Here is a 60,948-nt window from a genome sequence, read left to right as displayed (position 1 = left end):
TAATATCGTGATATAGTTAAATACTCTTTAAGTCTGCATTGAGTAAAGAAATTTAATTTTATGAATTTCAAAGAATGTTCTAGTGGATGCTTCAACCCAACTCAAATATTTTAGAATTTAAATACAAATTATTTTCCATGTTTTAAACAAAGTATCAATCAATCACGTTTTTAACTCACGGCAATATCTACAGCTATAAATATGTAATTATAAAGATGAATAACAGGCCTGTTATTAAACGTGTTCATAGTTTACCTTTCGCGCTACGCCGACCCGAGCGTCCTAAAAGCAATTCCACCAATCAGGACTCGTTGTGACTCGACCAATGAGGACGCGTTCAGAGCGCTTACCAAATGAATATTCATATCTTGCCCAGAGACCGTCCACTACCTGCTCACCGGGACTCTCTTCTCACTTTTCCGAGCTGCTAAATAAAGTCATTCATCCTGGAATATGCGACTCATTAAGACACTATAGCCTCTGTTATTCTCCTGCTGTCATTGTAAATAAATTATGTGGGGTAAGCAGTTTTTGTCGTTTCCCCCCCCCCCATTAAAACCACACAGTTGCTCCCGCTTAACCATGACTGTAATTTGGGCTTATATTGTTCTATTTTACCCAAAGTTGTTAATTGATATGCAGATATATATATATATATATATTTTTTTTTTTTTACACACACACACACACACACACATACATACATAAAAAGATCACGCTACAGTGATATTATATCGTAAAAGCAGGGCATTTAAGTAGAAGCAGGCAATGGTGATTTCCTCATCTCAAACAATTGATTGAAACAAAAGCCAACAAAAGTGGTGGGTTTACCACAACAAAAAATGTCAGTGTCTCAATAACTTGTCATGTGCCCTTGAGCATCAATTACAGCTTGACAACGACGTCTCATGCTGTTCACAAGTCGACTTATTGTCTGCTGAGGCGTGGCCCCCCACTCTTCTTGAAGGGCGGCCCTCAGGTCATTGAGGTTCTGGGGTACAGAGTTACGAGCCTCTACACGGCCACTCAGCTGATCCCATAGGTTTTCTATGGGATTCAGGTCTGGAGAAAGCGCAGGCCACTCCATTTGAGGTGCCCCAGTCTCCAGCAGCCGTTCCATAATGATGTGACCTCGATGAGCTGGAGCATTGTCGTCCATGAAGATGAAATGAGGCCTGTGTTGTTCATGCAGGGGCACAATGACTGGATTAATGATGTTATTCAGGTAGTATGGGCTTGTCACTGTACCATTCACAAAGTGTAGGGCAGTTCTGTATTGACTAGACACACCTGCCCACACTAACACCACCACCACCAAAGGCTCGTCTGGTGACAACAGTGGCTGATGCATAGCGCTCTCCTTGACGTCTCCAACATCGTTGGCGGCCATCATTTCTGCTCAACGTGAATCGACTTTCATCAGAGAACAGCACTGAGGCCACTGGCCCCTCGTCCAGCGTAAATGCTCCCTGGCCCGTGCAAGACGATGATGCCTGTGCCTGGTGGTGTGGTCAGGTACCCTTGCAGGTCGTCAAGCACGCAGACCACGCTGATGGAAACGGTTTCGAATGGTCTGACGTGACACTTGGGTGCCTCTCACCTCCCTTCAATGTGCCTGGAGTTGAGTGGCATTCATCATCCGGTTCCGCAGGGCACTGTTCACAATGAAGCGCTCATCAGTGTGGGATGTGGCCAAATGACGTCCACTTCTATGCCTTTCTGTGACTCTTCCAGTCTCTCTGTATCTCTGTTGCAACCTGCAACAGGTACAGGTACTACAGGTACAGGTACAGGTACAGGTACTGTTGATCAATTGTTCGGAAATTTATTGGTCGTTTCATGGATCAAACGCCTGTTGTGAATTTTGCCGTTCAGCTCCTTGTTAGAGAGCAGCAAGTTGTGCAAAAAGTACTGAACCATTGAACAGTTGGACATGTGCATTCAAAAGTTTAGAGAAGGTCAAATTAAGTTCACCTGTAAAGGTTATAGTGCATTTTAGGTTCATCCTGAAATTTCACCCGAATGCCGAATATCCCTAACTTTTTGTGAGTAGTGTATATTTTTATTTTTTTTGTATTTTTTTTATAAATTATTGTGTTTGTGCTGTGAATTCCCTCTGATGTGAATCAGTCAATTATTTGTTTTGGTGGAATGCAAAGTGTATCACTTTAGTCATCAGTAATTATTTCCACTTCATGAGGGGAAGATTCACTCGCTCGCCCAACTGTTCTACCGGGGTGACCCCACTCCCAAGGCATCGAAAGTATGTGTTCGTGTCGAACGGATTGTTTGCGAATCGCGCATCACTATTATTGTCTTCTTGGCATCATAGTTTGTGCTGCTGTAGGAGTTGTTGTTTTTTTTCCCCCCCAATTGTCATCAATTTAATTTGTCCATCAAAGTTGGCATCTCGCTCATAGGACTAGATGATTAAATTGGGGCACGGGTTGAATCATTTCGGTCAACGGTCGAGTCCATCCCACGATGCTCCATTCAATCACTGGATTCCCCGTGTTCTCCCAAATCCACCAATATCCTAAAATCCTTTCAATGTCATCTTTCATATCTTCTCGTGTCACTCGTGGAGCGGACGGCTGAGTTTCAGCAGAGAGGAGAAGGTCTGGAAAACGACTTGACAGAAGGTAAAAGGCGCTTGGAGGAGGCCGAGGGACGAATGGAGGAGCCGGGAAGGAGGAGGAGGAGAAAGAGGAGGAGGAGGAGGAGAAGAAGAAGAAGAAGAAGAGAGCGGCCGAGCGGAACCGGGGCCGAGGTGAAGGAAGCTGAGGCAGGAAGTCAAAACGTCTGGGAAGATGTTGGGGGGACCGGCGCGGCGCAGATGAAAAAAAGAAACCGCCCTTTAGTGCATCCCCTATATCGGACCCGCGGCGAGGGAGGAGGCGGAAGGAGACAAGATGGAGAAAAGGCGGAGAAGCACGGAAAGCAAATCGAACACGCTGGTGGGTGTCCCACAGGTCACGTAGGAGATTCCAAGAGAAATGCATTTGTTTGTCCTCTACGCACACGTGCCTGTGTGTGTGTGTGTGTGTGTGTGTGTGTGTGTGTGTGTGTGTGTGTGTGTGTGTGTGTGTGTGTGTGTGTGTGTGTGTGTGTGTGCGTGCGTGCGCGCGCGGGCACCAAGGATGCCGCGGCGCCAGTCAGAAGTACCCGTCGCACCATCCCCATCTGGTGTGTGAGGAGACAGCCGGCTACCTGGTCGGCATGCGTGTGGACTCGGAGGTTGAAGAGGTGAGAGCGTGAGTACGTACGGCGTGTAATGTCTTTGGTGGGTGTCCTCGGGCGTCCCGGGACTTTTGTGGACCGCTCACTCCGAATGAAAGGGATATTTTCTGTTTTCGCCCCAGAAACACGCCCCGATGGAGCAGGTCGCCCGTCCCCATCCTGGATATGGCCCGGTCGCTGAAGGTCGACCCGCGGCAGCTGTTTCAGACGGTTCTTCTCCAAAATTACGGTTCGTTCGATGCGTTTGTGTGCCGCAGCCCTTCCGACGTGCTCCGGCGTCATGAAAGAATGCCCCCGATTAATGATAAAAAAATGTTCCTCATGTCATTCACATAGAATTGTTGCCTTATTTGGGGAACTTGCTTGATCGGCCGCTTGCTTGAGGAAAATCTCCCATTTGGTTGAGATCCATACTGTGATATAAATCATCTGTAACCGAGGTTTGTTTTGGACTTAAGACATGCAATACCATCATGAAAGATATTAGTGTGCAAATACTTTCACAAGAGATATAATAACAATTTACCGGATGGGGGCGCTGTCAATTGGGGGTCATATTAGCGAAGCTATTATTTTACCGTTCACTTAATTGATCGCAAACAAACTCTTTGCGTTGATGTGGTTGTTCTGCCTCTACGATTTTCCCGCACCGGGACGCTTTCAGGACGGAGCCGCAGGCGCTGAAGGAGCGGGTGCGAGCCTGCGCTCACATCCGCATCGAGGAGACGTTGTAGGCGATGGAGGAGGAGGGGGAGAGGCAGCAGAGACGAGGCCCTGGCGGCCTGGACCCTGTGGAGGTCTACGACTCGCTGCCTCAGGTAAGGCAAGACAAGTTTATACACATAGCACATTTCAACAACAAGGCAATTAAATGTGCTTTACATAAAACATCAGAAGCACGAAGACAAAGTGCAAAAGAAACACATTATAAAAGGACATAAACTGCATAAGGTAAAAAAAAAATTGAATACAAAGAATGCAGGTAACGCTACACACTCTCAATAAATCACGTTTTTGTGTTGTGTGTTGTTTTACATTTTCTTGATTTCTTTCTGACCATGGTGCAGATTTCAGCTAACCATTTATTTACAGGTGACACTTTTTAATGACTTTTTGTTGACTCCTGTAACTTGGATTTCCTTTTTTTTTTTTTTAATACACAACAGACCTCCTCAAGGACATTTGGCATTTATGTGGAAAACACTTGAAGATACAAAAAAAACCACGACATGATGCAAATAAAACAATATCCATGAAAAAACAGACGACCATTTTCCAACAGGAAGGAACATTTCTCTGCAGTATGCTGTATCCTAATATTGCAAGTCAATGTTGTTTCCATATCAGTATGCAAGATCAACAAACTTAAAAGTAGATTTTGGCATAAAAAAAAAATAATAAAAAGACGAAGGGGGGCTGGTTCAATCCCCCGTCTTCTCCCGTTTTAAAACTGCTGAGTTGTCCTTGAGCAACTTCTCCCCGTGAGGTTGCTTGTCAGATACATGGGTTATTGTCGCCGGTGTGTGAATGGGTGTATGAGGGGGTGAATCACAACCACAATGTGTTTATTCCACCAGGAGCATTTACATGCATTTGTCATTCTGATTATTGGTGCGTATCTACAGACGATCATCATTTAAAAAAGCTTGACAATGTGAGAAAAATGTAAATAATTAATAAAATCTAAAATAAAATGTAATAAAAAGTATAGTAAAAAAAAAAAAAAAAAAAAAAGCCAAATATACACAGTAGCCAAAAAATATGAAACAGAAATCAAATATATAAAAATATACAGAATCTACAAAGGGGATTCTGTGCACAGGATAGGTTATTGGTACGGGTGCATGTTATAATTATAAACCACTCTATGTATTTACTAAGTAATCAGAGGCATTACTGTAAAGTGCTTTGATTGGCTGAAAAGTGCAGTTTAAATAGTCCATTTCCAGTTGAACCCCCCGTTGATTCTCCATCCAGGACGTGCAGAGGGGTTTCCATGAGAAGAACATTGAGATGCTGCAGGAGGCGTTTGGCAAACCGGACCCAACGGTGAGCGACGCAGCTGCAGGTTGTGAGCCAAACCAGCACCTCTCCCGGTTCACCACATGTCCCGCTCTGTTTCTCTCTCTGAAGGAGGGTAGATGCCACATGGCGAGGTGTATCCATTCTGGGCCCTGGGGAAGGGTAGCGATGAAGAGGACCAGGAGGATGACGAAGATAAAGGAGGAAGAATCTTGTGAATGGGAAAAAGTCTCTGGGACGGGGTCATTGAAGGCTGGCGCACCTCTTCCTCTGAGCACGTGGACCCACAGACCAAACACCTTTTTTATTTTCCATTTTTGCAAATCTAATGATAAACTCACCTATAGAAGTACATTCGCCGTCTTTGTTCAACAGCTGTACGGACAGAATTAACGTGTGAGATAACACTTTATGGAACCCGGAGGGGCGGGAATTCGGGATGTCAGTCATTTCATGAAAATTATCTCTGTGTTCATATTCCTACCGTATATACTTATGCACAATTTGAGAATCTAGAGGATGACAATAACAAATTCCCCAGAGGTTAATTTCAAAACACAAAAAATGTCTTCTGATGTTAGTGTTGAGTGCTTATGCGATTTGACATGGAAGCGTGAGGTAACTTGGACTAAAATGCATAAATATATTGTTTAAGTATATTGTGATTGTTTTTTCGAGTCAATTATTTTATTTGTACTAAACAGTCACCGCCACAAAACCATTCATCGTTCATTCCATTCAATTCAATCATTTTGAAAAACAAATTTCGTACTAATTTGTCATTCTATTTGTTTTATAAAATATAGTAATGTAAAAACATTCTTTCTGCATGGCATTGTCCCCAAATATCAAGGTTACACTTCATTTCATTATGAAGTAAAATAAGCTGGCTTTCCATCCCTTCTCGTTTTTGTCTCTTCCTATTTGATTTGTCTGGAAAAATAGACAAAAAAATACCTTTGAGTAGCGGAAATAACACATTTGTACATTCTCTGTTCAGGAGAGTGGAACTGGCATTGTCTCTACAATGATGTGAAGTTCTTTGTGATAAAGAATCACAGTTGAAATTTGTCTGATGTCGTCGACTTTACGGTGTACTTGATGAATTTAACATAGATGCAGATTCACTAATAAATAAATACTAACTTTACAGTAACCTTAACTCCTCCTTTTGTTGGAACTGTTTGCGTAACCCTTCCACCGGCAGCTGGGAAGCCTGAATCTCCCTCTCTCTCCCTCATGTCTATACTCTTACTGACATGTGGTTTGTCTCTTTTTTTTGGTCTCTCTCTCTCTCTCTCTCTCTCTCTCTCTCTCTCTCTCTCTCTCTCTCTCTCTCTCTCTCTCTCTCTCTCTCTCTCTCTCTCTCTCTCTCTCTCTCTCTCTCTCTCTCTCTCTCTCTCTCTCTCTCTCTCTCTCTCTCTCTCTCTCTCTCTCTCTCTCTCTCTCTCTCTCTCTCTCTGTGTGTGTGTGTGTGTGTAAACTGTACAAAGGAGGAAGTCTGGGCTACAAAGGGAGCTGTCCTTGTAGTGAACAGCTGTCTCAAACCCGGTGAAGAAAACGTACAGATCCCTGCCTACCTAGTTATCTCTGAAGAGGGATGTCTGTGCTCTTGCTGCCTTTTTACCGGTTGACTGATTTGTCTCTGGCTTAAAAGTCAAGTCTCTCTCTCTCTCTGCCCCCACCCCCCATCCCTCACTCACTCACTTTGTCTTTCATAATTAATCGGCAGGGTTGATTTAGTGGCAAAGCTTCTTTGTTCAGTCACTTTTGTAAATAGAAAGCAATCAGCGCAGGCTAGGGGCATACATCAAATCTCGGTAATGCTCGTAAAAGCCTGGGGGGGTGCAAAATTGCATCTGCATGCTTTGTGTGCGCGTATGTGTGTGCGTGTGTGTGTGTCTGACTGTGTTTGCCATCCTGGGATTATGACAGCCAAACATGATTATGAAATGGTCCCGTTTCCTCCTCTGAGACGAGCACACTAGCTGTACGGTGACCTCATAGTGGGAGGACCTCACATGTTTGGAGGTTCCCAACCCAAAAATGTACATTTTCACTCCGGGGACGGTAAGTGTAAGTGAGTCAAACTTGGCCTCCCGTCGGTTATCGCCGGGGAATGTTCGGGGAAGTGCGACTCGAAAACTCTGCCGCCTCTCCAAAGCGGAGGTTGTGGGTGCTCGGGTCCTCCAGCCCCGGGGGGAAGATGTCTTCTCAGGGTCTCTGCATTTTGCCTCGGTGCATAAGCAAGCAGAGACACGTTTTCTAAAGGAAAGACTATCGCGCAGAACCATCCATCGGAACGAGGAACAAGTGCTGTGCGCGTGGTGACATGATCAAGTCGTACTAAATCCTGTTTGTGTGGGCTGAATGTGAGAACAATCACGTGCGACTGCGAAACAGCGGCTCCGGACCCCGAGAAACAGAAAGCGCCCCTCATTTTTCGAGCAAGACGTGGAGAAAAAAAAAAAAAAAAAAGGAGGGGAGCGTCTGAGACAAAGCCAGGGCGACCGGCGGAGAAGAGGAGGGGTGGCTGCTGAATGGGATTAATGGAGATACTGTGCGTCTGTGCAGGAGGAGGGAGGGAGGGGAGACGGGCTTCTCCACGGAGGTTGGGGGGTAGTTGGGGGAGACCACTGTGGCAGCGGAGAGGGAGCGGCGAGAGAGCGGAGGGGGGCAGGAAGGAAGCTGCGCGGATATTCATGAAGCCGCCGAGTGTTTTCTCTCCCGCTGCCGCCGCACACTGCGAGTCTGCAGAGCGAGGGAGTGTGGAGGAGAGGAAGGAGGAAGGAGGCGAGGAGGAAGAGGCAAAGCCCGTCTTGCCATTGATCTTGAGCCCATCAAGGTGAGTGTGTTGATTTTCTTCCGCCCTGCAGATGTGTGTGTGGGAGCATGTCTATTTGTGTGTGTGTGTGTGTGTGTGTGTGTGTCACATCTTTTGCAGAGCATGTGCTGACAGGCACGACAGACGGTCGGTCATGGTGGGTGTTCAAGTGGTTTGGTCATTGTCATCACGGGGGAAGCCTGTGAGACGAGCAGCACATTGAAGCAGCGCTGCTCGGCTTCATCTGCCTCTGGCGCTGGGGACAGTCATGCCTTGTGTGTGTGTGTGTGTGTGTTTGTGTGTGTGTGTGTGTGTGTGTTTCTTGATATTCTCGCCTGTATCTATGTCACTGTGTCACTGTGCATTTGCCATTTTGTCAACACGGCGACCCTTGCTGTGTTTGTTTTTTTGCGTCCTAGTGTGTGCGTGTGTGTGTGTGTGTGTGTGTGTGTGTGTGTTCCCCTCATTCAGAGGGTGTGTTCCTGGTGACCAGTGTGTCTGAGCAGCACCAACTCAGTTAGAAATGCACCCATACACCCGATCGGTCCTATCCATTGGAATTAGGTCAACTCTGACTGCTGAGAGTAATTATATAACATCTCTGAGCGTTTGGTGTGTTGCGGTATCTGTATCTGTTCAAAATTAGCCAGACCGGAGGTGCAGCTCGTATAACGGGTCAAAACACCAGGGCAGTAAAAAAAACATAATAATATTATTATTTATCCCCGCTGTCCCTTTCTCGGTTAATCATTCCACTATTTGCCTCTGTTTTGTTTGTTTTGTTTTGTCATCATTTCCCATTACATACAAACACCTCTATGATAAAAAATTATTATTAAGAATATGCTTCACGTTACAGAGAATACATTTGAGAAAATTGAACAATAAAAATTGGGAAGTCTATCCTATTGTACCAATTTGACGATGAGTCCTAAATGTGGTCAGACCGTAAGAGGACTTATTTTTCAGCGAAATGGGAAAGTGTCAGTAAGTGCCGTGACCTTCGTGGCAAGACGTAATGATCTTCCAAACCAGTGATTCATCATGTTTAAGAGAGAGGAAGAGAGTTGTCGTGTAAAACAAATTGCTCTTCTCTTGTTAACACCCAATCTGCTTTTCCTTCAGGGATCCGAGTCTGAGGTGGTTTATACCGACTCTCTTGGATTAAGGACCTCGGACCTGGATTTTGGAACACGGGGGGCTTTGGAATGAGTCACAACCCGAGCCTGATTTCTTCCACGGTTAGGATTCACCCTCCGAGGAGAGGGGATTGAGTCGGGATGGAAGGGGTTCAAACCTTTACAGCACCGCTCTGGTATTTGGACGCGCTCATCTGGCGTGGCGTTTGAGCGTCCGTGGGGGGCGCTGACGGGGGGCGGTTTCGCTGGGAAGCCCCTGGAGTTGGATGACTGGATCAGAAACCTCGAGAAGAGGTTGGCGTCCTGCGTTGCTGGCTGCTGGCGCCATGACCTTTGACTGGTACCAACCCCTGTCTGGCCTCGCCAAAGTAAGACGGAAAGTGAATGGGCGTCGCAACACTTTGCCCAGCAGGTGGTGGAAAAAAATCGTCTAAGGCGGAGGGAGACTTTCCGTATTTTCTTCAATGTATGAATCCCGACAGATCATAAAAAAAATTTGCTAACCCTGAACTTCAAGCTACCGAGGACTACATCGATACGGTACGAGCGTCTTCGGCGGGACCACTCGCCGCCCAGGCCAATCTAAACACGCGGCGGACTGAGTGCGTGGAAAGCGGCTGAGTCAGATCAGATGGGGGCCGGCTATGACCCCGGTTTGACCTTGCAGTGACAGTTGACCTCCGGTCCTGGCTCTCCACCTGCTCTGCTGCCTGGGTTCTGGAACGCTCCGCCCCGGGGCCCAGAACGAGCCAATCAGGATGAAGAAGAGCCGCAGTGTGCTGTCGGTGACTGGAGAAGAGGTGAGATGCAGAACGCAAACAAACAATCAAAAAAACAAAAAACAAACACACACACACACACACACACACACACACGAGAAGAGGATTTTAGCTGTGAGTGAATTCCAACTTCAGTGGCAGTTTGGCGGGTCTCACGTCGTCAAAATTAGTGCAGGTTAGGAGAAGAAGACTGCAAGTTTATGTAAGTGCGTGTGTGTGTGTGCGTGTGTGTGTGTGTGTGTGCGTGTGTGTGTGTGTGTGTGTGTGTGTGTGTGTGTGTGTTCTGTGACGATAGCCGACCGTGACACATCTCATAATCAGCTCCTTTTATTATTTTCCTGCGGATCTGTAGGCACCAGGCAGCACTCGTTACTGAACTGTATTATATCCCTGCCTTGAGAATGTGAAGCACTCGGTCAGTCTTTTCTGTCAGAGAGTCCTAGTCAAGGGTAAATTCTTGGCTTCCTCGGGCACAGCGATCCACTTCCAGATTCCTCTTTTATGTCTAACAGCTTTGGCTGAAAGACATAAATAGAGCCATTACTCGAGTGTTTTATTATTGATTATGCTGAGTGTGTGCCCTTCAATTTGTGTGTGTGTGTGTGTGTGTGTGTGTGTGTGTGTGTGTGTGTGTATGTACTGTATATGTGTGCCTGGATTTGAGCATCTCCCCACATCTGGGTCTGGACGACATCAAACGCAGCATGGAAGCAACACGGCACTGTTGCCTAGCAACTGCTGCCATTCCCCCAGTGTTTTGTTGCTACGGTACTGCAGTGCAGATCAGCCTCTAAGAGCTCAGTCTGTAGAGGCCTGAGCCCAGACAGACACACACTCCCACACACACACACGCCTATTCCCACACATATGTGAGCCTGGACACCAACACACAGACACAGACACAGAGAAACACACACACACACACACACACACACACACACACACACACACACACACACACACACACACACACACACACACACACACACACACACACACACACACACACACACACACACACACACACAATAAACAAACAGGTACAAGGAATGTATCCATACACATGGTTCTACGTTTTAATGTCTCAACTGAATCTCGATATTCACAGCTCAGGCTCTGAGCTGTGAAACTTCCAGTGATGTAACGGCACTCACCAGTTAAGCTACTGGTAGATTTTTAATTTTTTTTAATTTTTTTTTAGTATGGTTCAGTACAAGTTATTTTATAATAATTTCACCTCAGAATTGAAATCAGCTGAATTGAAAATACTTCCCACAACCATCCAAAGCACAGTGTGGCCACAGTTTACATCCCAAAATGCTTGAATATTCACTCCTCCATACGTAACAGTAGAAACACAACACTATGTTATCGATTAATTACACCAAGATTGTTTTTCCTCCTCCACCTGTGTGCTGCGTTTTGTCTGTCAGGGTAATGAGACGAACGTGACATGTGGAGGGGAGAAGGCAGAGTCGTCTCGCTACAGCCGCTCCTACACGTCTGGGGCCACACTGGGGACGGAGCTGCGCAGAGGGAGAAGCAGGAGACTGTCATCCAGCCTCCAGGTGCTGAGACGTGGGGGATGGAGCGAGAGCGTCCGCCCCTAGTCGGCATTTGCCTATCCGCCCTAAGAGTTTAGCCCGGCTCGAGCTCCGCGCCTCTAGCTTGACCTGCGACCTCTGACCCCCACGACAGGTTCCCTGCTGGCTCCGCCCCCGAGACCGGACGCGCTCCCCAGAGGTCCTGAGCAACATGTCGCGTCCCACCACCCTCCCTCTTCGCATCCCACCGCGCATCTCCATCACGCAGGCAGACGCCGACAGGTAGACACCCGGGCAAACTAAGGAACATTTGCGGTTCTGTGTTTACGCAGATGCAAACGTACATCCCGCTCCCCTAAAAATAGCCTCTCGCCCTCCTCTCGTCCTCTTGTTTCAGCTATGAGGTGGAAAACGGCGTGTCCCCGGGTCACACCCCGCTGGGCTTGCAGAGCCCAGGCCTCACCCTGCACACCTCCTTACCCCAGGGCCAGAGGAGGGAGTCCTTCCTCTATCGCTCCGACTCAGACTATGACATGTCCCCCAAGACCGTCTCACGCAACTCCTCCCTGGCCAGCGAGGGGTGAGACACAAGGCAGAGGAAAGAGGAAAACTAATAGAAAAAGAGAAAGTGTGAGAGAGAGAGAGAGAGAGAGAGAGAGAGAGAGAGAGAGAGAGAGAGTGGGGAAGCGCAGAGACTTGAACGTTAACATGTGTCTTCAAACATGCACTGTTTAAATGGTTTTGTTATCCTCTATTCCTGTCCATCCCTGGCTCAGGCACACAGCAGAGGACTTCATTGTCACCCCTTTTGCTCAAGTGAGTCATATCTTGTCGATCAACATGTTGTTTAGGTGTGTTTTAAAGTGATATATATATATATATATATATATATATATTTATATTTTTTATATAATTTTGTATAATCGTCACCCAGGTACTGGCCAGTCTACGATCAGTGCGGAGCAACTTCACACTTCTTGCCAATGTTTCCACGCCCACAATCAAGTCAGTGCCACTTTACTGTTCCCACATATTACTTTACAGTCTATGTCAGAACATGCAAGTCATTTTTTTTGAGCAAAAGAAAGGAAAGTCGTTGAGTCACACGCAATCGGAGATACGGCCGTCTGCAACGAAGTTTCTTTGTTGGTGGTGTGTGGTTTTTAGTTAATTTTGAAGAGTGTAACATTGGCAATGGTGTAACACTGTGTGCTTATGACCCCAAAATCAAAGCAACCAATCTGCAGATTTTTTTTATGATTTATATTTTTATGATATGTTCTATTTATGGCTATGTTTACTTGACTTCATTAAAAAAAAGAGACAATGGGCTATTGTGTACTTGAGTAATTGTCTCAGTGTACTCTTTCGTCTTTCTATTGTGTTCCTAGTTTACCGTAACCTGCAGCGAGTTGGAGCCCTTGTTACTTCAAGGTCTAACTATGTAATATCACCATACAGCTTAAAAAGTGCATGGTCATCTAACTAGAGTCATGTCAATAGAAGGTCCCCCCTGGGTGGAGTTTGTCCGGGTCCCAGAGCAACGCTGTCTGAGCAGCAGTACCAGCAGCTAGCGCTGGACACGCTGGAGGAGCTGGACTGGTGCCTGGACCAGCTGGAGACCATTCAGACCCACCGCTCCGTCAGCGACATGGCTTCCAACAAGGTACGCACACCCTCCCTGAGCCATAACTGCCACCACCCAACACAGAGGTATGAAGCGAGATGACAATAGATTATTCGTGTTATAAAACATAGCAAAATTTGATTTTGTGCTACAGTTCAAGAGGATGCTGAACAGAGAGCTGTCCCACTTGTCAGAGATGAGTCGCTCCGGCAACCAGGTTTCAGAGTACATCTCAAGCACCTTCTTGGGTGAGTTGACCTGGAAAGGTTACTGCCGTCCATATCGAACCTCCATGCCTTTGCCCAGCCGGCGCTGTATGAAAACCCCCCATCTTACGCGTGTCTGCTGCTGTCAATCTCCAGACAAACAGAACGAGGTGGAGATACCATCTCCTACTCTGAAGGACAAGCCCATGAGTCACATCAGCGGGGTGAGGAAGCTGTCTCACAGCTCCAGCCTCTCCAGCACTTCGATGCCACGCTTTGGAGTCAACACTGACCAGGAGGATGAGCTTGCCAAGGTGTGCGTATGTGTCTTTGTTTGTTTGTTTGCTTGTCAGTTTCTTTTCATAATGTCCTAAAAATAACCCCTACCCAAAATAGCAATAAACATATTCACCTTGTGTGTGTGTGTGTGTGTGTGTGTGTGTGTGTGTGTGTGTGTGTGTGTGTGTGTGTGTGTGTGTGTGTGTGTGTGTGTGTGTGTGTGCATGCGTGTGTGTGTGTGTGCGCATGCATGTGTGCGCGAAACCAGGAATTGGATGACTTGGATAAGTGGTGTTTTAACATCTTCAGAGTCGCAGAGTTCTCCAGCAACAGACCTCTCAGCTGCATCATGTACACCATCTTTCAGGTAACCCAAAAAAAGGCACCATTGTCTTTTTCCCTGAGATTCTAAGTATGTATGTATGAATTTGTTCCACAAGACATGTGGTTAAAAGTTCGGGCTCACCCTCTCCCGTTTCAGGAACGAGAGCTGTTGAAGACATTCCGAATCCCAGTTGACACCTTTGTGACCTATGTTATGACCCTGGAGGACCATTACCATGGAAATGTAGCGTACCACAACAGCCTCCACGCTGCCGATGTCACACAGTCTACGCACGTCCTCCTCTCTACGCCTGCACTTGATGTACGTCACCATATTCAGACACAACAAGGCAAACACACACAGAGAAATGGTTCCGCATTTGCTGTTATGAAGGTCTATCACTTGGGGCTCCCTCTTCTGGCAAGCCTTGGCAAGCCATTTGCTCATTTTTTATAAATGTGTCGCTCATGTAAAAGTTGATTGGGCCCATAATAAATAGAGAACACATGCATTGTTCAATTTAAACATACACATCTTTATAAAACTGAATTTAACTACAATATTATAGAATCTCAGAGGAGAAAGGGATGGGAACCTCTGGTCCATTCTATTCCAAACAGCCTTCTGGGGTTAGGGTTACGTAGATCTGATAGAGCAGTTTTATTTTTCTAGTGTTTTGAGGTTGTCAGTCATATCTTACTTACAATAAAAAAAATAAAACCCTACCTTGGAACACATACAAACAGCCATTTTTCTTAATTGTCCTTGTCATTCAAATGACCCAACCAGCTCTGATGGAACAATGCACATGTCTTTGTAATTAACGTGCTAGCTCATAGTAGCCTACGGCCCGGTATCATATGTAATTATCAATCTGGCCTAAACAGGAAAAAGGTTCCCATTTCCATGTATAAGGTGTCCTAAAGTCCCCGGTGTACTAATTGGTATTCCTCTCATGGGTCTCAGGCTGTGTTCACTGATCTGGAGATCCTGGCGGCTCTGTTTGCAGCAGCCATTCATGATGTCGACCACCCTGGGGTTTCCAACCAGTTCCTTATCAACACCAGTGAGTGCACATGGGGAAAAAAAAACATCTCGAATTGATCTTGATGGATCCGTCTCGACCATTGACCTACTTGGCTGGTTGTGATGGCTGATCACTTCCCCCTCTGTTCAGACTCAGAGCTGGCCCTGATGTATAACGATGAGTCGGTCCTAGAGAACCATCACCTGGCCGTGGGCTTCAAGCTCCTGCACCAGGACAACTGTGACATTTTTCAGAACCTCACCAAGCGGCAGCGGCAGAGCCTTCGCAAGCTCGTCATCGATATGGTCAGAGTCCAATTAAAACACGTGCAGCACCAGTCATACCATTGCTAGCTATGACATTAAGGTGTACATGGGCACAGAGGGAAAACACCAATTTTACAGATTTCATTCTCCTTTCTCTCTCGTAAGGTCTTGGCCACCGACATGTCCAAGCACATGACCTTGATGTCTGATCTGAAGACGATGGTGGAGACCAAGAAGGTGACCAGCTCGGGTGTTCTGCTACTGGACCACTATACAGAACGCATTCAGGTACTGGGTTTCTATATGTACATTGGGCGTGCATGCTCCTATTTTGAATAACAGTGTACTTGTGTACCTAATTATATACATATACTGTATGTGCACCTGAAATACCTATACATATCTGTGTGTGTGTGTGTGTGTGTGTGTGTGTGTGTGTGTGTGTGTGTGTGTGTGTAGGTGCTGAGGAACATGGTGCATTGTGCAGACCTGAGCAACCCCACCAAGCCTCTGCCAATATACAGGCAGTGGACAGAGCGGATCATGGAGGAGTTCTTCCGACAGGGCGACAAGGAGAGGGAGCACGGGATGGAGATCAGTGCCATGTGTGATAAACACACCGCCTCAGTGGAGAAGAGTCAGGTACCACTCTGTCTTCTACGCAAATATCAGCCACTATCAGCCAATAAGCTTCACTCATCGCCCCCATGTCATCTTCTTCAGGTGGGTTTCATCGACTACATCGTCCACCCCTTATGGGAGACGTGGGCCGACCTGGTGCACCCCGACGCCCAGGAGCTTCTGGACACTCTGGAGGAGAACAGGGAGTGGTACCAGAGCACCATGCCCCAGTCGCCCTCCCCGCCGCCGGACAGACACCTGCAGCACGACCGATTCCAGTTTGAACTCACCCTGGAAGACCTGGAACACAACAACCACAACCACCTGGGCAACGACTTGGAGGGCAGGCACAAGCGAGGGAGCAACGGCACGAACCATGATGACGGCTCTATGAGTGAAGCGCAGCTGGAGGCGGAGGAGAGCCAAGACGAGGAGAATCACAACGGAGAGCAGAACGGCGTCGCGGAGGAGGAGGCGGGAAGCGGGGAAGAGGAGGAGTGGGGCGACGCGGCGAAGGAAGAAGAGCGGGACGCGGTGGATGGAGTCGACGGAGAGGATCGGAGAGCGGGACAGGAGGATTTGGGCCAAAGTACAGACAATGGTGAAAATGAGGAGGAGGCGAATGAGGAAGGGCAGGTCGATGAAGAGGTGGATGGGGAGGAAGTCGGCGCTGAACAGGGAGAGGAGACATCAGAGGAAACAAAGGGTGAGAAGGAGGAGGGAGGAGGTGAGGAGGAGGAGGAGGATGGGGAACATGGGAAGGGAGGGGAGGAAGAGAATGCAGAAATGGAGGCAAGAGAGGGGGACAATGGAGAAACTGTTGAGGCAGAAGAGGAAGAGGATGTGCCAGAGGAGGGAGGAGAAGCAGAGGAGGGAGAAAAGGAGGAGGGAGGGGAGGAAGACGAGCAGCCAAATGAAGAGGAGGATCAAGGAAAGGAGGAAGTAGAAGAAGGGGAGGCAGGGGAGGTAGAAGAAGGGGAGGCAGAGGAGGTAGAAGAAGGGGAGGCAGGGGAGGTAGAAGAAGGGGAGGCAGGGGAGGTAGAAGAAGGGGAGGCAGAGGAGGTAGAAGAAGGGGAGGCAGAGGAGGTAGAAGAAGGGGGGGCAGGGGAGGTAGAAGAAGGGGAGGCAGAGGAGGTAGAAGAAGGGGAGGCAGGGGAGGTAGAAGAAGGGGAGGCAGGGGAGGTAGAAGAAGAGGAGGCAGAGGAGGTAGAAGAAGGGGGGGCAGGGGAGGTAGAAGAAGGGGAGGCAGAGGAGGTAGAAGAAGGGGAGGCAGGGGAGGTAGAAGAAGGGGAGGCAGGGGAAGAAGGACAAGAGGACAGTTAGCTGACTGTAGAAACACGAATCATGAAGCAATGGGACAGAAAACATGAAAACCATGGAAAGGAAAAAAGGTTGTGGGGGCTCACAGAAATGGAAATACAAGAGTAGGAGAGAACGGAGAGAGCACAGAAAGAGAGACGCCACGACAGGCACAGCAGACCTCTGTGTGACGTGTAGACCGTAGAACGGTTGATGAAGAAGAAAAAAAAAAAAAAAAAAAAGGAAGGAAGGAATCCGCCTCCACTCTCCTGCCAGACGGCATGTCCTGTGGCACAGCCTTTCCACGGCTGTACGACAACGCACTCTGGCGGGAAGGTCATTGTGTGACCGGCTCTAGATGTCTTAAAAACACCCAAACACCCGACTTTGCAGCTCACAGAGAAACACTTGGGAAGAGACAAAAAAAGAAAAAAAAAAAAAAAAACATTTAACACCAAAACTAAAGCTTGACAGTATTTGAAATCCGTCCAAATGCTGTCGCTGAAGCTTATGCATCTGCCTGGCTGGACGTCCGGACTGTTACCGATGGATTTGAAACAAAAACAAAAAAACAAAAAAAAAGCGTTTTCCAAGTGAACTGTCACACAGCCACACGGTCTTCATCACCCAGCATCGATACATCCATCACTGCCATTTGGGGACGAGGGTTCGAGAGGAAGCCATTTTATCAAACTTTTGTAGCACCCTTGGGTCTAAAAACTGAAGCACTGTATCAGGTGCATGCAAAGACCTCTCCCGATGTCATGGACTATAACTGTCAGTTTGAGTGAGACGCGCGCGCGCGCACACACACACACACACACACACACACACACACACACACACACACACACACACACACACACACACACACACACACACACACACACACACACACACACACACACACACACACACACACACACACACACACAAAGTTTCTTTCTGTTTATCTTGAACTTGAAACTGCTGTGAAATGGATACTAACTATTCTTCCATTTTTGTTGGAAATGTAAAGAAAAAAAATAGCAAAAAAAAGTTGTCGAGAACCATTTCTTATTCGCGCTCTCCTCTTGAGAGCAGAACTGCTGAGTTCCAGATGCACCGGTAGCCCCTGGTCTAGGAGCAGGTAAAGGACGCCATGCTGGATCGTGTCATGTCACGACGTGTGAAACAACCTGCGCTGGGACTGGGATGTCAGTAACATTAGGGCTGTTTTTTCCTCCAGTCGTAAGCATCTGCAGCAAAACTTGAACTTGAAAGTGTCACCACCGGCTCAAGCTGGAACCCCAACCATAAATACAGCCTCACCACAGTAGAGCAGGGCGATACTGACAAAAAAACCCATATTACACCAACTTTCCCACAATACTTCAATGTCTTTCATACAATATTTAATCTAAACAAAGGGTGGATGATATTGCAGAGAATGTCTCTCAAAATAAATATATCATTTTTAACATTAACCTTCGACTGCGACAAAATAAATAAATAAATTGAGAGTTAATCAGTCACGTGGATATGATCGGGGAGTCGAGAGTCATTCGCTGTTCAGTCTGATATGTTGGTGTTAGGCAGCGGTGGCGATGCCACCAAACCGAAGGTGGGACAAAGAGTTTGTTTGTGTGGGATGAGTTACCAGTGCTGAGGGTCAGTCGAAAATGTTTGATATAATCTCTAACTTAAAAAAAATAAACATTTCTATTCTTCCCCTGAGCTCCTAACATCTCTCTGCTTAACCCTTTGTGAGCCACGTGTACTGTATGGCGTCACGTCGTATTCCCTTCCGTGCGAAATTTTAAAACTCTGGCAAATTTAGCAAAAAAAAAACTCTTTGAGGATCTCCTTCCACCAGATTCACCCAGTTATAGGTTGTTTCCCGGTCTTGGTTGTAGCTGCATTTCCTTTTTCTTTTTGGTAGTTTCCATCATATTCCGCTGCATAGTCAGTTTGATTTAGTCGCAATTCTAGCAAAGATGCAAAGACGGTGACCTGATGATGTCAATCTGTCCAACGCAGCCCTGTGATGACAGCCTTCCCTGCTTTCTTCACAGCCATTGGATGAAAGCCAGATTTTTGGAAAAGCGTCTGCCCTACGGTGGTTTGACTTTTGAAAACTAGAGTCAATCAAAATGTGGGACGTCCTCTCCGTATGTGGGACGCAGGGCGAGGGACGGAAATGCTGCAGTACAACATAAAGATGGATGCCTGGCCGCCCTATGTGGAGACCAGGGGGATTACTTTTTAAGCTATTTTACAATATCAAAAAAAAACCCACATGGTATCTAGTCTAGTAATATGTGACTGATCTTACATTGATATATCGCCCAGCTCTACACGATAAACATAATAGGTTCACAGCTAAGCTCCCCGTTTTCATTTTGATTCCAGGATGAAAACTTTTCCCATGATTGACACCGAACAACTCACCACTTCCTTTCAATCAGCTTTCTATTTGTTCACAAAGCAATGTACTGTGGGACCAGGGTAAGGGGTGTGATGGTCTTCCACCATTACCATATTATCTATTTATTTATTTTTTTGTAAAAACTGTATTTGGCACTTTATCTGACACCCCTGTTACATATGATGTATATATAAAATGTGTATTTTAATCTGATGTCATACAATAAATATGATTGGTCAATGAAATTACTCATTTCAAATCACCATTACGCCATTTATGTATATCTTCAGGTCTAGATTTGGTGGCCTGCAGGCCTCTCCACGACACCTTAATTTGTCTCCATCCACGATAAAAGAGTGCGTGAAAAGAGTGTTTCTCTTCAAATGCATGCCACAGGGGACGAGGAAGAGATCATTACAATTCAAGTTACTTCAGATGAACGCACGCATGGGTATTTTTAGATGACAAGAGTCCTAATCTCTCCATAGTTGTACTGTGCGGGTGGTGATAGTGATGGAAAGGAAATGCTGATCTGGATCAAATTAATCGATGCAAGGCATGTGTTAACAAACAGCTTTTTTACATTTATTCAAACCACAAAGAAACAGGACAGCGGCATCAAGCAGAACCAGGCAGACAATGCTCCAATGTTATATAATAATGACTGGTTATGTACGGTTTTTATGAATTTTTTCTTAATGTAGAAAGCAGGTACTCAGGTTGGATCACATTCCTGGACCAATGCCCCAATCACAAATAGGTTTACGGTCTTGGGATCACTGCTTTTTAGAATCTGATCCAGTTCACGGGTGATTTTTATAGCAAACCACAAAAATCTGTAACATAAAGTCGTACAGTTGAGTCCTGCTCATCACAGACAACAACGGAGGGAGTCCCCCCCTGTTAAAAAAGACAAGCATACCACACACATACCGCAGGCAAAGCCAAACCCAAACTAAATACAAAAACACACTTTAGTATCTCGCTGCTCTGACAATAAGACTCGTATACCACAAACACACTCCTTGAGATCAGCATAGCAGGATGTGAACTCACACAGGAAGTAAGCAGGCTGCCAAACACAGGCTCAAATATAAAATTATGTAAACAACAGGCAGTGACTGTAAAAACCACAAAGAACAACAGTGCCGTTTATTTGACCACGTTCACACATTGTTCGTAGATTCGGAATCTAGATTTTTAAGTGTAAACCACGCCGTGCGGACGAGGCCCCACAGTGACTCTTATCAGTGAAGGATCTGTAAAGCAAACCTCATGGAATTCGGCAGGAGTTTTTTTTAGAAGCCCACCAGCGAGCCCCAGTCAGGGAAATTCTCGATGTCTCCCGTCTCACTCAGCTGCTGGTCTCCATGGAGCAGGGTGAGCTTGTAGCGGAGACGCACTTTACTCTGTAGAAAAGAGTGGAACAAACTCAATGAAAACAATGACACGGCCCTGTGAGAGATTAGGGAGTAAGAGAGGGCTAATAATAGTGGATAATAGTTTCTTAAACACATCTTCATTGTTCTAGTTTACTCTGACATTGACAATAATTGAGAGGTCATTGGTATGCTTACACAGTATTTTGCATAATAATATAATGACGCCATTCACATGTTCACATTGTTTATATGCAATTATTTCAATTCATTCTCAATTAGGGAGCCATGGGCAAAGTGTGTGATGGGTAATAGTTTCACGTATTGCAGCTGAGTATGCCCCGACTCACCTTGTGGGGGTTCGCCAGAAGCAGGACCTGAGAGATGGCGGCCGGAGGGAGTAGAGGGTTGTAGGGAGGAAGCTGTGTCGCGGAAGAAGGCTGGAGCTTCACCAACATCGTCTGAAGGAAAGGTTTGGAGGTGGAGGATTAACCATGAAACTGATTCTTGAATAGGGAACATTTCCCAAGAAAGTCAGGGCCCTGATACGGATCATATTTTTAATATGTAAATGCTGGGTCTAATGAGCACAGCAGTTACAAACTCTCTTCCACTAATTAAATGATAATTATTCGTTGTGACTCAAACGATGAAGTGTAGGCTGGAATTCTTATACACACATTATACGTTACATATTAAATGGCATCTCACTGAGCTGGTCAATCAAACATACCACTCGTTTTCCAAAACACCTTCATCATAGCACTCTTGTACAGATTCATCCAGACTTAATAGATTTAATCATTTGCCGATAAGTTTTTAAATCATATTGTGACTTGGGTTCGTTACCTTGGGAACGGCAGTCTGAAACAGGAAGTCTTTCACATAAACCGAGGAGGTGTTCACCATCGACAGCACCACCACAGCAACGTCGGGGTGTCCTGCTGGAGCGTCTTTGGCAAAATGGAGGGAGACATGTACCCCGTCTTGGTCGTATACCGTGATGGGCTCCAGCTGACCTGCCGGAGACAAAGAGGACGGCCATCGTTTCAAAAGCCTGATGCCAAAGTGACTTGTATGCCATGACTAACAGTGATCAGTGAGTGGCTACTCTGCCTATGGTTTGAAACTATCATCCTGAGCATGGCTGTGGATAAAACACTGTGCAAGGCAAGAGCTTTACTTTAATACATTTCAAACAAAGTACACGTACTGGGCCTTATCGTCTCCACAGGGACGTAGATGTCGGTTAATGATTGTTGGGGAAAAAAGCTCCCCTGCAATTTGACCGGGGGCACAAGAACTTGTGCAGGCTGCTGCTGGGACCCTGTGGTGAGTTGATTTTGGGGGAAAGTCCTAGTAGGAAGAAAGACAGAATCAGTGTTGGACAACACAGTGTCGAAACTGAAGCCAAGACCAAGTCACACCGGGTTGCCTAAATTCTTCCAATTCTTACCAGGTGTCTCTGCCATTCAAGGCTGCAGTGTCCTCTCCATAGCCACATAGCAAATGATCGCTCCTTCCACACAGACCATCATCATTCATTTGGAGTCCGCCACTGAGCTGAGACATTTGTCAAAAAAATTAAAATAAATCAATAAATAAATAAATAAATAACCCGATGATGTATTGAACTCCCCCTTTAAAACAAAATTCCTTCACTTCTGACCCCAAGTCTCACCAGGATTAGTTCCTCACAGTAGGTCTTCTGAGTCTCCTGGTTCTGACTCGGTTTTGAGACCGGAATATCACACCCTGTCAACACAGATGGTAAGATTATAACAGGTCTTAACGCTTTACTGTGTCTTATGCCTGGTTCATGTTTCCCTGCACGCCTGCTTCCCCAGCCATCAAGGGCTTCACTATCCTTGTAGTGTACTTAATATAAAGTGCGGGTAGAATGGGTGCGTTGTGATGCCAATGTGCCTCCATCGATTACTAGCTCGAAAAAAAGGTAGGGTGGTTGAAAGGTTAGGAGTTGCGTTATTGGATAAACTTCCCGTATCCAAAAATATATATATATTTAGAAAGCAGTTTGTCATTTTGTGTACATCCATCCATATCAATTGCTCAAACTTTGTGTGTTGAAAGCAGGAAAAATGGACAAGCGTAAGGATCTGAGCCACTTTGACAAGGACCAAATTGTGATGGCTAGACGACTGGGTCAGAGCCAGAAGAGGTCCAAGGAAGGACAACCGGTGAACAGGGGACAGGGTCATGGGCGCCCATGACTCATTGATGCGCATGGGGAGTGAAGTCTAGCCCGTCTGGTTCGATTCCACAGAAGAGCTACCGTAGCACAAATTGGTGAAAAAGTTAATGCTGCTATGATAGAAAGGTGTCAGAACACACAGTGCATCACAGCTTGCTGTGTATGGGGCTGTGTAGCTGCAGACCAGTCATAGTGTCCATGCTGACCCCTGTCCACCACCAAAAGCACCTACAATGGACATGTCAGAACTGGACCATGGAGCATTGGAAGAAGGTGGCCTGGTCTGATGAATCATGTTTTCATCTACTTCATGTGGATGGGCTGGGTTAGGGTCTGATCCAATGGAGCATCTGTGGGACGTGTTGGAACAACAAGCCCGATCCATGGAGGAACCACCTTGCAACTTCCAGGACTTAAAGGATCTGCTGCTAACGTCTTGGTGCCAGATACCACAGGACACCTTCAGAGGTCTTGTGGAGTCCATGCCTCCACGGGTCAGAGCTGTTTTGGCAGCATAAAGGGAGCTACACAATATAAGTGGTGGTTTTAATCTTGTGGCTGATCGGTATATATTAATAAACCACTAAATACGTTTTTTGATGAAAATGTAAAAAAAAACCTCAACAGCAACTTTGAGCCAACCAACTATGTACAAGGCTCTGATATCTTAGCTTTCTTATATCCTAGTTTGGGCAAATAATATTGGCCAGCCATTAAAGTGAAGGCCATCCATGATTTACAATTATTTTCAATAAAAATTATTTAATTAAATTTTTGCTTTTATGACTGTGCATGTTTATCAGGAAACAGGCCATGAGAGGACAACAGATAAAGAAAGAACAGGAAGCTTATACGACAAAATACACAAAAAGTGAAATAAAAAAAAAAATATATATATTTTTTTAAGTATTTTGGGCTTACCTAGGTCGATGAGCTCGTGGTCACCTACTGAATGAGAGCGCGAAAAAAGAGGGGAGGAGCTGGGGGTAGCGGGAGAAGAGAGGGGTGAGGGAGAGAGAGCGAAGGGAGGGGGTGAGACGGCTCGTCTGCGTGTGTGAGGAGAGTCCAGCTCTGACAGGTCGATGAGGCGATAACTCTTAATCTCTCTGGGACTAGTGGGTGCTGAAACAACAACACAACACAACACAACAACACGGGGCGGATCAAACACACTAACTCGGGGAACAAAAGCAGAACACTACCGTGCCAAGCAAAACAAAACAATCTATCTTGTTCATTCTTTTTCCACGTAATCTTAAAGGAAAACTACTGTATTATTTTTTTTTTTACTTAAACCTTATATTAAGATCATCGGGAGTCAACCAAAGTGATTTGCGTCACCAGTACCTTTTTCAAATAGATCCAGTGTCGAAAGAAAAGTTCAGACCACTGCTTTGGTAAGATTCTAAAGATTCCGATGCCAATCACTTGCGTCGCCTCCCAATGATCAAAAAGCAACTTTTATATCGAAGTGACCAGAGTAAAGCAGAGCAGCGCATGAGTCATCTTGCGGGCTCACCATTGACTTCTTCTCCACTCCGTTCTCCGCCTTCTCCTCCGTTACACTCACTTCTCCCCATCCTGTCTTTGTAAGCGTTAACCGCCAGCGTAAGTTCATCGTTAGCCGCCAGGATCTGAGCCAGCGCCGAATCGTCATCCGTGGTGTCGCTGGCGAGGCGGAACAAGCTTGGCCTGAGCCTATCGCAGCGCTCATACAGAGCCTGGAGGGGAGGGGGGGAAACCTCTAATGGCCGCATACAATATCTATCTTTTTAAAATATGTATTTTAGGATATATTCACGAAAAAACAACACGTCAATGATACCTTCAGGTCCTTACTGTGCTGGGACGGGGTTCCTGCACTTCTGCTTTGGTCGAGGACTTCTCTGAGCTGCCTGGTGCTGCTCTCCACCTCCTCTAGAGTAGAAACACGCTTAGACGCTCTCTCTGCCTTCTCCTGCTCCTGACAGACAGACAGACAGACAGACACAATAGAAGTGTGAACACATATGTGTTCAACACATGCACACAAGAATCAAGGTCATTAGCCTCCACATTAAAGGAGCCATATTACGCTTCTTTTCAACAAGTTAATATAGGTCTGCGGTCCCCAAAAGATGTCTTTGAAGTTTTTTGCCTAAAATGACCACTCAGATTATGCACTGTAGCCATTCTAACATGTCTCAAAAACCCCTCCTGTTCCCGAAGCTCTGTTTCAGTGTGTGCGCCGCTTTAAATGCAAATGAGCTGCTGCTCCCCACACCCCGCTCCGCAACTGTTTGCTGCAGTTCTGTGAGCCAATGAGGTTTGAGCATGAGTAGTAGGGTTCCGTTGTATGAAGTACGCAATCTTTCACCTTCCTCCCAACATTATCAGTCCACCAAATTCCGTTTCTAAACAAATTTGAGGTGAGAAATATGCTAAATATGCAATGTGCTTCAAGCTCGTGGGGGACACCACTCAATTAGGAAACATCAAAAAATATATTTAATTCATATAAATTAAATAAATACACCTGCAATAAAAACAGTGTTTTTACTGATTTTGTTTGGAGAAACCCGCAGTGGATAATGTGGTGCAGCCTACCATCAACGTTACCGCCAAACTATCTTTTTTTTTTTTTTTTTAAAAGGTTAAAATATGGAGTATATTTCAGAATAAAATTAATTTTGGAAGAGTTACAGGAAAATATTTAAAAGGGAGGACATCGGGAGAGAAGGATAAAATACAGGAGAATTCTGTGAAAAACAGGGTTGGCAGGTGTGCACAGCAAAATAAACTATAAATATAAATAAGCCTTACATTTCCCTCGTCTGCAGTTTGGTCATAGACAGTGGGTCCTCTTTATTTTTAAAAGATTTGTGCTGGTCAGTGCAGCCAACAGAGCAGTTCAGATGCTTAGCTCTTAGTTTTGACAATGCTAGCTGGTCCGGCGGCGCTTGGTACTGTAGTTCCCAAGCCGTGGATGGAGTTTCTTAGATGGGGGGCGGTTCTCATTCTAATGAGGGCCCACGTGACGTAGGAGGGGGCGCAAATCTGAACAGCTTGTTGAATAACATGTTTTTCGAAAATAGGGACCTCACAAAAAACTGCAATGGGTGGTCTTATTTCACAGTTTGTGTGTTAGTAGGCTCATAATAGGTCACCTTTAAGTCAAACAGTGCTCCTTACTTCTTTGATGGTGATTTTAATGAGTCTGTTGGCAGTCTGCAGGTCCTCAGGACGGGTGCTTTTCAGTAATCTGGCCAGTAGCTAAAGGCATAATACACAATTAGAACGCAATTTCTCATTTAATGCCTCCATCAATAAATGCATACACACAGAGACACACACCTCAGCCTTCCCTTCCTGGTCAAAGACCGATTCTTTTGCTTTCTGAGGTGGAGGGGGCATCACTATTGTGTCCGGCAATTTGGGATCTTTTTTCACGACACCTAAAATATATATACAAACACATGAAGATGATTGACTATTGAGTAAATTCAATTAGATGTACAGTATACCACTGCTATTTGGAACTGTGTGGATGGTGCAGGAGCAGTGGTCTGTTTCTGTGCAGCACCTTGTTTCTTGAGCATGCGATACGCTTCCTGGATCTTTGCTTCATCTTTCAGCCACAGAGTCCAACTGTACAGCACCTCTGTCACCCTTTCTTTCACCTTCTGGGGACTCCACTGGCCCAAATACTGTGGAGACAAACACACCAGATTTATAAAATAATGAACAATGTGACATTTTGTTTGACTCTTAAGTCATCTATGATTTTTTTTCCACATTTCTATATTAGGAATAGCTTTGAAGCAACGCTGTTTCTGGCGCAGGATTTTAAGAAAACGGCAAAAATAGAATATTGTATTGTATAAAGAGGTGGCATCTTTCTAAAATGCAAGAAAAACAAACTTTGTGCACCTTATTCACAAAGCAAAAGATTTTAGATCTTGGTTTTAGTGTTTAGAATATTCAAAAAAATGTGTGAAAATTGTTCACTAACACAGTAATTACATTATATGGCCTCAGTGTTTAGATGGTTTCCTTGATGTGTAACCAGAATTTGGATTTGTTTACAGGAGTAGCAATCAACTCTGTGCTCAAAACCTTTTGGAGAAGATGAAGTGATGCTTTTGATCCCCTGTGTGGCATTTACATTCAGAGGTACCAGATTAACCATTTAAAGGAGAAGACAACAGAGACTGCGAGCACCATATACCAACAGGCACTCATAGTACTCCAAGTAAATATAAAAGTCTTTAAGAGTGTCCTTCGATTCTGAACGCAAACTAACATTTGGCGCAAAAGGAAGCAATGTAAACACAACAAACGTGACCACTGATTGTACCTTCAACAACATTAATTTTTTTTTTTTTTTTTTTTTTTAAACCAGAAAGCCTACTGACTTTTGGTATGAGGACCTTGATGAGCTCGTTGAGGAAGCGGAACTTGGCCGCCTCGCTGTGAAACCTCTTGCCACAGTTGTTCATGCAAGCCTCCAGAACCTGAAAATGGACAGGAACGCAAATCGAACAGCCATTTTGTTGTTGTTCTCCGAGCAGACACACACAGGAGACGCAGATAGATTTCACACCGAGTGCTCCCAGTTAACCATCCATGGGCATCACATGACGGGAGTCGTGAACCTTGGAAAGCTTCTCTCGACTCCCCTTTCTATTGGAGCATCGCAAATCAACTTCCATGTACAGGAAAGACATTCCTATCTAATCTAAATGCATGCCATTGTGTCAATTATACCATGTGATAAAGAATGGGAAGAACAGACATTTATGAAAGCCACCCCTGTCCAGGCAGTTATGAGAGGCATATTGGTGCAGTATGTATCTGATCATAAAGCTGGTTATCAAATAATACCTTTTGTCCACACGTGGACCTCAAACAAGGCGGCGGGTTGCATGTTTTGTCAAACCCGTACAATCCGAAATGAATATTCAAGTTTGGTTTGTGTTTAATTCACTCAAGATCTCTTACAGTCAGAGCCTGCAGAGCTTCTTTCTCCTGGGGGGACTGGATTTTGTGGGCCAGGAGCCGAGTGGCAGCCTGCGGGCTGGGAGAGAAGTAAGGACACATGAGTCACATTTCGTTGTGTGATTATTACCATCTAACTATAACGGCAGAAATCTCTGTCTGTACGTCCTTTCGATTATCTCGACGCCCGTTTATCCGATCTACCTCACACTCGGCGGGTGTATCGCCGGGGACGCACGGACGGTGTCAAATTTGGTGCGATTTGGATACGCGACACATGTTATATTAATAAACTTTCAATAAACACTGAACAGCGAGCCAGCGCTACAGGGCTGACTGACTGAAAAAACGTGGCCATGGAATCATTGACTGTGCCATTCACACACCTTAGAAACACTTACATTTTGAACGGGTATGCACTAGGATGTGAAATGTGAGGAAAATGTCAAGTCTAGCACGAAATACGATGAAACGTTTCAGGAAAATAACTTTTTCCATCGTTGCTTGTGCAGTAAAACGTAAATGCATCGCCAGAAACTAAAACAAAATTGAGCGACTAAAGTTCCTCAGTATGCACGCATGCTGGCCTGACGGGGGTCCCAGTGGGAAACTGTGGTTACAGCTGAGCAACTGCCGGTCATTTCGACAGTAAGAAGAAATGTTGATGGGTAAACCCAGGTACTAATGTCCCTCCTACCCATCCTTTTCCTGGTTGACCAGTTGGTAGAAGGCCTGGATATAGTCCCATCGGTCCTCCTGGTTCTCTGGGTCCGTGGCCTTGTCTGGAATAAAGACGTCAAGTGACCCAGCTGAAGCCAAACAAGGCCGAAATCAAAGGTCAACCAAAACAAAACATGCATACGTGACAACTGCACGAAACAGACACAAAAATGAATAAAATAAACAGAAGGACGAAAACTAACGGTGAAGTGAAAATAACGCTGTTCGGGCCTGAAAGCGGATGACCCTGCAAGTTCCACAACTGAGTTGAAACGGAAACTTCGGGGTTTACCCTGACTGCGCGCCCTCTCTCTCTTCGCGAATGTTGATCAATATCCGCAGTTCACTGACCGCGACCAGCCCTGCTGCTTTGCCAAGTGCACTGCGGCTGCCTTTCACTTCTTGCCGGGAGATGGCGGCGGACCCCGTCGCCGACGACCGAAACGACATATAGAGGAGTGCGTACATGAGAGGGAATGCGCTGAATGACTGCGTCGGGGCTGAGACTAGTCCCCCAGCTTGAAAAATAAATAAATAAAAACACAATAAACTTACGGATTACCACTTTAAGACTTGCATCCGGAGCACTATCTTCCTATCTGAGCGACTGAAAGTGACACTTCCTGTATGAAGTTGTTTTTCGAGCTGTAACTAAAATAACACTGAGCATGGCGTAAAACATTGTTTTGGACTGAAAGCCAGAACTACAGCAGTTTATAACAGAGTAATGGGCGACCTGGATCAAGGCAGTCCCGACCCATGTCAAGAAGTTCGGGGGGAGCTCGGAGGCAGTGCCGGGCCACGGGGTGTTTTGTTCAGGGTTTAAAAAAAAAAAAAAAAAAAGTCCCGATTTGACTGAAAAACTGACGGAATAAGAATCCTCTTTACTCACTGAGCCACGACAGCAGGGTCCCCGCGCTGTCACCGGTCGCCATCGCGGGGTCGTAGCGCGGTGCGGTCCCCGTGCTTTCGGACGGACGGTCCTGCCCCGCGACATGTGACTCTCACGCTGCGCGGCACGTCCGCAGGCCTATTAAAACTTCACCACAGCCTCTGGGAAAATTACCGAAGTAAGTTAAAAAAAAAAAAATAATAATACAATGAAAATAACTTTAAAAAGACGTCTCTGGCAGCGCTATAAAGAGCCACCGTCAGACTAGAATGTGTTTGTTTTTTGGTTTTTAAGCGTAGACCGTTTTTCCAAGCGAACACACGTCATAATGTGAAGGTTCGTTTTAAAAACGAGGTTAAGTCAGCGTTGCAGACGGTGGCTCCGCAGCGCCATCTACTGGTTGGAACCGGGACACAGCGCGGATGGCGGACGGTGACGGATTGATTTTTATTTTATTGAACACATATACATATATATATATATATATATATATATATATATTTTTTTTTTTTAAACAAACGCCAGACAACATTAACAGCGAAGAGAAACACAGGACTGTGAAAAATATACCCTTACTTTAAAACAATAATGTAACAAAACATAGCACCACTTAAAATAATAAATACAAAGTAATAACAATAATAACAGTAAAAAAAAGGAAAACAACAACCAAAAACAATAAACGAATAATAGAAACACATTAGAGGAAAGCAAGACATTAATCATCTTCTTTTTCGAGGTTACATTTATAGTATGAGGTTGTTACATGAAAAATAAAAACTGAAAGACTGTTTTTGCGTTTATGACGGGGCACTGGGCCATCTTTGTTAGTCGCTATTCTTAGATCACCGTTTGATAATTTATAGGCCGCAAGAAAAGAGAAAATCATCTCAGACTCCACAATTACTCGATGAGAACGGAAGGAGAAGAAACACTGATACCAGGTTAGGTTTTTCACCTTTATTATAAAATATTTCCATCAAATTCAAGTATTAAGTGTCCTTACCCGAATACTGCAAGTTGCAGATGCTCTTAAATACATGTATCATTTTCAGCAAGGAAGCATCGGTGATGTTTTGTGTCTGGGACTTGGGATGCAAGACTCGCAAACAATTCGATAGTAGAGAACAAATCCTTTAAGTGATTCTCAGGGGTCGGACTCAGTCCAGAAAAAGAGCCGTTCGTTTGGGACGCAGCCAGGCACACAGGCTGAACTGAGACTCGACGCAGTGACTCTTGATTCGCAAACAGCCTCGAGCCCCACAGCATGCCCAACAAGCTCCCCAAGTTTAAATTCAGCAAGTGGGCAAGAGAGGGAGACTTTTCGACTCGCAAAGCAGAAAACAATGACTGAGGATTAAATTAATGTGGGGAAAAAAAAGGTCAAGGCGTTTGGCATAATTAAAATTGAATGTGACTGATTTACACTTTACATTCCCCCGAAATAAATAATTTTGACAGAATTAAATGATTCTTTTGAGAATTCCATACACAACTCACTCCCTCACCCGTCTCGCTGATACCAAAGAATCGAAAAAAACAAATATTTTTACTAAGTCACTCTTTAAGAGCTCTATCAAGAGCCGAACTTTTCATCGCCATCTGTGACGGCAGCAGTAGGTTCTGAAAACGATGAATGATCTCTGTTGGTCCCAAAGAAACCATGATCTCCGCTACGCTTGGACCTTGCTGCAGGGTGGTGAGGGAAAAAAAAACAAAAAAACAAAACAAAAAAAGAGACACAGGATTAGAGTGAGTGAGTGAGTGAGTGAACAGACATCATCACTGCAGAGACAAACAAAAACAAGTCCTTCTTATGTGTATTGTTTGGGAGCAATCAGAAACAACTTCCTCTTTCTGTATTCCGATTTGAAAAAAATCTGTGCAGTCATTGTGGTTATGGAGTTACTGTGGTGTAATTTCTTCCTCGTAAATCAAGGAAGAGGTTATTTTAGAACTTTGCAAATAACGATTGATGGCTCAGGGCTTATGTGCAGGAAAAACAACATGCATGTAACTATCTTCTTAGAATTTTACAGCTTTATTGAGGAATTTCGAGACGTGTACTCTATAATGACAGCGTTTAATAATGACAATGCATCTCTCCCGCCTTTTTACTTAATTAACCTATACAAGTTATGCACAAAATGTAGCTACACTATAAAAATGAATCCAGAATATTTCATCCAGATACCTGTACACCGCTGAGAGTCAGTCGTAACAACTTCATCACGTCTCTGTACTTTGTGGCTTTAGTGTTCTTGGCCAAAGCCTTGAGATCCCCACTGAGAAGATCCACTGACAGATCTCCACCTCGCGCTTCAACCATCCTATAATCAGAGAGAAACAAATACATGTATAAAAGTACATGGATGGCAAGAGGCAAATAAGTTGCCCATTAATATTACATACCTTAACACGAGTGAGACAATGTGCTGTGCCTCTGAGGTGAGTGCTGCCACCTGCTGGTAGGAAACAGAAGGACGCACCCAGAGATATGCGTAACCTGGGGAGACCAGCTCCTTCAGGGAACATACGTGGCCCTAAGAGAAAGATATAGACATCAGCTCCGGCCCAAATACCGTTTTTATTGTTAAAAAAGGTAAGGACATGCATTTAAGGATGTGTGCTTTACCGTTTACCTTGCGAAGATGTAGGATGTGAGTGATGTAATTTTCATGGAGAACTTCTTTATCCTGAAGCTCTTCTGGGTAAGCTCGCTGGATTTGTTCCTGCAGATCCTTGACCAGTAAACGACACTGTTCCTCGTCTTCTATCTGCTGCTGCAGGTGGATTCTAGGACAAGGGATAGACAGCTATGGAAGTTTTATTTCATAAGCCATTTGACGTGGCAAAAGTGATTCATGGCAGGGTGAAAGTGGAAGCAGTCAATTTTATGATATACAATTGCTCAAATAAAGTGGCTGACAATGCAAAAATACTCTCGATAAAAAGGTTTTCGTCAACGTTGATATAATACAATAATTTAAAAACAATCATACTAAATGTACCGAAACAATTTGCACAACTAGAAGACATATTTTACCTGGCAGATTGTTTGGCTGAAACTTCTCCTCATATAAAACCTGACAATTGAACCGTTTCTACTGCTTAAATATCCACGGGGTTGCTTCACCACAAATGCATTAAGTAAACAGACATGGGGGCAGGGCTGCGGGATGGCGACATGAAGAACAAGAGAGACTGCAAGGAGAACTAAGAGACCGAAAGAGGAAGTCAGATAATGAGCAACCAGAGGGAGAATATGCCAGAAAAAGAAAGAGATATAAAGAATGAGGCAGTCAGGCAGGCAGGCAGGCAGAGCGAGTGAGCGAGCGAGCGAGAGAGAGAGATCTAACTCACCTGTTGAACTCTGGTAGTTTTTCCAGGTCTATCAAAGCAGAGTGGGTTGTAATTTTTGAAGGATTAAACTCAGAAATCAGCTCGTCCATCCTTCGCCCCATTCTATTGGCTACACAGTGACAGAAGCATTTTGTAAGACTTTATAACACACAAAACAATCAAATATTTGTCACTCTATCGTGACCCAGAGCTCCTAAGAATCAATAAAGGTGAATTACGAAAAAAATTCTGTCTCCACCAATAGCTAATTAGTATTACAACATGACAGACAATCATGTCTGTCAAGTAGAAAAAGATGATTTAGAGCACCAATCCAATCCGTTTATTCTACTAAACAATGCACACTGAGGCCGTTTCTCCACAAAAGACAGCCAACACATTACTATATCTCAAAAAAAGTGTATCAATTTGATATCCTTTTATTGACTTTGTATCTTTGTATGAGATTTTTATGTTGGGGATATTCTGCGATACCCATCCCCTATTTACGGATGTTATGAGCGCGCTAGTCGAAACCAGTATCAGTTCCTCTCTACTCACAGGTGAACCCTGATCCGCAGTTGGTTGTGATGTCCAGAAGAGCCTCGGGTAGAACCCCGGCTCTCTGGAAGCTCTGGATGAAGATGTCACCCTGCCTCTTGGACAGCTTGCTGCCATCTTTGTTCATGAGCAGAGGGAGGTGTCCAAAGGTGGGCGGCTCCCACCCGAGGGCCCGGTACATGAGGAGGTGTTTGGCGGTGGAGATGAGCCACTCGGACCCCCGCAGAACATGGCTTATCCTCATGTGGTGGTCATCGACGATGTTGGCAAGGTGATAGGTGGGAAACCCATCTGCCTTTATCACCACAGGGTCGCCCTCTACCTGAAAAAATAAATAAATAAATAAATAAATAAATAAATAAATAAATAAATAAAGGGGGGGGTGGGTGGGGTAATAATGATGAAAACGGGAGTATGAAGGGATTTACTAACAGAGAGAATTACAGAGAGGAAAGTAAAATTTTAGAGCAATAAGATGAAGCATCTTGAAGGAATTAAATCGATAACTTCCAATGAAACTGGAAATGATAGCGTAGCAATTATTAGATAATCACAACCATATGTTTCCATCCAAGGTTAAAGGGAATTTTAAATCAATGTTAGAAGTGTCGCAACAAATAGAATGTGAATGAGGTGTTGGTTGAGGCAAATTAACTGTCCCTACCCCTCACTGCACCTATTTTTATGTCATGATGTTCAACGTCAATATCCTGTATAGCTGTTCTGCAAAAGGAGACATGCATAGCGGCATAAAAATAAAATTAAATTGTGTGGCAATTAATCATCAACTAAAATTTCTGAATCTAAACAGCCTTTCAACTTAACCAAAAAATAAAAAACAAAAATCAAACACTGACCTGTGCCACCTCATGATGGTTCCACCCGAAAATCAGGTCCTGGAAAGGTTCCACCCCAGATTCTAGACAGAACCTGATCACGTATGGAATCCCTTGAGAGATCTTCTCCTGCACCTGGTCGGCCCTCAGATGCCTACACCTGTTATCGTACCTGGCAGGAGAGCGGAAGCCGTCAACAAAAAAACACTGGAACCTACATGTGCTCATCCAGCTTCTCAGAGCCGGGCGAGTCCGGGTGGAGGATTGTTTATGCGTTGATACCTGGGCGTCTGTCCAGAGCGCAGCGCTTCTTTCTTGAGAAGTTCTAGTCTCTGCGTGCTGCAAAAGCAGTAATACGCATGACCACTTTCCACAAGCTGAAGAGCCGTCTGGTTGTACAGGTCCAGTCTTTGGGACTGTTGGTATGGGCCTGCCGGACCACCTCGACGTGGACTCTCATCTGGAGGAATACCTGGAAAAATAATAATCAAAACACACACAATTGACTGGTGAACTATTTAACATAACATACTTATAGCTTTAGGAAATTATTTCTGACACAGTGGTCTTTAAGACAACTGGATAAGGGTCTCCTACCGGCCCATTCCAGCATGTCCTCTATGGCCTCATCTGCTCCAGGGACCAGCCTGCTCTGATCAGTGTCCTCCAGTCGCAGGACGAAGGAGCCTCCGTATTTCTTTGCAAAGATGTAATTGTAAAGAGCAGTTCTGAGACCTCCAAGATGCAAGAAGCCTGCAGGGTGCGCAAATGAAATACTATGGAATTACATATACAGATATACTATAATGTTAGATCATATTATGCTATAGCCATACGATTGGAATTCATTGGATAGAAGATTCAATTGCAAAATTAAAATCTCTCAACTGCAATTGTACACGTATGGATAGCCACAGTAAAGTGGAAATCCATGAGAATTGTCTGCAAATCCCAGAACTCTGCGTCTTCACCAGAAGTTTCTCGACAGTCTGCCTTCTTCTGGTGGATTGATTTGTTTTAGTTTGCTTGGTGACTTGAGTTTGAAGGGGATATGGTTTAATCCGGGGGTGCTGTTCTTTCGAGTGAATGTTCACCCATGTCGACAGTTTGCCGACACCAATTTGCGACGCTGCTTTATAACATTCACCAACATAATAAACAGCACATACAGAGGACTACATACATAACACATGCAATCACATTTGGATGGCAGTTTCTTACAAAGTTTCCAGATTAAATTTTTTCAAATATGGCATTAAAAAAACCAAAAACAATCTTATTCGTCTTAACAATCTTAACGTTTTCCACGTTGACGCTTGTGTTTGTTTACCTGTGGGACTGGGTGCGAACCTCACCCTCACGTCACGGCTTCCAGAGGAACAGCATCGGTTCTTGGTGACAGTGGCTCGGGGCTCCGCCCTCCAGCTATCGGCGTTCCCTACCGGCGCGACACCGTCTAACGGGGAGCGTCTCCCCGGGGCTTTGCCGCCCAGGTGAAGATATTTACGACCAGACTTCAGCAGGTTGGATCCCCGAGCCGCCCACAGACAAGCTGCCCCTGGGAACAACATCGCGCCGGAGCGACGTGCGTGTGACGTGTATTCCGATCGCACACAGCGTCGCCCCGTGGTGTCGCTTTAAATCCTCCCGAATTGCGTTAATTACATTTTTTATTTTATCTTAAAAGTCGATTTTTGAAGGCGCATGTTGCTGTGTACGCAACATGGCGTGTCCCTAACGGGGGAACTAAATGACAGACTTTATATCTTCTTCTGACAGAGGAGAGGGAGGTGAAAAGCGCCCCGGCGGGATACACCGCCCCCTGTTGGTCGTCCTGTCGGTTGCTATTCGCCTTCCTCCTCGCCAGTCGCTTCGAGGTTCAAAGTTCAAAGTTCAAAGGTCAAAGTGTTGTATTTGTCAGGTGTACGGTACAAAACGAGGTCATTCAAGTACAATCAAATGATTGGGGCGTGACAGGCAACAACTGCATAGTGGGCATAAAAACATAAAATAACCAGGCAAATATAAGGAGTAAATAAATATACATATATATATATATTTTTTTTTTAATAAAATAAGAGTCGAATATAAAAATCTTGTTCACTGTTATTCATTGTTATTACGCACGTTGCTGTAGTCTGCTGTAGCATAAAAAAAAAAATGAAGAAAAAAACCAATTGAAAACAATCATCCAAATAAAAACAAATAAACGGGTTATATCAGCTGTAGCATTATAAAAAAAAAACAATAATTAAAAAAAAAATAGATAATAATAAATATAATTTAAATAATAATAAAAATACATTTAGAATAAAAACTGTTAATATATTGGTTTTATATCTGCTGTAGCATCAAATACTACTACTACTACTACTACTACTACTACTAATAATAATAATAATAATAATAATAATAATAAAGATCAATTTGTTTCTTGTGAATAATCACAAAGGGCCTTAAAGTGGTTATCCGTAAGATTGTTTTGTCAAAGACAATCCATATTTCATACTCTTTTTAGCTGCCACTTTATAATAATTAATTGAATGTATTTGCATCCTGCATATGCTCCTCTACATGTTCCTTTAAATTGTTAGAATGGCACCAGGGCCCGACTTTCTTCGCAAGAATGTTAAGATTGTGCACGCGCAAGTGTGTGTATGTGCGTGTACGTGTTTGCGCGTGCGCGTGTGTGTGTGTGTGTGTGTGTGTGTGGCTGTTTAAATTCTCTTTATATTAACCCACACACAGCTATGTGCTGGACCAAACTATGGACATTTCAAATCCTCAGTCCAAAGCTGAAGTTGGCAAACCAATTTCCACTTGAATGAATACCTACGTAATCTGCTTTTGTTGGAGAATTATTAAGTAAACATTCAAGGACTATAGCATTGAAAATCAATAAGGGTTGAACAGGCAGTGTGACAATTAAAGACCTTATCCTTGAAAGCTTCCCTTATTAGTTAGGGACCCCAAGCTCAGTGAAATCCGTAAACTTTTATTATTTCCATATCCTATGTGCATGAGAAAAGTTACAATCAATCTTTGTTAAAATACGTTTTTACATCAAAATTCTCAGTAACCTCAGTTACTCCTAATTTCCCTGACTTTTCATCTTTTCTCATGATTCTTAACAGTTTGACCTTATGCTGCAATTACAAAGGGGATACGCGTCACAGAAAGACCAGAGCCATCTCAGTGCACGTGTGTGTGTGTGTGTGTCTGCATGAATATTTGGCTGCATGTGGGTTCATCCACAGTTTGCACAGTTTGCTGGTCCCCCAAACTTGTACCTTGTCCTCAGGATACCTGGTTTTCAGGGTAACTGACAAGTTACGCTCCATATTTCTATTTTTTTAATTCAAATTTTCATATAGTTTTATTTTCATGTAGGACACTATACAATTTATGAATAAGTTAAATTCAAGGAGTAACATGCCGACTGCTATTCTGATTTTACTTATACTTTTACCTTACTTGTATTAAATATCATAAATCAGAATCGCCTAATCTGATTGATAAAGCCCATGTTGAACACTTTTGAATATATCATCATCATCATCATCATCATCATCATCATCATCATCATCATTATTCCTATTATTATTATTATTATTATTATTATTATTATTTTATTATTATTATTATTATTATTATTACTATCAATATTGTTAGATACAACGTTGTGGTCCTCCTTACTGAGATACAAAATCGACGAGTCCATGATGACTTTCATATTCTCGGGTCGAGTTGGGAAAATAGTACCTTGAAAATTGTTAATAATCACGTGAAAAAACGTCTTTCTTCTTTTGTCTAATAAACATTTTCCGGCGTCATGCAAGCGTAACCCCTCGGAAAACCTCGGCACCAAAGAAACATGAATCCACTGAAACTCGTCACCACGTCGAGTCGAGTCCTCCCCAAGCGTGGGAATGAATGACACGTTCATGTATTAGGAATGCGCCGGAAAACTAGAAGCCGTGAAAATGTATTTAATCACAGAGAGGCGGCCACGTTTTTCGGATTTCACGGGACCGTAACCTATCGGAAAGCGAATCCACAGAATGCCGTGTCAACTTCCGTCACTTTGGCTAGAGATCTATTCCCCCCTCCCAAAAAAATATTTTTTTCTGTACTTTGTTAGAAAAAATACAATAAAGTACTAAATAAAACTAACATGAATTTATTATGTTTGTTATGATTTACATGTTGTTATGATATACTATGTTACCATGTTATGATTGTTGTATAAAATAATTACAAAGTTTGTGTTTACAATTAAACATTAAAAAAACATTAAACATTTTTTTGAATGATATCTATGAAAAAAGTAAATGTTAATGAGAAGCCTTTACAATTAAATGTTGTTTCCCCATAAGCATCGGTGTTAAGAGGCTCATTTCATCAGGATGAACCACAGTTTGGAGACTCCAGGAACAAGCAGTGTGCAGCTGTTAGTTTAACAGCCGTACTTTAAAACAAAATCAAGAATGTTTGCACATGGACACAAAGTGTTGTTGTTGTTGTTGTTTTGATCAAGGAAATTAATCTTTATCAGGACATGAAAAAGGTAGAATATAAGATAATGTTCCTGGAAAAGATCATATTGTAATAACAGAATTGTCAAGAAGAGAAACTGTGTTTAATACAACATTCCAAATAAGGTATGCTGAGCCGTTAACTGGCTGCATTGTCACTATAACTCGATGAAACCTAATTTAAAATGTACCATCTGTCATTCAACGAATACTTTTAGAATCGATAAAGCTATAGTAACGAGTGACCCTTGTGAAACAAGACCCATGGTGGCCGATGGTAACTGCTTCTTTAGGGCGTTATTTTGCAGTGAGTCTGTGTAGTTTCATGTATCACTACGGAAAATCTTCAAAATCTTCCAAATGTAATTTGTTACTAACAGGGCTAAAATGGACCCTGTGTATTGCTGCCTGCAGCTATATTTACTATGATAATTATAATCATAATGATCATTATTATTATTATTATTATTATTATTATGTTTGGCCGTCTTAATATGACATTTTATGCCAGCATTTCCACCGTGCGCACCAGTAGTCTTGCAGAGTGTGCCGAAAGTGTGTGCAGTAAGCAGCATTTTCAAGCATAATAATAATATTATTATATTTTTATTATTATTTTTATTGCGGTGACAACCCAGACAACTTGGTAGTGAATGTTGAAAACCGGGACGTTTGAGTGTTTTACAGATATTTGTCGGGACTCGGGACACACAGCCGGGACATCTGTTCACCGTAGTGGTGATGACGTTGAAGTCATGCGACCGTGGTGTAGTTGGTTTAAAGCCTGACGTCGGCGTTTTATTTTTGGCCATTGCATCTACCCTTCAAAAATCACAACAGTGGCGTTCACTTGTGAAGATGGATCATTTTTTTCCTGCAATAATCCAAAATCCAATGGAAAAATCCCATTGGCTTTTTGACAAGGGGGACCAGGGCGATACTGACTTCCGGGTTGGCCTACACGACTACGTCATCCCTGCACCACCCTATGCTGTGTTATACCGCAGGGCTGTAAGGCCCACAGCCCATTACATTTCAGTTTGCATCCTCCAGAAGCCACAGGGACTTTTCTCCTCAAAGATGGTCTTAAATATAAATTTATACCAAATGTAAATATATACCATACATTATTTACATCGATCAAGAGAGAGGGATGATATGCACTCAATGATTTTATTAACAACTTAGAATTGGCAAATTGCCAGTTGAGATTTGGCCTGTGTGTGTGTCCTTCATTGTTACACAATTAATTCCCAAGGTTATTTGTCACAGGTATGAATTGTTTACTATTCTATGAAGCCCAAAGGCAGAGGCTTAGTTATTTATTAACAATATAGTTATTTATAAACAATGACTCAAATGACATAAGAGAGAGAGAGAGAGAGAGAGACAGAGAGAGAGAGAGAGAGAAGAGGAGATTTTGAGGGAGAGAAAGAAAGAGAGAGAGGGAAAAAAAATAAATTGAGAGAGGGAGAGGGAGGGAGTGATAGAGAGAGGGAAAGAGAGGGAGAGTGAGAGAGAAATAAAGAGAGAGAGAGGGAGGGAGGGAGAGGGAGGGGGGAGCAATAGAGAGCGGGAGAAAGAAAGTGAGAGGGAAATAGAGGGAGAGAGAGACAAATAAAGAGAGCAAAGGGAGGGAGGGACAGGGAGGGGGAATGATAGAGAGATAGAGGGAAAGGGAGAGAGAAAGAAAGAAAGAGAGAGAGAGGGAAGGAGCAAAAGAGGGAGGGAGCGGGAGGGGAGAGAGGGGGGAGAGAGAGGCAATTCAAGGTGCCTCACATAAAATAGATAAAAAGGAAAGAGCATAGATAAATAAATGAATTAAATTTCAAATATGCAAAAGACAAAAATAATAAAAAGCCACAGCATTTAAAGTGGGGATTGCATGTAGAAGAATTCATTATTCTGTGGTACTATAAATAACACTATTTGCTTATATTTATTATTGTGCCTATAATAAACAACAAATATGAAAACATAATTCATATTTGTGGCCCTAGCCTGGGAGCCAGACCAAAATGCAGCTCATGTTTCATTCACTCTGGCAGAACACATCTGGCCACCCTCCCATTCCAACAGATTTCCACCGACCTTGTCAGGGTCGGGCCAACCACAACCGTTTATCTAATACGGGGCGGGTTTGATTCCGGTTCATTCCCGTTCACAGAGACGGATGAGTTTCAGGTCCCAGAAGAGCAGAAGCTGAATGGGAGAATCCTACTCTGCATAACTGAGTCATGTTTATGGGATGTGTATGTTTCCTCCTTTAGGGGAGTAGAGTATTGTTTTTCCCCAGTTTGAGCACAACGTTTTTATTAGGTTAAACAAAGTGCATCTAGACAAATGTATTAATAACAGCTTAGTTGTTTAAGAGAGGGGAAAAGATCGGTATCGGCAGATAGCACCTGTATCGGTATCGATATCGGTGCCGGACATGAAGAAGTGGTATCGAGCCGTTCCTAGTTTTTTTTCCCACACCTTTCTTTCACTCTATCTACACAGCGAGTACACGTACACAATATACAGGTACTTTGACAAAATCACACACACACGCACACACGCACACACGCACACACACACACACACACACGCACACGCGCGCGCGCACGCACACACACACACACACACACACACACACACACACACACACACACACACACACACACACACACACACACACACACACACACACCCATACACACACACACACAAACAGACTACCCCTTTTGCTTTGTGGAGGAGTCAACCATCATCATTTGTTCTTTACAAAACAAGTCACCTTTGAGCCATTTCCTGGTTCTTCTACTCGGATGACAGGTAGGGTGGAGTGAGAGAGAGAGAGAGAGAAAGAGAGAGAGAGAGAGAAAAAGAGAGAGAGAGAGAGAGCGAGAGAGAGAGCGAGAGAATAGGGGAACCGAGAGAGACCCATTGCACACTCACTCCGGCAAACAGCTCTAACTGAGGTAAGCTGGGCTTTGATTGGTCTTAATGTCACGAGGTGAAGCTGCATCGGAAAATAAGTTGGGAAACCTTGTTAATTTTTGTGTTGGATATGGTCATTCGTTTAATTGTGTTTGATTTTTTTGCTGCTGTCTTTCCGCTCTAAAGTGCATACTCATAACACGGCTCCAATATCATTATTATATCTGATATTATGTTCTCTATTATTATACTTTTAACTGTCCAGAAGCTAGACACGCTGAAATCTCAACGGGGTTTAAAAAATAATACCACATGCTTATCACAAGGTATCCTAATTGGATGCTGTTGCTACGGTGAATCTGCTGTGTCACAGCGTGTCCTGCAACATGCCCACTGGGAATCTAGGATCAGGGAAAAACATGGCGTAATTTCCACTCTTTGTTTCATATCAACAACAATATAGAAGGACGTCTAGTTCATACAAAATAAAACAGGTGCCGCCACTTCCTGTCCTTCTCATTTCATTTCCAAAACACAAACACTGATGGCAAGTGGCCGTGGTCGTTGTGGCTTCTAATAAATAAGATGTAAACCTTAAAAAAAAAAAAAAAAAAATGTAACTATGACGAATTGATCTCGTTTATACTTGAGACGATTTCAGGATTTCTGACACGCGGAAGTGCTTCTAAATTGCGTTAGATGTTTCACAGCCTCGGGGTGATACATAACACATCCCCTCCGGTTCATCGACGTTTCAAAATTGCACAAAGCGAGAAGGATTCAACAAACAAACGTGTGACAAACGGAAACATCAGCCAAACACGTTCCTTCAGCCTCAAGAGCGTGTGTCGCAAGACATGACGCTGATTGAGAGGGTAAATAAAGATAGGCAGGTCAAATTACCAGGCCAAAAGTATTAGTGTGTGTGTATGTGTGTGTGTGTGTGTGTGTGTGTGGGTGTGTGTGTGTGTGTGTGTGTGTGTGTGTGTGTGTGTTCTTTTTGAGCGAAAGAAAAGTTGGGAAAAGAAGGGCAGGAGGGCAGTGATAATATAAAATTAGATAGATAGAAATTGCAGTGTCCGAATGTTTTGGTTTTTGTAACAATTAATTCAGGTTTCTGACTTCCAGCAAAAGTGAAAAAAATCTAACAGACGCACACCATATGTAGTTGACACTAAGGGTCATTCTCAGTAGGATTACAGATAATCTTAACACTTAAGCCTTAAATTCTACAGCAAGAAAAACATAAACAAGTCAAAATAAATAATATTATTATATTAATTGTTAATTATTAATTAATTTTTATATTATATATTAATCTGAAGTATTATTAATATACTACTAGTACTATAATATTAATATAATCTATTTACAAACATAATGTGTTTGTTCTTTTGGTTCACATGGTGCGCATCCACTGTACAGTAAGTGAGCGGTCGGTGTAGTGTTTCAGCATTCTTTGAATGCAACTACGCCGTCTATTGTCTGATCACCTTTATACAGCCCTGCTGGAGATCACATTCACCGATCACATATGAAATACCTCCCGACTCGACACACCTTGATTTGTATCTTTCAGCCATCTGTCCATTGTTTTTTTTTTTGTTGTTTTTTTTCATCAATGCTTTTTTCAAACGACATCATGCGACAATATCGGCTTCCAAGTCATGACGCTGCATTCAGGATTTTTTTCGCGGAGTTTGAATGTTGTTAAAGTGTTTGGGAGCTCCGCGGTTTACTGACTACGCGACGCGTTTCCATCGCTGTCAGTGATTTTCCTCTGAGGCTCCTGGGACCCGATGAGTGGTTTGGTCTCATCATGAGGTCGCACCATCTCTTCCTGCTGCTCTACCTGGTCGCAAGCTGCTGCGGTGAGGAGGCCGGTACTGTGCGTTCAGTGCAATCAAATAAAACTTCAATTCATATCCTCGAAATCTCACCCCGCTGACTTCCCCATAACATTGGCTGATGTCTTGTCTTAATGTTTTCAACAGCGACGACGTTTAAAGGCAACAGGTGAGATCCCGACCCGGAATGGCTCCGTTTAAATGTGCTCGACATAGTGTCGTTTTGTTTTATTTCTACTTCCCATCAAGCAGCAGGCCTACTTCTGTGTCGTTAATGCTCTTTGTTTTCACTCATGAATGCACGCTGAAATGCTTCCCCAATGGAACTGGAAAGTAATGGAACCTGCGGCACACGAGACGCATGTGCTGAAGTGAGTGAATGCTAACATGTGGGCACACACACACACACACACACACACACACACACACAAACACACACACACACACACACACACACACACACACACACACACACACACACACACACACACACACACACACACACACACACACACACACACGTGCGCGCGCAGTACAGCACAAAATAGAGCCTGGACAGGCCACATACTAATATTGGTGTTAGAGGTCAGAGTAAAGAAAGAATTATCAAAGTTATACCACTATGGATATCTGCTAATAATAATGATAACAGAGCTGCAACGATTAGTCGATTACTCGATTAGTTGCCAACTATTAAATTAATCACCAACTCTTTTGATTATCAATTAATAATTTTTTGTCATTTTTTAAGAATAAAAATTCCAAATTCTCTGACTCCAGCTTCTTAAATGTGAATATTTTCTAGTTTCTTTAGTCCTGTAAGACAGTAAACCGAATACATACAGACATTTGAGGATGTCGCCTTGGGCTTTGGGAAACAATAATCAGCATTTTAGGGACAAAACAACTAATCGATTAAGCGAGAAAATAATTGACGGATTGATCCATGATGAAAATAATTGTTAGTTGCAGCTCTAAATGGTAGACAGCTGATGACCTCAACGGTCAGTTGACAGTTTGAGGTGCTAATCATTTACTTTAGTTCTGTTTCTTAATGAGGTGCCAATTATTAACTTAAGTTCTGTTTCTGTATCCATAGGCTCCCGGCCCCACCTCGCACTTCTTGCGCTGCGTGGGGTTGCCCTCGACTGAAACCGGAAAGGATCACATGCTGCGGCTGAAAGGAATCATCGAGGCGTCGCTGGACATCTACAGCTTCATGGTAACGTTGAGCGCTAGCGGCAGCGGAGGAATGCAGTCGAGCAGTAATACAATGGAAAAAATGTGGCCTGTGGGTGTAACGCATATTTAGTGCTTAGAACCTTATTGGATTTTGCAATGAACACTGTGCTAATAAATAACAGAAAATTAATGCTCAGAAGCCTCAGTGTTACAGTTTTTTTTTTAAATTGAATCTCAAAAAGCCATTTGCTGTGAGACGTTGAAACACGGAAATCATTCACTCAATTTGACTGTGGCCTACACCCACCCCTGTGCAGCGGTCCAGCATGGAGGCCGTGCCCTTTCTGGAACTAAAGGCAGCGATGGAGCTCAACCCCGGGGGCGAGGCCTTCCAGGACCAGGACCTGGTCAAAGTGTGGCTGGAGGTGAAAATCAGACCGCTGCTGCACTCCATCTCCAAACACTTCTTGACGTGCCTGAGCACCAAGAACTTCAGCTGCGCCACCTACCAGACTGTGTACGTGTGCATCTCCTATTCTCTCAGCCGTTGGCTATATTCATATTTGGCGCCGTCTCTGTACTCGATGACCTGCCTGTCTGTCTCTTTCACTCTGTTATCACCGCCACAACCTCCACTCTGTCTAATCACAGCGTAAGGGAGTTGAGCCATCGTTTCTCAGATATGGATGCAGACAGACAGAAGTGGATCTACACCTTCTTCATGTACCCCTTCCTGTCCAGAGAGGGACCAGCCGGTAAAACCTCCTCGACCGCCGCTTCCATTGCAGCCCTTGTACCACCGTGGTACAATACATGAACCACAGAATGCTAAATTGTTGTTTTTTTTTTTTTTAACTAGAAATGATACAAGCATATAAAATCAAAAATAAAACATGCAGTTTAATTTGTATGCTCCGACCGTGTCTTTGTGCCACCGTCACGTGACAGGCTGCGTGCGTCCGGACCAGAGCAGTGAGGAGTGGCTGATGAAAAATTTTGGGTCCTTCGGCGCGATGGCCCGTATGAAAGACTTTGCAGAACTCAACGCGATCTTCAGTGGTGTAAGCAAAACCGATCATCTGTCCGTCTGTGTGAGACTTAAAAGCATTTCCCAATATGTGCTTCCAAGGGGAAAGTGATTTCTTTAGGCGTTCCACCCGATTTTCTTCCATTTCTATGGTGCAGGAGCGGTGACAAATCAAAACCAGTCGAACAGTATTCCCGGAAATCCGCAGCAACCGTTGTTGTACACGATGTCAGCCTCATATTTGTGGTCGATGGAAAACAACAGAAATAGTCCAAATAGAACGTTGAAAACCGATTCTCATCTCTCCCAACTCAAGTCGGAAAAAACCCAGGAGAAAAAAAAGGCCCGAGATCTTCGGGACAAAGAATTGCCGCGGTGTTTCAGACCGGATTTCCTTTTTTTTTTCATCTTGGCCCCAGGTTTCAGATTAATTTCCCCCCTGCTTCTCGTGACGTCTTTTCCCCCCTCCTTGCTGCTCCTCAACTACTTCTTCTGGGCCACAGCTGGAGGTCCTCCATCTGCTGACGCCGGAGCAGAAGGCCGAGCTCCTGCTAAGACCTGAGGTCGCTGGTCTGGACAACGGGACCCTGAGTCTGGTCTTCCACAGCTTGATGAGCGAGGGCCACGGCCCTCCAACCCCCGGACCCCCCGGCCCCGCCGGTCCTGGAGATGGCCACAACTGGACTAGCCCGGGATACCCTCATGGTTATACTTCTAGACCCATGTACCACCCCTACCTCCCTCCTTCACCTCTGGAAGACCTCAAACAGGTTTGATCTGTTTGATCTGTCTGTACTTTATATTGGAGGACTTCACAGCTGGATTAGTGGAAACAACATCAATAATAACTTTGTTTATGCTGCGCTCTCAGGTTGTAGGTGGATTCTGGGGAGCCGTCAGACCTATCGGGAGTTTGGTCAGCGAGTTTACATCCCTCACACGCAAGGTACAGTCACGCATGTAAACAAACACACACACGCACATGCACACACACGCACAAGCACGCACACACGCACACACACACATTTTATTTACAGACTAAATCATCATCTCATCATTTGCTGTCGCTCTATAGGAGGATGTATCGGAGATAAGAAGCACAACGCTGGTCCAGGTTCTGATGAACTGGACGCTTGCGGAGCTGGCGACCTTGTACAGGCCGCACAACGCATCCGTGGCACCGCAGAATGAAATGTTTGACGTAACAGATGTGGAAGACTGGTACAACCATGTTGTTATTCCAATGTTACGGAGGTTCTTGACTGACGGCCATTCCCAGATTCACGACGGCATTAAGCTCGCCTTCCACAACGTGTTGTAAGTCAACAAAACTTTAATGTAAAAAAAACAAAACAAAGACCAACATGTCTCCATCAGTTGCACTGAACAATGGGCTCTGTTTTTTAGTCAACATTTTATTTCAAATGGACCGTTGCTTCTCAGGCTGGGATCCTTTTCAGATTAGGTACGTCTCATTGGATCCATGAACACCTCAGAGCTTGAGACAACAACAATAATAATAAATAATAAATAATAAATTTGACTTGAACTGATAGAGTAAACCACCTTGGATTACATGCTTTGTGTTGCAATACCTTACATATATAACCAGATTGTTATTTTGCTTTTCTTAGTTTTTTGGACAATGGCATGGACAACGACACGTCTGAACTCGAGGACACGTGTAGCGTCACCATTGACAAGAGAGCTTGTGGCGTGAGGAGACTTTATTCCACTTTTAAACAAACATTTCTGTATTATCTGTAATGCCAGATTTGAGTCCTGCCGCCCATGAGACGTTGCGACTTAAAGATTTCCAGACATTTTCTATCATCTCCGTGTCATCGTGTGATTGACCTCATCATCGTCCAACCCTCGTCACCTGCACTTTCCCGTTTGTTTATCCTTCCAGTTGACCAACGCTGTGGAAGACGTAGCTCGCGTCCTGCACTGCATGGCCCGCACCAACCTCACCTTGAATGAGGTGACCATCACCAGTTTGGTTGAAGAGCTGATGAAGCGCCTCAACGTGCTGGCCCAGGAGTTCTCCACAGCGGTATATATATCGGGGACCTCTCAGCTTTCTGTCACGGATTTGAACCTCTGGGCGGATGGCAAATCCCTAATTCACGTTTCCTTCCTGCAGAACTTCAGAGAGGTGGCGTCTCACTTCAGGGAGGTGTTTGCCCGGGTGGACTCCCCGGCCCTGACCAAGGAGAACCTGGAGGACCCGGCGTTCGTCCGGCTCTGGTTCCGGATCAAGCTGCTCCCTCTGCTGCCTGCGCTGCCAGGGGAGCTCCTCTCCTGCCTCAGCACCAAGAACTTCACCTGCGCCGCGTTCCGAGCCCTGTGAGTCGGCTGTGCTGAAGGGAGGCGTTGCGTTGACATGACTCCTCGGAATGACGGCGTTCTTTTTATCCCCCTCATCGTCAGAGTGGCAGAGTTGAGCGAACACATGGAACGTATGGATCACGAGCGCGTGCACGGTCGCATGATCTACAAACACTTCATCCATCCCTTCTTGCTGCATCGCGACTCTGGCAAGTAAAATAAAATGAAAACAGGGCTATCAACAATCTCTGACATTAGAAACATTCCCTCTATTCAACAACAGTAAGGTTCCGATACAAATGTGTATCTCTTAAGCAGTTTTGAAGTACAACGGCTCATCATGCACCAGTGTTTGCATAACTGCAAAGCCAATGTAGCACATTCAATGCAGAGTAAATATCCCCAAATCATGCAAAACAGAGCTTTATGCACCATTAAATTCCTGTAAATGTAATATGAGAACAGATAACATTAAAAGTTTTGTTTTTGTACCGAATGAGGTACCAAATAAGTATAAATCAAGAGATATTACAAACTCCTCATACAGTATGTCCAAAATTGCTGGGTGTTTTTTTTTTCTGTACTATGGAGCCATTAATGAAATTCGTAACTTAACTAATGTTAAGTCTTAATTGTTTTTCTTTTTGTCGTCATTAGATTCCCAGTGTCTTTCCTCTGCCAATCGTAGTGCAGAATGGCTGGAAGAGAACTTTGGTTTCTTCTCCATGTTCGCCCCCGTTAACGACTTCTATCACCTCAACCCGCATTTCTCCGGGGTTAGTCCCCAAAAACCTCCGCACTTCCACACTTCCACACACACTTTTTCGGTAGCTTTACGTGATACAGGATGTCGCGACGCTTTTCCTCATCTGTTCTGTCCCGTCTCTCTGTCCTTTAGCTGCAGTCCCTACGTGTCCTGACCCCATTGCAGATCGCGCAGCTGCTGGTGTTGCCTCTTCCTCCGCCTCCAGAGAAAGAAGTGGTCGTCCACGGAATTTTTGACTTTCTGACTGAGTCTCAGGAGGACAGGGAATTCACAGAGGTTGTGCATCACGCGGTCCAGCTGGCCAAGGAGGTAGCGTCTTCTGTCTAGAATATTTTTGTCCATAAAAAAAAACAGGATTTCTTGATGGACAAAAATTTAAATCAGGGGTTCCTAACTTTTTTATTTTCCCTCAGAGACCCCCTAATTCAAACCTGGTTAAATTAGAGACCTTTTAACACACACTTTTTTTTTTTTTGTCATGTATTTACTGTTATAGTGATCATTTTTGTCTCATAGTCATGGTAGAGAGGGCATGGTTAACCTATAGTTATGGATTAACAGTATATAAACACAGATTTTAAGCGATATTTGACTATAAGAAAACATATCCGTCAAATGGTCAACATAACCAAATTGTCACACACACACACACACACACACACACATTGTAGTTGCCCCGAATGCTCATGTTAAAACATCTAATTTCTCAGGTAAATCCTCCTTGCGGAGTCATCAGAGCCATGTGAGTGCCTACTGAAGTTTTCATTAAATTTTTTTTTAACTTGTCTCATTTCTCCTGTCGCTTGTCATCACTGTGATAAAAACAATATTTCATTTTGATATTTCAGTGTTGAACGCTTGTACAAGGCCATGCAATCGGTGCCACTGGAGTCGGAACCGTTCACCTATGCCCACATTGATAAGTTGATGCAAAATGCTCCACAAGGTAAGTGACAATACACACACACACACACACACACGCACGCACACTTTTTTCAAGTCGAATGAACCAATATAAATAATACAAGTTTGTCAGATTAACTTAAAATTGTTTTTCTATTTATTTTAACAGATTGTTTGCCGCAGAATTTCACAGTAAGACTTTTTCCACATAGTTCATATTAGTTTTGCACTTTAATTTATTTAAATATATTTTATATATACTATATAATTGAAATTATTATTTCAATGATTAATTTCACTAATTTACCTTCTTGGAAACATTGTAAAATCTTTCATTCACAGTGCCCAGTCACCCAGTTCAATGGTGAGAATATTCAATGGATATGAAGGTAGATTTTGACATTTATTAATCTCTCTGCTGCATTTCATTTGAGTTGTTTCTCCTTCTTGATCCTTTCTCAGGTTCTAAGATCTGCGCTGGGATCGACAGGTGCAGTAACCTGTTTCTGATCACCTTTAATCCAAATATTCATCCAGAGTTTTGACTTTGATTCTTTGTTAACATTTCTCTGCTGTTGTGTATCACTTTACAGCGACGATCTGCAGCACTACTTGAATACAACAGACTCAATGGCTGTTCCTTGTAATTTTACGTTGGAGAAATTTGCTTGTACAAAGGTATTAATCCAAATAAATTAACAAATGCATCCATATTTAGGAAATGTGAGTAGGGTATAAAGTTATAATTGTAACATTTATGTTATTGCAGGCACAACTTGTACAAATTCTTAGTTATCTTTGTACAGTAGATACTGATATTGTTTTGTTGTTTTTGGAAAAACTATCTTGGAAAACCCAAATGTAGACTTTTAAATTAGATAAAACTCTATTTTTCTTACTTGTCTTGTATCCACAATCGCACAGCTAGAGAACTTCACAGCCCATCAGCTGGTGTCTCTTCTCAAGTGTAATCTACCCGGCAACAGCAGCCTCTCTATGAGCATCTGGAAGATGCTGCTCGTCAAGCTGACTCCAGTTCTGGACCCGGCTCTGGATCTGCTTGCTAACATGGTCAGTGGCCTGATTATAAACTACGACGTATATAACATTTTATATAACATTTATTTTATTTTATATAACGTTTTATTTGAAACCCGTTTAAATGATTGATAATTGTCACAGCAAGGAGCAGACAAAGATTCTGTGCTATGCTGAGCCCATTTTTATGTGAGTAGTTTGTGCTCAGTATGCCTGTAGGAATCGTCAGCAGAGAGATATGATTAAAGGTTCAAAAGTTACGTTTGATATACATCCGTGCATTGCATATATTTAAAAAAAAGAAAACAGAGTTTGGTCATTTAATCTGGTTTTCTATTCCAGACCATGGCCATGGTCGGCCCGTCAGCCTCTGAGGTTCTGGATGTGGTTGGGGAGCTGAGGGTTGGTTTGCTGACTGATGAGCAGCTGAGGGAGGATGAGGTCATGAGGAAGTGGTTTTCGGGACGTCTGAGAGTTTTCCTGTCATCTGCTTCCGGAAGATTCCTGCACTGCCTCAGTAACAGGAACCTCAGCTGCCAGGCGTACCAGCAAATGTGGGTGATGCTTCTTTGGCTGTAGACAGTAGCCTTTGGCTGGCTACTGGCAGGACATGATTGTGAGAGAGGTTTTTGGGCTTTGTGTCACATTCTGTTAGACCTCGATCAGACCCTTATTTTGTTTTTCATTTTGTCTTTTTTATGACAAGACTGCAAGCATTTGGACATCAGTTTGCAAACTTGACCGTGCAGCGGCAAAATTTGGTCGTACGGGAGCTTGTACATCCCGTCCTGTCTCGCCCACGACCAGGTAACGAACAGTTGCAAATGCACCACGTTTTTGTTGGCTCTGCTTTGCAAACCCCACTTCCGACCCAAGTCTCCATTAGCGATGATCGTTTTTACTTCACTTCTTGACATTTAATTCCGACCGGCCCCCTGCAGACAGAGGCTGTGTGTCCAACGCCACCAACAGCAGTGTCCAGTGGCTGCAGATGAACTTGGGGCCGTTTTCGGTTCTGCTGTCCCTCAGAGAGATTTTAGATCTCAACCCAAGCTTCTCTCCTGTAAGAACAAAAATACTAGGTTTCCCTTTGCAAAATCAACTTAAGGAAATCAACGATAAATCCTGCTTCTTCTCAACTCCTCTTTTGTTTCCTCCCCCCTCCCTCGTCTCTCCAGCTGGAGGCCCTGGCGCTCCTCTCTCCAAAGCAGAGTGCAGAGCTCCTGGTGCTTCCGTCTCCAGCAGACAAGAAATTGATCATTAAAGCCGTGTTTGACCATCTGACCCAGTCTCCCGTGGAGAGGAGGTTCCCAGGGTTCCTGTCCCACCTCCTCATGTTCTCCAGAGAGGTAGGATAAAATGAGAAATTGACTGATACGAGATGGATACAATTACTTACTGACAGCATTTACAACTGACAACCTTTATATATATTGTTTTGCATTTCTTAGGGAAAGATCTCCTGCTCATCATACAAAATGATGTAAGCTATTATTGGTGTATGTTTTGATTAAAATAAATAAATATATATATATATAAATATAAATATATATATTTGTGTGTGTGTGTGTGTGTGTGTGTGTGTGAATAACTCCACGTAATGGTTAAAAATGGTCCCGAAATGAATTCATATTCCAGTTTTAACAAGTTGGACCAGGCGAGTCCAGAAGTCCCTCTGAATGTTGCTGCATCCATTGACAATGCCAAGCTGGCTCTATTTACCCACATCCCCCCAGGTGAGAGGGACACTATGCATAATGTAGGAAATTACTATGCAATGTCAATGGAAAGAACCTTTCCAACAGGACACTTTATAAAAATGTATTATAAACCTGTCTGTTGTTAGCATTACCCGTAAAATATATTTGTTGTGGATGTTGATGCGACTGAACTGTACATGGACCTTAATATGTGCCCCAAAACCAATTACATATTGTTTACATTGTTGTGAGCTTGCAATTATCTTGTCAAAAATGCATATATTATATATATATTATATATGCATATATACTGTACACACATAATCAATACGTAATTGGTATCTCTCTCCTCACAGGCTGCATCATCTACAGTGGAGAAGTAAGTGTCTGCACTTTGCCTTTGTACTTTTTACTGTGACTCCAGAGTTGGCAGCAGATTTCTAACCATTTAAGTATTTTATTTTTCCTCCAAGTGCAATGATGCGGAAGAAAACGGTACGGCCCCTCACATCTGATCAAAATCACTTTTTGAAATACAATGTAATTGTTTTAAATCCATGAGTTAATTCATTCCTCCTCCTCCTCACAGAAACAGCCATTTGTGCTGGGGTCAACAGGTGAGTTTTCTGACGTCTCTGTTTCTGTTTCAGGTACATGTATTTCTCTCTTAGCTTGTGTAAACGCCTCTTAATGTCTGAAAAGTCCAATTGAAACTTCCTCTCCGCTCTCCCACCACAGCACCTCCTTGCAGCTCCACCTTAACAACGGGACGTTGAATGGAAGTGTTTGTGACTTTGGTATTGAAGAATATGCTTGTGCTTCGGTAAGCCATCAAAGCATGCCTGATTTCATTTCAACTCCGTACATACAGTATTCTGGGCAACATCTTTAGTGTGCTTTTAATTCTCCCACTTCCATCATTCTTAGTCCGTTCTAACACATTATGGTTGCTCAGCTGTCTGCGTTGGGGGCAGAGGGTGTGGCCGCCGTGCTGAAGTGTAACCGCCTCTCCCTCGGCTCCAAGCCCGTCTGGAAGCTGTTTCTCTCCAAAACGCTCATGATGCAGGACCGAGCTCTGGATCTCCTTTCCAACATGGTACAAGTACACAAAATCCATTTAAAAATGGCAGATGTCAGCTCAAGTGCTGAGCAGCAAATGATAAGTGAAAAGAAAACATCGACATTAAAACAACGGATTAAATCATAAATGATTGGTGTGTTGCAGTATCTACATAGAAGCAACCCCTTAGATTTCTGTGTTCATAAATCCCAGTGAAGCCCACTGGTTTCCTCCTGCTGAATTACAAAGCGTGTGTGTAGTTGTACAGTTTAATGTTGTGGTGGAATGGCAAACCATTCAGGGTGCCCTGCACTGAGGCCCCAGTGCCCAGCCACCATGAGCGATGACAGGAAATGGATGGATCTATGGCAGGAGGGACGAAAGAGTGCATCAATCACAATCATTTCACCACTAGGCATTTCATTGGATTAAACCACGCTCTGACTGTTTAAATCTCTTGTAGACCTTCGATCCCAGAGATCCCGGTGTGGCGCTGCTCCTGGATTCCATTGGAGAAGTGAGACTGCACACCTTCAGCACGGACAGCTTCCAAAGTCCCTCCTTCATCCACATGTGGTTCGGCCAGAGGCTCCGTCCGTTCCTGCCCGCCGTGTCCTCAGACTTCCTGTCCTGTCTCAGCACCAGGAGCCTCAGCTGCAGCACCTTCCAGGCCATGTGAGTGGAACAGGATTTAGAGTGTAGAAATGGCATTTAGGACCAATCGGAATGGTTTTCTTTGTCGTCTCATGATTTCGGTGAAGGTGAATCTATAATGTAAAGCCAAACCAAACATGAGGCGTCTTTGTCTTCAGTGTGCAGATCTTAAGCCGACACCGGTCCCAGATGGAGCCGTCCAGGCAGATTTCCGTCTACACACAGTTCATACGACTCTTCCTCACCAGGAATGGAACGGCAGGTAAGGTTCCTGCTTCCTCTGCATTATGAAGGGTGGGTTTTAATAAATAATAATTGGAAGACAGTTATCAAAACTTTAGATGGATATGTCATATCATATCCTCAATGGAATATGGAAATGTAAGAAAGAACTAGATTCATGATCTGTATTTTAATAAAGTGCTTTCCCTCACACCCCACACGTGTTTGGTTAAATTTGGCGCCTGAACCGTCCGCTCCAGATCCCAGCTGTTCCAACGACACAAACAGCGGAGAATGGCTGGAGAAGAACTTTGGAGGCTTCTCTGATCTTGTCTCCTTCCATGACCTACAACAACTGTACCCTGGATTTGCAGCGGTACTGCTCACTAATTCTCTATTCTAATGTACCGGTATAGCCTCCCCATTACCGATTATTGTACAATGCTGGTGATGTTTGACACACTGTGTGTGTGTGTGTGTGTGTGTGTGTGTGTGTGTGTGTGTGTGTGTGTGCGTGTGTGTGTGTGTGTGTGTGTGTGTGTGTCTGGGCGTGTGCATGTAGATGGAGGCCTTGCCCCAGCTGTCGGTCAGGCAGCTAGCCGGGGTCTCCTCCACACCGGGACAGCTGACCACTTCTGCTCAGGTCGCCATGGTGATGAACCACGTTCCCAATCACGCCCTTGCAGCCTTCTTCGATGATTTTTCACCCGCGGTAACGGTGAGAGATGTGGCGTCGTGCGGCAAAGTTTCATGCAAACGCTACTTCAAGAGAGGGAAATTCAATATCAAGTTTCCATCAATCCATCGATATTTCCTGCCTTTCCTCCCGACTTACGCCACAACGTGCCTTCATTCTGACTTGTTGTTGTTGTATTTTTTTGTCGTTGTTTTTAGGTTAATCAGACTCTGATCCCCTCTGTGGTGAGGTCGGCCATGCTGCAGGTTGTATTCGACCGCGCTAACCTCTCGGACCACTCTGTGAGTGACGCTGAGGTGCTCACGTGGCTGCACAACCGCCTGCGTCCACTGCTGCTGGATCTGTCACCGCTCCACGTCGCCCCCTTCTTTAATGTGGTGGCAGGAAGGAACTGCAGCACCGAGCAGCAAGCGTAAGTGTCATTTCCTATAGAAATTTCTACTACTTCATTTTTTTTATTTACCTGAGTTATTTTAGTGCCTAGTGTATTTTTTACTGTTAAATCGAACCCTGCTTTAAGAATGATTAATATTCTGCCCTGCAATGCACGACAATGTTTAATGCTTTTTTCTTCCATTACGTCCCATTTGGTTTAGAGTGATGGTTCTGAATTCAACACACTCAACGCTGAATGAAGTGACGCAGGGAGAAATATTTACTCACATCATACAGTCTCTCAGAGGTAAAAAGAAACGATGCACTTTAACAATAAGTGCCACCAAAAGAAGGTGGACAGAAGATTAACCTTATTCTAAACATTGCTTAATTTTAGGACCAATGCCTCTTCGTTGCTATGGTGACAACAACAACCACAGCTTCTATGCATTCCTGGAAGGTCGCTTCATGGGATTCCAGTTCCCCAACTTGACAACATTCCTGTCCCTCATGCCTGCTGATAGAATGCATCAGGTAGGTGTGTGTATTTGTAGGGGGCAGATAACTGTACTGCAGCCAAAATACAATTTCTTGTTTTGGAATTGCCCGCTGGTTAAAATTATTCCAATGCAGGGAAAGACTTAAGGTGAAATGTCACCTTAAGAACTATGTGTTTTCTTGATTTTCTGACGACAGGCTTGTCTTTCTTGCTGGTGTAGTTTGCTTTTTAACCTTATTGTTCTGTTTGAACGTGTTTTCTAAAATCTTTGTCTTTGTCAGTTTTTTTTATGTCATTGTGTGTCATAGTGCAATGTTGTTTTGGGGATCCTTAAAAAAAACAACAACTGAATAACTATAAATGATTGGGTTTTGTTCCTGTAGCTGGTCAACTCCATGCCTCCCACAGACCTGGCAGATTTCCTGCGTCGCCCAAACACCGTTGACAACGACGGAAATCTCTGTCACATCTACAACAACTTTGTACAGACACCAGTGTTTATAGAGACTGTAAGTACTACACACACAAACACACACACACACACACACACACACACACACTCACACTCGCATATGACCAAACGTATACAAACAACAATGGAAAACTATAGACTCGGTAAAGCATCTGTCTCCCCGCTGCAGGAGGCGCTCCCTGATGTGGTGAGACGCCCCACGCTGCCTTGCATCTGGCCCACGGCGCTATACAGTGCCGAGAGGTCAGAGGTCAACGCCTGGTTTGACCGGCGTCTTCCAGACTACTTGGGCTTCCTCACAAAAGACCTGCTCACGTCCAGTGCCACACACAATGCCTCCTGCTTGGCCTTCCAAAAACTGTACGTGTGTTTACGAAAAAGCTCCGCGTTCAGTGTGATGAGCATACATAACAGTCACGCTACACTGTCATAAATAACCTGTGTGCTTCAATTATATTATATTTTTATATTCTATATATAATATATTCTTTGCTTCAGTGTCCGAGCTCTGGGAAAACACAACTACAACGCCGCAGACTTCACACAGCGAGACGTGTTCGACACCATCAGGTCCTACCTCACCACAGGTCAGCCGTCCTGGAGGCTCCTGGCACTCCGCCACTAGTCTTCCTCCCCTGACATTCAGTATGAGCATTCTCAGACTGATCTTGTATCTGCTAGATCTATCAAGTATCACGTGTCTCCATTGAATACTTAGGCTTTGATTTCACTTCTCAGATCTCAATAAGCAGATATCCACCTTGATGTCTTTCCTGAACGAGCTTAAAATGTCTGTTGGCTCCAGTTGGTCCTCCTTTACTGATTGTTTGTTATATGAGTCGTGTTGACTTTGGATTTAATCATTGGATCCAAATAGGTTATCCGTCATTGAATGTTGATATTTTCTTGAATGAACGGATACAAGTCATTCCACAGGTCACTCGTCGTTTGTGTATGCAATTGTGCATGTGTATTTAGTAACATGTGCATTTACACGACACCATCAGTGTGGGTCACGCATCCCTGACCACTGAATGAGGAAACCACCTCTGAAAGGGTTGTTTCCAGCGTTTTTTCTATTCCGTGTCGGCAGTGACGGTGCCAAGGTGTTACGACGCCAACAGCCCAGAGCTGAACTCTACAGCGTGGTTCGTTGAGTACATCGGCCCCTTCATGCCCTTCCTCTCCCTGGAGGACCTCAACACGTTCGGCTCCCCACAGGTGCTCAACCTGGGAAGGGTAACGTTATGGGGTGGTGCATGGATGTAGTTGTAAATGCTACGGCTGAAATACAAACCTCTCTGGCTCTCCATCACGCTCAGGTGATCCAGGTCTTCACGGTGAACCCCCTGAACATCGCTCTGATCAACCACTCCGCGCTGCCGCTTAACCTCACCAACTACTGGACCGAGCTTGTGTATTCACAGGACAGCAACTTCGACCCCTTGCTGTGAGTCCTAACGGCCGAGAGATCTGGCGCTCGTTCCCCCGCTCTTGCGTTCTCAATTCGCTATCGTCCCTCTGAGCGTGCTTGTCCCTGTCTTGCCAGTCTTCCTCTGCTGTGCCGATGCGTTGCCCCTGGCCCGGCGTTCAGCCAGCTGACCGCAGCCGCCAGCGTGATCGTTCTACACAACCTCACAACTAACTGCGTGGACCTCGACCCGCAGGTAATACACTTTTACACAAATAAAAAGGGATAGCGACGTGCAGGTTTGGACCATAAATTCACAGGATGACAATTCCAAAATCGTAGATGTTTTATTATCCTCAAAGAGTGAATGTGTGTCCTGTTCATAATACTAACAAATCAACGGAGATGTAACAGTAAATACAACAGAGACATAGACGTTCCTGCACCATTCCTCATCTATGTCCTCCTGGCCCCTTGCAGATTTCCACTGCCTTGGCAGCTAACTTTGGTGACAACCTTGATGCCAGCTCCATCGCTGCCCTCGGCAACGAGAGCACAAGCATCTCCACCGGCCAGATCAAAATGGCCAAGCCGGCAGATCTCTTTGCTTCTCTTGGTGTTCTCAGCGCTGTCAACGGTTGGAATCAGGGACAGGCCAGGGCTGTAATACAAATGCTGGTATCTTCAGGAATGCTACAGGTGTGGGTCTGTGTGTGTGTGTGTGTGTGTGTGCGCGTTTGCATTGATCCGTGCATGCTTAATTATTTAATAGTTGATTTGAACTAGAGCAGCCATTCCCAAACTTAAGAATGCCGCGGCCCAATTTTAAATCCTTTAATCACAACTCCGATCAACACACGATACTAAGATGAAGTATTTACCTATATATTTTTTATTTCATGAACCGAACAATTCTATGTGAACGTGGGCCTATGGCAATGAAGTGCAAATGAATAATCCATCCACATACAGGTAGCAATATTTAAAGCAACAAAAACATCACCAACAACAAATACAACAAAAAATAGGGTTAACAAATAAATAGGTCCGATAAATGAACACTTTTAATTGAAATCCCATGGCTTTGTTTTATTATTTCTGATTAGTTTTTAAAATTTAAATATTTAATCATAAATATTCTATGCTCATTTCAAACTTTTAAATTAAAAACCTTTTATTTATTCATTGTAACTGACCTCGCGCAGCCCACCTGCAGTACCTTCACAGCCCACCGAGGGGCCGCGGCCCACACTCTGGGAAACACTGATTCTAGTGGATGAGCTATTTTCCATCCCTCTCTACCACCAGGTCGACAACGGGTCGGCGCTGGCCATGTTGGGATCTCTTGTGGTGGGCGTCCCTGCTTCCACAATCAGCAGCATCAGTGGCTCTTCGCTCCTCGCCGTGTCCAAAAACACCGGCTTCTTGGCTCATTTGATGATCGCCCCGGTCATCATCCGACAGACATTTGTCACTCAGGTATGACAGCCATAACACGTCTTGATCAGAGCAATCCACACAATTGGACACAGAGTCATCCTATCCTTTGTACAAGTATTAATAAACCTTTTACCACCGTTACCTTTTACAACTTACTGTACTACGGGCCGACCTGCCATAACCTCTTCTCCTTCAAACTAGATCATATCCGTGGACAGCAACAGTGAGAAAATCATAGAGAACGTTCCAGACGAGCTGGCCACAGAGATCCCGCGCGCTTTGCTGCAGGGCTTCCCAAGCAGCGGCGCCGTGGTCAATCTGCTCAACAAGAAGACGTGGAAGCACGAGCAGGTCGGCGCTGACACACCGACATATATGAAACAATCAGTGCAAACCACCGCCTTCTTTACTGACTTAAAAAGCGCGTTCTTACACAGGCAGTGCTGATCTTTGACACGGTTGTCAATGGAATGGCGGATCAAGAGGACAAGTAGGTTTTTATTTGTGTTTGTATTGACAATCAGTCACATCTCAGTGCCTTCATTGTCATTACAATTGTGTGTGTGTGTGTGTGTGTGTGTGTGTGTGCGTGTGTGTGTGTGTGCGTGTATGTGTGCGTGTGTGTGTGCAGTTTGTCATCTTACGTCCTCCAAGGATTCACATGCACCAGAGTGGTGACTTTGACTCGGAGGCAGATCACCAGACTGGTGAGAGCCAGCAGGCGAAATGGAAAAGGGAAAGGAAGACGAAGAGTCAAACTCAGGGAGACCCAGGTAAGAAGATAATGAGAGAGAGAGAGAGAGAGAGAGAGCGAGAGGGGAAAGAAAGAACATCGGACACGGAGGTAATTGTTTATGTTCATCTCCCGTCCAGTTGACCTGCATGTACAACTACGTAAAAGCAGAAGCAGACGCCACCAACTTCGCGCTCTACCCTCCAGACGTTCTGCTTTACTACGAGTGAGTTCATGGTGGGGATTGTTTTGCCGCCGGCATGGCGTCTGGCCCGACCTCACCGCGTTGCTAAAGACAGAACTGTTTGGCGCCGGCCGTCCACGCCACTTTGGTTTCTCTCTACAGCTACTCCCTGGTGCCTCAGGCCGGCTGCAGGTCCTACTTTCAAGAGCTGTCGGACGCCGACTTTTCCGTCTTCTCCAGTGCCCTCAGCTTCAAACGCTCCGCACTGTTTTCCAACGCCAGGGGCTGCCTGGTAAGCCAAGTAGTAATGGACGTACAACCGCCACTGCGACTGCCTCAAATAACACCTTTCACCCAAGTCTCCGCGCGGCGCAGTTTTGTATTCCAGTCTCATTTTAAATGGGGTGATGATGTCGTGGCCGTGAC

General features: G+C 44.3%; 3 protein-coding genes across 4 annotated transcripts; 1 reads left to right on the top strand and 2 right to left on the bottom strand.

Moving 5' to 3' along the window:
- Positions 1-9,983: 9,983 nt before the first annotated feature.
- Positions 9,984-18,331, top strand: LOC307229426 (3',5'-cyclic-AMP phosphodiesterase 4C-like; the record flags this gene model as incomplete). The annotated part of the gene is made up of 17 exons (XM_079999426.1): positions 9,984-10,025; positions 11,438-11,572; positions 11,703-11,830; positions 11,946-12,128; positions 12,325-12,364; positions 12,483-12,553; positions 13,052-13,214; positions 13,330-13,423; positions 13,538-13,695; positions 13,929-14,027; positions 14,142-14,306; positions 14,952-15,051; positions 15,163-15,317; positions 15,444-15,566; positions 15,738-15,920; positions 16,002-16,626; positions 18,282-18,331. 17 exons carry the CDS (start codon positions 9,984-9,986, stop codon positions 18,329-18,331), a joined length of 2,514 nt encoding a protein of 837 aa, XP_079855552.1.
- A 1,877-nt stretch (positions 18,332-20,208) lies between these two features.
- Positions 20,209-29,977, bottom strand: LOC307229807 (ADP-ribosylation factor-binding protein GGA2-like). Of its 2 annotated transcripts, none has more exons than XM_079999889.1 (16): positions 29,786-29,977; positions 28,871-28,955; positions 28,177-28,252; positions 27,591-27,689; positions 26,759-26,882; positions 26,530-26,630; positions 26,368-26,448; positions 25,022-25,159; positions 24,716-24,917; positions 24,118-24,318; positions 22,666-22,739; positions 22,441-22,547; positions 22,198-22,340; positions 21,834-22,003; positions 21,335-21,445; positions 20,209-21,014 (listed from the first exon to the last, which is right to left on the bottom strand). In XM_079999889.1, exons 1-16 carry the CDS (start codon positions 29,826-29,828, stop codon positions 20,904-20,906), a joined length of 1,866 nt encoding a protein of 621 aa, XP_079856015.1. In that variant the 5' UTR covers positions 29,829-29,977; the 3' UTR covers positions 20,209-20,903. The 2 variants fall into 2 exon arrangements, with proteins under 2 accessions (XP_079856015.1, XP_079856016.1); XM_079999890.1 differs by having other exon boundaries at positions 24,767-24,917.
- A 484-nt stretch (positions 29,978-30,461) lies between these two features.
- ears2 (glutamyl-tRNA synthetase 2, mitochondrial) lies at positions 30,462-36,275 on the bottom strand. The gene is made up of 10 exons (XM_079999892.1): positions 35,855-36,275; positions 35,122-35,277; positions 34,807-34,996; positions 34,546-34,696; positions 33,689-34,010; positions 33,149-33,257; positions 32,428-32,581; positions 32,198-32,328; positions 31,980-32,115; positions 30,462-31,474 (listed from the first exon to the last, which is right to left on the bottom strand). The coding sequence occupies exons 1-10, from the start codon at positions 36,093-36,095 to the stop codon at positions 31,343-31,345; spliced, it is 1,722 nt and encodes a 573-aa protein (XP_079856018.1). The 5' UTR covers positions 36,096-36,275; the 3' UTR covers positions 30,462-31,342.
- Between the last annotated feature and the right edge of the window lie 24,673 nt (positions 36,276-60,948).

The sequence above is a fragment of the Zeus faber genome (assembly GCF_960531495.2).
Source record: "Zeus faber genome assembly, chromosome: 4".
NCBI lineage: Eukaryota > Metazoa > Chordata > Actinopteri > Zeiformes > Zeidae > Zeus > Zeus faber.
Note: the sequence above shows the minus strand (reverse complement) of the source record. Positions and strands in the feature narration are given on the sequence as shown.

Coding starts and splice junctions, on each gene's coding strand:
- LOC307229807 (XM_079999889.1), bottom strand. CDS start 29,828: ATGGCGACCGGTGACAGCGCGGGGACCCTGCTGTCGTGGCTCA. Junction 27,690..28,176: donor AAGCTCTGCAGGCTCTGACT/GTAAGAGATCTT, acceptor GTCCATTTTCAG/GTTCTGGAGGCTTGCATGAA. Junction 22,004..22,197: donor TGTGGAGACGATAAGGCCCA/GTACGTGTACTT, acceptor TGTCTCCGGCAG/GTCAGCTGGAGCCCATCACG.
- ears2 (XM_079999892.1), bottom strand. CDS start 36,095: ATGTTGTTCCCAGGGGCAGCTTGTCTGTGGGCGGCTCGGGGATCCAAC. Junction 33,258..33,688: donor CTGCGGATCAGGGTTCACCT/GTGAGTAGAGAG, acceptor GTCACTGTGTAG/CCAATAGAATGGGGCGAAGG. Junction 32,582..33,148: donor AAACTACCAGAGTTCAACAG/GTGAGTTAGATC, acceptor CCCTTGTCCTAG/AATCCACCTGCAGCAGCAGA.